Source organism: Atractosteus spatula, chromosome 4 (genome assembly GCF_055471065.1).
Source record: "Atractosteus spatula isolate fAtrSpa1 chromosome 4, fAtrSpa1.hap1, whole genome shotgun sequence".
NCBI lineage: Eukaryota > Metazoa > Chordata > Actinopteri > Semionotiformes > Lepisosteidae > Atractosteus > Atractosteus spatula.
Genome location: NC_142709.1, coordinates 67048561 through 67109508, shown reverse-complemented (window position 1 = coordinate 67109508; position 60948 = coordinate 67048561). Strand labels below are relative to the sequence as shown.

Here is a 60948-nt window from a genome sequence, read left to right as displayed (position 1 = left end):
AACGCCACTTGTATATGAAGTTCTTCATCTAGTGACAGATCTAACCCTGTTAGATCTTCAGGACCGCGGAGCACCGCATTTGGTAAACTTGTCTGGAATTGTTACTTTTGCCAAAGTTTTTTTTGTGGGGGGGGGATATTACATCATTTGGCACAGAAGGAAGCGCCTCGTAGCTTCATAAGAGCCAAACGGTTACAGCCTGGACTACAGAAACTTTTCAAAGAGAGAAAAAAAGAAACATTGCTGCGTTTTCTGCTTCCACACCTTAAACGCAAGGTCACAAGTTTATCGAAGTGCGCAAAGACATGACAGCGATAGCTGGGGCAGTGCCAAGAATGATGAGACCCTCGCCTGGGCAGAATTACCCGCGTAGCGGATTTCCACTTGAAGGTAAATTGACATTTTCAAAGGGTTGCAGAATCCCAACTGTATTATTATTATTATTATTATTATTATTATTATTATTATTATTATTATTATCATCATCACTATTATTATTAATTACATGCCGTTACAGTACAATGCACGTTATAAAAACAATAAGAAAATACACAGTGGATAGCACAAATGCTTCGTTTTCTGAAAACTTATAAATTATTGCCCGGTTTAAGAAAACTGCCATTTTCTGATACTACAGTATGTGTTTTAACAACACACAAAAAAACGTGTTTCCTCATCAGGAAAATGTTGTCTTGTTTTGTCCATTCAATTTGAATTTGTTCCGCAAATTGGACGTTCGTTTGTTAAATTTGAGATGTTTTCAAATATGTTATATCAAAATATTATTCCTCAGTAATTAAAGAAGCAAGTGTTGCCACAATTAACTAATACTGGCTCGGATTTAATCCAGACGTATTAAACGTATAACAAATTTATTTCTAAATGACTTTCGAAATAGCAGACCTCATGCCTTTATAGGCTAAAGCCCACAACCGAAAGCTTCGATTTTTTTAAGTTAACAATGTTAACAAATGGAAATGGTTATACCGATCTAGAACAATTGACAGCCGTTATCACTTTTATTTCTTTATGAAGTTTCTACCCCTTTAGGTCAAGGAAGAGTAAATCAGCTTGGTGGAGTTTTCATAAACGGCAGACCTTTACCAAATCATATCAGGCACAAAATTGTGGAAATGGCTCATCACGGTATAAGACCCTGTGTCATCTCACGCCAGCTCAGAGTGTCCCACGGCTGTGTTTCAAAGATCCTATGCAGGTATCAAGAGACAGGTTCTATCCGACCCGGAGCTATCGGCGGAAGCAAGCCCAAGGTGAGGCAGGAAGACGTTTTTCTAAGTAGAGCAGAATATAGAAATCGTGATATCCAGACATTTCTTTTAAGAGATGACTGCCCTTTAAAATGTTAACGCCGTTATATCAACGTTTGAGGCGCATCTCACGTCATCAATTTCCGTCTTCGAACTAACTCCACGATTTCTTAAAGTTTTTTAAAACTTGACTCCAAGTTTTAAAACTCAGCTAAATGGCACTTCAGAATGTGACAGTGTTTACGTGTTTTTTTGTGTGGAAATGCAGAATATAAATTCATACCTACAATAATATATATATATGTCGATATTGATATGTGTTCCCGAAAGTAATGCACTACAAAAAACTTATATTATTTTAAAGTGCATCAAGAGTGGAAATCATTTTGTCTGATGCATATACATATACAAGAGATAAGATAATAATTCTTCTGCAAAGTGTACTCTTCCACACGGTATTAATGCGTGAATTAATAAATTAAAAAGTATTAATAATCAGTACGTGAACACATTAATGTTCCATGCAATGCGCGACAAGTGTTGCAATCAATACAATCAATAGCTCTTCATTATTGTTAGAAGTGTTATTATTGTAAAATCTTATCACTTAAAGCAGGTGACAACGCCAGACGTGGAGAAGAAAATTGAGGAATATAAGAGAGACAATCCTGGGATGTTTAGTTGGGAAATTCGTGATAAATTACTAAAGGATGGAATTTGTGACCGAAATACTGTCCCCTCAGGTATTTCAAGAAATGTTTTCAATACAAACTCACTTAATTCTTGTTTCGTTGTTTTAGAGAGGCACACAGTTGATATTTTTTTTTGCTAATGCAAAACATGTATTTATGGTTACAAGAAATAAAATCAAAATTAGACGAATTTTCATTTAGTTGTTAAGTCTTTTCATTTGAAAACTTCCATTTTACACTTTACTTTTGATACATTTTATTTGAAATCCAAATTTATATGTATACGCCTAGATAGAAATCCCAGATTCCTAAACCGCATATAACAGGTGTTTTTTTAACCGTTTGTTTTTTGTTAAATTTTCCTGTGTGGGGGTTTTTCCATATTTTCCATAATTTTCCTGTGTGGGGACATATTGGGTGTATGGATGTACGTAGGATTGTTTTTATGTGAAAATGTACTATTTTCTATTGTAATTAACATTTTACTCTATATAAAATTGCAATCAGTTGCATTATGGCTTGGAATATATTTTATTAATTTTAATTCGTTACTTTTTTACATGTTTAAGTGAGCTCAATTAGTCGAATTATGAGGAGTAAATTTGGAGGCAAGGGTGAAGATGAAGACGATGACGATGAAATCGAAAGAAAAGAGTTTGAAGAAAATGAAAAGAAAACTAAACACAGTATCGATGGGATCCTTGGAGACAGATGTAAGTTGTGACTTTTATTTTGAGAAATAAAAAGGGATATCCAGTGATTAAAGTAGTATCTTAATAAATGTAGCTAGCCTGCTGTTAATAAATGTAGTTAATCTGGTGTAGTAATACTAATTATATAATGTAAGAAAGTTATTGTGGATATTTATTTTGTCACAAGCAGGTCTTATGTATGCTTCGAAAAAAAATATTTTAACATTCGGCGCAATAATGTAACACGTGAGATCATGATCGATATTATCAATGTCTTTGTGGGGTTTAAAAATAAAATCTAATCGTAATGTAGCCCAGAAACGAAATCAAATTAGAAGACACTTGCTTTTCAGTGCAGGGTGTGTGGGAAGTTTCCTACCGTTGTGTTTTGAGAGCTTGTCATGTCAGGTGGTAAATGTTTTCAGTAAGTGTTGAGAGTAATTTAAACAAGAGGTGATAGAGGCGACATCAAAGTACCCCCGTAATGGATAAACTGTTATCACCCTCGAAACCTGTTGATGCCTTCACGCGTGTGTTAGGCCGGGACACCAGCCATGGAATGATAACACGGTAGTCATTTAGAAAGTGACTGTGTGTGATGCGTATCGAAACGAAAAAAAACAAACTACTGAGAGACAATACTAACTTCCTATATAAACATCAGAAGTAAAAATTGTTAATTACACTGATTTCGTTTGCGTAGACTCGGATATCTTTTCGATACAAAAAACGAACGCAGTAATTATGTTTTTTTTTCCCCGCTTAACTTATTGGTTTGTACATTACAGAGTTATCAGGTGTCATTTTATAAGAGTGGGTCTCCCAATCGTTTTTTTTTTCTTGCGGTTGTTAAAAAAAAAGTTAGGAAAAAGACCTAGGAATGATCATCCGTTCGAACTCATTTGTCTTCCTTCGTGTCGTTTTGCAGTATTCATGTAGGTATATTTTGAATGCTTCGTATATCTGATGATTCAAAAAAAGGCTGGGATTTTTAAATGAACGGTCGTCAACTCGAGGGCGGGCGCTTTGAAAATCAAATCGACTGCTTGTCCATATTGATACAGTGTCAAGGTAACCGTTTCAGAAATACCGCGGACTCTACCTTACTGCAAAAGAATGCGCTTGTAATTTTCGATCCAGAGCCTAGTCTTAAGACTAATGGATGTTCTGGTTAAAAAAAAAAAACGCCAAGGATTCAGTCGGTTGAACCCACTAATAATTTTCTGGTTGTTGGCTTTAGCGGCTACTGTACTTAAATATTTCTGCAAACGGGCCAGGGAGGAGACAAAAAGTCCCAAATGAGCTGATCAAACATTTGTACAACTGTTCCATCTTTTACAAAGCCGGCCTTCAGTACACAATCAACACTTGGAGATGAACTTGGAAAACAAAGGAGAGAGAGTCCATTGAAACTCACACTTCAGCTTTTCGGTGACAAAGCCCGGGCTCGCAGCAGCTTGGCCAGTACAAAAGAAGGCAACCTTTTTATAATTCAGAGAGAAAAGAAGAGAAAGCAGGCCAACAAAGGGCTGAGAAAAGACATTATGAGCTTGCAATGAGGGATGAATTATTCAGTGATCTCCAATAGCTGCAGCTCCTAGCAGTTTTATGGACTCTCCACCGTGGAAAAATGGCCGTTTTCACCTACAAAATGTTTCTTTTGGAGTCTTTTAGGTCGTCTAAAGATGCCGACTGCCATTCAAAGACACAATTGAAACCATTCTTTAAAAAGCAGAAGCAGAAGCATCCCGTTTCATACGCACCGCATTGTTAATTTAACATGTTTGAAACGGCATTTGTCAGCTTTTATAAAGACCTGTTGCGCTTCTTGAAAATGTTTGCAAAATGAGAGATGAACATGGATATAGCCTAAAACCACAAATTCGGAAATATGAACTACATGCTAGAAGTTGTATCAGACATGTTAGGTACTATTACTACCAAAGGTCTGAAGCAGAAAAAATGAAAAATAAATTATGAGCAAAGAGACCAACAGCCCTTCAAATACTGGATTTATTATGGAACTGAGGAAAGTGTCTAAGGCTATAACATACACAATGCAGCCTGTACTGAAGTCTTTTAGATTATATATCGGAATCTAAAAAACTCCGCAGCAGCAACAACAACAACAAGAATAAGATAAGAATAAGAATAAGAATAAGAATAATAGCCCACCAGTCATTATTACTGATAATATTGGCTAATATAAGAACTTGTCCTTTTAGGATTAGCTGTATTAATTCCGTAATACCCTCTTCTGGCCCTCTTTAACATTAATTGGGTCTTCTAAATGTTTCTGTTGCTGAGCTGTGTGACATTTAATGATTTGGAGAGTGTATTAAAGAGTCCTCTCTTGAATAGACACCAATGTTTCCCCAGAGAGGGGAACTGGCCCTGAGGTGTGGTCACAATGGAGTCGCCCTAGTCATGCGCACTGCTACAATATTCACCCATCAAACTCACCCCCAAACCGAAAATCTCTTCAAGCAGATTAAATCGACTCTTTTATTTCTTCTCACTTTCATCTCAGACCAAACCCGCCCCCTTCGCCTGGGGCGCACATTCGTGAAATTTCTGTACCCGTTTCAGGAGTCGGAACAAAGGCGAGCAGTTCACTCGAGTGGGACAAATGCTTGCCGGCTTTTCCTGTTTGTAATTTTTTTTAAATCATTTTTTTTCTTTATGCTGTAATGGAATTAAAGACAGCTGATTACTGTAGTTTAGACACGCGACAGGCGAGCTCAAGATTAAATATTTAGATGTTAATTTACAATTAGCGACTTGTTGCGCTGACTTTGAAGTGTCATGACAGGGTCGGGGAGGGGTAAAGGTTAGTGTGATCTGTTCTTGATAGAACTTGAGCAGGGATCAAACTGTGGGCTGTAAGGAAATACAACCAGGAGTAAAGACACAACCGCAAAAATAATTATTCATATATTACGTTATCGGCACAAACAGGCAGCTGTAGTCAGTAAAACATAAGAGGTGCAAACTACAGCTGTACTTATCGATTTCGCGTAATTGATTGCTTGTATGAATTAGAGGTTTCACATCACAGAAAACACGAATGTAGCCAAAGTATAGATGGAAATATACAGGCCTACAGCAGCACAGACACTGCGCGTTGGTCAATTGGAAGACTCGACTGTAGCTAACGGTCGCTTGACTGCAGGATTCTCACGGATAGAGCAGTAAAACAGCGGAGTGAAATGAGCCATAGCGGCAAACAGGTCTCCTGTTAATTTGGGAGCAAATTGTGCTTAACAGGCCGCAATAAATCAAATCCCAAAAGCATCTTCATAGAAGACAATCTGATGGGAGGAGTTGCGTGTAACCTGCAGGCTACCAGCTTTATTTCAAATGCAACTGCTACTGTAACCATAAATAATAAAATAACTGCTTATAATGCTGGTTCTGGGATTCAGTGGTTTCTACAGCGAATCGCTGGGTATTTGTGTTTCATTATTACTAGATTTATTGTAACACTATGATTGTGGACAATACTAGCTGGTGCAACTGAACCTTCAAATGGAATACAATTCCAGACTTGTAAAATACAGTTCATATATTGTACTTGGACAGCTGGCATGGTTTATAGGGAAAACCAATACATGTAAATCTTTCTAAGGTTCTTCTAGTGTAAATTTCTCATCATGACCTCATTTAAAGGAACAGGATTTGCTTTTAAAAGAGGATTGTTAGTGTAGTGTCAGTTTAAGGTTAAATATTTTACCCAGTGTGACTATTTATGCCAAAGAGCTTTCCTAATGGAAGTCTTAATAACCATAGATTATACAACTTGTTGGACAGTAAAGAGGTAGTCCTATTGAATTTTGGGTTTTACGCCTATGGATTATCCTGCTGTTGTTTTACAACTTAGAATTAAAATCTGAAAAGGAAGTTTTCAGTATCTTTGGCCAAATATTGATTAAGTAGTTGTTTGCTGAGGCCATTGTTGTGCGTAGAAGGGCCAGTACTCCTGCCCCTTGTTGGTTAGCAACTATTGTTAGATCCCCTTAAGTACTGAGATCAAAGGCAAATCATTTAGATTTATTTGTCTGGGAAAATGGTCCTAGGTTCTGATACCCCTGTGCTGTGTTGCCCGAGAGCCATGACAGACATAATGCTGTACTTCATTTGTGAAAGATATCGGTTTTAAAGATGTGTTGTTGTTTTTTTTTTTACTTTTTAGGCCAAAATTTAACTGGGAACAAGTCTCAAGTTACATATCGGCATGGGTTTAGAAACCATAATGCTTGTAAGGAGCACTGCTGCCCCTATCAGCTGTGACAATGCAAGCTTTGGATCAGCCTATTAATTATGAGACGTGCAGTACACTTTGAAACTGACAGAAAATTCAGTAGGAGCTCTAAAGCATTTACTGTACAACTAACCTATATTTATTCAGGCAAGTCTCTACTTCTGACATTTTGAAAAGACAGCAGTTTTATGCAAACAGAAGCAAATTGGCTATATTTCCTATTTTCTGTAAGATCCCGCACTTTTATACGGTAAATTAAATACAGAGAGGAAAACAGCAATTCATAGATCACCACTCCCACTTCATTTTTTTCTGGGTCTTGCAAAAAAAAAATGCTTATCTCATTTTAACCTCATTTAGTTAATTAAAATTAGCCTGGGTTACAGAGGAAAGCGAGCCTAGTCTTGGGGATTTCCATTTATACTGAACAAAAATACCTTTCAGAAATACAAACAGTCAAAGGGATAACTTTATTTTTGAAAGGGATCCTGGAAAGGCTAATTGAATAAGCCTGGATCGCTCAAATATGTCATGGTGAGTGCAGTCAACATGTCATAATTAGGTTTATTGAGGACCATTCCAACAATCTGCTTCTATTCTTCCTGCTTCATTGTCCACAGCCAGGCAAATAGCCAGAGGACAAAAGGAATCAAGTGCTGACAAAACATGAAAGAGCAAAAAGATTTAGCTGCCTTTATCAAAGAAACTGAGAGGGACTTTGTTTGTGTAAATAAAGTGAGTAACTGGCTCTCCAGCATTTAGCCAGTACTGTTCTCAATAGAATTTAATCTCGATACACTGGAGCACTGCCAGTGAGGAGGGGGACTTTTCACTTTCGACATGTTTAATTTGTAAATTAAAAACATTTGTTTAAACGTGAGCCCTTAGGAAGTGGGGATGTAAACTTTGAGTTTGAAGGACTTAACACTCGCACAAGGTCCGAAACTTAAACTGTGTGAAGTAATTGGGAATACAGGGGAAGCCTGGGTAACTGCAGTAACCTTCCTTTGCTCTCACATCTTGTCCTACTGTATTGTTTTCAAAAGTTGAAGCATTTTAAAAATGGGCGTGCGGTTTAGAGAAGAATGAAGAATATGTTCTTCATTTTTAGGGAGCTTTTAGCTGTATGACTACTGTTTAAAGTTTCACATCTAATCTTTTTTACTGCCTTTCAATTCAATGTAGGGTCCAAATCTGCATGACTCAGAGTCACACAGACTGCTTACTTGTTATTTACAGATTGGGCAACACGAACTGTGAAGAACAAGGGATATTTACTGTATATCGAAAAAGTGTTTGTTTTTTCTCCAAAGTCTGCGTCAAGTTCCAAACAAAAATGGAACAGATATTATTTCTCGTGACATATGTAAGCCACACATTACACACTGTGAAATTTTTGCTAAGGATGGGACTTTATGCACTCAGCGTACCAGGATGCCAGGACTGCTTATTTCTTCTCTGTGCCATATCATTCTTCTTTATCGCCTTCACTGTCTCCGTCCTCTTCATCCTCTTCCTCCTCTTCTTCTCGAGGCTTTCCACATAGTGACCATCCAACCATAAAAACATGCTTATCTGCAAATGAATGGTCGCTCTATGCTTCATTAAAGCCTCTTTCTCTTTTGGCACTCGCATTGTGACCCTCTGATATTAATTCAAAGGGCAATTAATGAATGCGGCCCATCTTTGAAGTGAGGAATTCAGGGCACGGACTGGGATGAACCTGGAGTCCTGTTGGACTCGGTGTATTCAACAGAGCCCATTTAAGACAGTTTGAAGTGACTGAAAGAAAATGGGCAAGCGAAGGTCAAGGAGAATAGCTTCTATAGAAACACTTTCTATTTGTTGCAAGTATTAGCCAAGCTAAACTGCAAAAAAGCAACAAAATGAAATAGTTAATTGAGCAGCCAGACAGAGGCTTGTCAATCACTTAACTTGAACAGCATTCGACTAACAATCTGCTGTGTTATCTAATTACCCTGGGAAACATAGCCATAGGACGTGATGGTATTTTGTTGTTCTTTGAACAAAAATCAGTCAGTAATAAAACAAGCATACAGCTTGGTAGTCTAGATTCTAACTATCATCAGTGATGAGAAAACAGTCCTGCTCAAGTTTCAGATCGTGCTACTATGTGCAACTGGGATTCACCTTCTGTTATTCATCAGTACTCTTTTAATCTTCTACAAAGCCAAGTTTGATTTCCCGGAAAAAATAAGACATGAATAAAAGAAAATGTAGAGTGCGTCTGATCTGTTTCAGACATACTCTAAATGAAGGAGCGTTCTCAATATGTTTCTGTATAATTCCGGAACCACACTCCCACAGAAATATACTGTTTTCTTAAGTACCGATTTGCCCAAATCTTTGAAGACATAAATTCCCAGAAAATGAAGAGGTGTTTTAAGAGGCAGAGTGGATCAGTGCATTTTATTTATTTGAAAAAGTAATAAATATGTACACTTCTAAAGGTTAAATATAGAGGAATGAGATGGAAAAATCGATGAGGAATTTTAACTGCTAGGACAACAGATACTGAAAGGCATGCTCATGCTAAATGCACATTAGGAAACATTTGGACAGTCACCCTCCTTAAAACAAAATAGAACATTTTTCAATGTTTCTTGTGGCAGCTCAGAACTTTCTCTACCTCTTCGTACTTCACATGAATCCCTACCACCTTTCCAAAACAACGTGTAAACGACAATACAAACATGCATTGTATCTTTGCAGGATTTGAGCTTTTACACTTTAAGAAACACCGTTCAAGAATGAAGGGAAGCAAATGTTGCTCTAAGTCAATTAAAAGCTTTGAAAACCTCCTTGTCAGTGGTACTTTAGTGCCTGACATTGTGTGGAAAGTGTGGGGTCAGGCAGTGGAGCTCTTATACACCAGTGAGCTAAGAACAAAGTGTTAATGCCGAGACTCCTGCAGGTCAGAGTTTAACATTAGGTCAGTGTCTGTCAACAGACCAGCCTTTAAAAAACTGGGGTTAAAATTATATTTAGTTAAAATTGACAGGTATCAAGCCTTGGTCTTCAAGAAGGAAACACAATGGCTTACAATACGTAAAATATGTATCCATTTAATCTCAAAACTTCAAATAACAAATTTAATATTTGATTTCACAGCTATTGACTGACTGAGACTAATTTAAGCCTTGTTATGCTGTTTTGTGTTTAACAGCCAGATAACGTTTTCAAATTGAGCAGATTCACACACAAAGAGATTTAAAATAACTTGTTGAGCCTAATGCACTTTCTCGTTTTTTCCCTAGCAGAATAGAATTGGCCTGCTAATTTCAATTTCTAATTCTGTGCTCTGTAAAGCATTCCAAGTGCAAGTGTGAATAATATAATTGAGAAAGAATAAGTTATTTCCAATGTCCCCCATTGAGTGTAGACTAACTTTCTGTAAAGCCATTTTTTTCTTCTTCCTTGAACCATATTATAATTCTGAATGTATAGCTTGTAAAGCTGAGAATTTTGTGACAAAATAATTCAAAACCATACTATATCTTGAGATTAAACACAAATTCTCTCATTAATCCAAGTTCATTTTGAAGTTTTAAAGCGTTAGACGCAAAACACAATATCAGGGCCTCAAAGTTAAGACAAAACAAAGAGCAGTGACAATAACAACAGACAGGAGAATAGACTAAGTGGATAATTATGGGCTATGCTGTATCTGGTTGTTAGTTCTTGAGTGGTTTTTCATTTATTTTCTTCGTTATGGAAATACAACTAGTAGCACTATCAACAAAAAATGTTAATTATTTTTCATGTTTTTCTGTAAAAACAAACACAAACATATATTAAAATGTGAAACGTACATGCCTGTATCTTTTTGCGCCGTAGCTAGTCTCTGTAATCTTCTACAAAGCTTTTTCAGAAAAGAATAAAGCAACAAAACAAAAAAAAAACAGTTGGCAGGGAATGATGGTAAAGTAGCAGAAAAAAGAGGAAGTTGTTTAGGATCATAGAGTGAAAAACTCTGAACTAGATTCCATCCTTGTTTGCACAGTTGAGAAACTGAAGAACTGCTTCTGAAGTGAAAGTGTATTCTGTAGTTTGTAAGCGCTGCAATTATCTACACTAAAAATATAAAGCTTTAGTGACCCTAATGACTGTTCAAATTCCTTAGTTGTACATAGCACTTAAAATTTTGGTAATTTGGTTAGTACTGAGCTTGCCTAAAACAACACCTTATCTTCCACATTCTACACCCACAGAGAATGCCACCAATTGGCTGTAAACACTGTATCATCTCTCTCTGCATGTGCTGTGTGCCATTGTATTACGCTTTGCGTGGTGCATATTACAGAATAAAATGAAACCGTCACATCCACATTATAAATGAATAATAACTATGTCATGCTGTGCTGACATAATGTCCCAGTGTAACTGTTTATGGCTTTTTGTCATGCGAAGTATGAGCTAGATTAGGTAATGATTTATTCCTTTAACTTAGCACTCACACACGGGCAGCTGTATGATTTGGCTCCTTAGCAAGTCAAGTGAGTTCCTTTTAACAAAATGTTAGGCACAGATGGGCCATAAGCTGTCAGTTAACTATTATTCTACATGCATCTGCTTGGCTTCAATGTACTGTTTTATGCATTCAGTCAGTCACTTAGTCCCCTATTCCCTGAAAAGCCGAACTGCTCCCTGCGCAAATAAATTGTTCATTTGTCTCTTCTTCCTTTTGTTTTGTTTGGGTAACACATGTCAGCAGCTCAATTACCCAGTTCATTAACAGCTCCCAAAGGAAGCAATGGCAATTCTTTGATAAGGGCTGTAATTGGTGCACATATGGTGTATACTGGACTTCGTATACTCCTCTGAGTCTAAGCAAAGAAGCCTCCATGGTTATTTTCCCTCTTCTTGCAAGAGATATTCCATTAAAGTAAAGATATTTAGTTCCCTTAAAAAGTTTCATGAAGTCCACAAAACTCTTTGAGGAATGCTCAGTCTGTACCCTAGCACAAATTATTTAAAAGACTGTGTGGAACCTTATATTGTAATGCATTGTGAATTAGAAGACAGCATTTCTGTGTGGACATACCTGAATAAGATTATAGGGTAGGCTTTTTGGTGGTTAGCAGGCCCCAGTTTTTAGTTTAGTTCTCTGTTTATAAAGGCATTACCTATTTTGTATTTAATTTTTCACAGCCGTTTGTCTGTAAAATGTTTTAGTCTTTTGTTGTGTTAACATCTGCCGCTAACAGGGGGTCTATGTGACTGGCATATGAATGGTGAACTTAAACGTATATAAATACCTTTCATTGGTTAAATATAATGTTAAGGGAGTGTCTGAAAAGTATCTAAAAGTCTGATCTACTTAGTTGCTAGTGCTGTATTTTGAAATCTACATACACATATAATTACATTTAATTAATTTGGAATGTAAATATACATGTTTGTATTTATCTGGCTAAACTTCAAACTAAGCAGATCCTTTTCTTCTGTTGAATGGGTAGTAAATCAATACATTTTATTTAAATATACAAGGAGGCTTTGTTCTTTAGTTAGCCCATTTTGATGTGAAAAAGGCAACCCAAAATACGTTTTGGATTTTTTTTCAAAATTTAAAAATAAAAAAATGGATGCACTGTGGTGAATTTGAAAGTTTTACATGTTTACCACTTTAATATTACACTGTTATTCTGCGTTTTCTTTAGAGAGTACCACAGTTTTATTTCTTCTGGTGCAGTTCACAGATTTCCACAGGTTTTGGCTGTGGACTTTTCCTCTGCATAGCTTGTGTCACAATGCATCACATGTAACAAGCATTTTTTGGGGGGTGATTTAAGAAAAAAAAACAGTGTAGCACTTTTCCTTTCCCTCCTGACACCAAGGCCTGCTTTGTGCCGCTAGCAAGAGGCTTATTAAATCATTAGTCCTCACCGGTTGGAAGGCGCGCGTGGGGAGTTGTAGAGTGTCAGAGTTTATTTGCACCATTTTGGTAGGCAGAGAGCTGTCAGAGCGAGGGCTTTCCTGTTAGTGGCCCCTCACAGAGAGACAAAGATGCCCAGGGGGAAGGGCATGTGAAAAGAAGCTGCTCTGCTGTGGAAGCAAGCAGGGGGTACAGAGCAGACTTCCCCGCCTCAGGTACGCAGGAGTAAGGGGACTCCAGCTCGGACGCGCTCACTTTGCAACTGTCCTCTCGGACTGATGCTGTTTCAGCCGTGATCCCAGGCATGCTGTGCTCTGTCACCACTTTGTGTGAGGGTTGAGCTATTCCCGCACAATCCCCATTGAAAAAATAAACGGTACACGTATTTCTCAATCACCGTGATGTGCGGTTTTCTTGTCGGGAGTTCCGAACCGGGCTGCTTTTGACTTTGTCGGTTTTCTGTTTCTCCCCTACCCCCCACCCCCCCCTCCGGACGGTTGAAAACGCCTCCCGTTTTTCGTTCGGGCCTGCAATTTCTTCCCATCCATTTTTGTCCTTCGACAATGCCGGTGTCGGGCCGGGCTCCTGGTTGAATATACAGAGGAGTGTGGGGGGAAGAGTTTCAGGTGATCCCAGGCTCTGCATACAAGGAAGGTTGGATTAACCCCCGCTGTGCGTCCATCCCCAGCCCCCAGCTTCTCCACTCCAGCCTTCTTTGTGTCTCCAGCACCCTACCAGGCAGGTGTCAGAGCCCTGAATGCGGGCAAAGGCCCTGTTGATGGATACCACAGATGGAGCGTGCAAATTGGCAGAATAGGCTTGAGCCACAGGCTGCTTCTTAGAGCTCAACAAAGGCAGCCAAATAAGTCAACAAAAAAATCCCAAGGATCACAAAAGTAAAGTGTCATTTGCCATTAACTCTGAGTCCATGATGGAGTATCAGAGTTACTTAAAACCCTGCCTGGCCTGCAAGCCAGTAAACATGATACAGTAGTTCAGTTTTTCAGTTCACTTCTTTTTCTTATTTTTATTTATTTTTTCTCACTGTTTGTGTTTTCGCAAAAGAGGGAAGTTGCCCGGCCGTTGCCCGTCAAAAGTCGGACATTTGCTTTTTTTTCAGCGGGGGTATTTTGTTTTCGATTTTTTTACAAAAGGCGCTTAGCTTTTTTTTTTAACGCAGCTTCAAAGGGAACAAAGAAAAACAGGTTTGTTTGGGGGCTGAGGGATGATAAGGTTCATCATCTTCATTTTCAGTTGTTTTTTTCCCAATCATAACAAAAGAATAGTTTGTTTTATTAAAAATAGAGTTCCAGATTCACACATGAGAGTTAATAAGCTTCACAGAGACTTGTTGCAGTTTTGGACTTTATCTTATTGTTCTTAAGCCTGCATAACATATCTTGTTACAAATGAATTTGGTTAATAAGTTAGCTGTTCACCAGTTTCACTCCTTCCCATCCCTGGTCGTAATGTAATAAAGAATACTGCTGGAGTCTGTGAAAATTATAGAATTCCCTCTGTCCAAATCCCTATGAAATCAGCCCAAAATGCTCATAACCCACAGCGTTAACTAGGAAAAGCATTTCCTGAGGTCGCCAGGGGTCGAGTACAAAGAGGGATTCCCAATTCAGTAATTCTTTTTTTTAATTAAAATTTGTTCTGGAGCTATCTGTTGCTGCGGTTCCTGATTTTCCATGCCCTCTTTTCATTTCTTTTTCATTCCTGCAGGATGATTTGACATCCTGGTCAGCATTATTGCCTCGTTACCTTGTTTTTTTTTATTCTTCTGCGAGTGGATATCAGTCATTTTCACCTATGGCAATGAAAATCTCATGGTAAAAATGACTGAGAAAGAGTATTATGGAATGACATTTGCGAAGTTGTTCACATTTTATAGCTGAGTTCTCATAACGTCACACAACGTTGGAATCAGATTAAGGACTATGTTCAGATGTGTGCTACTATTGAAAGAAGTACCATTAAAGTTTTCAAATTTAAAATAAGGAATAAATCCCAATATTCAATTGTAATGAACTGTGGGCGAAACTCTGGGATTACCTGGGAGTTTAAACCTAGCACATGTCAAAAAAAGAAATAAAAATGAGTGCCGATGAAAAAGATGAAACTATTCTGACTTCTTTTTTTTTGTTTATTACTTAAGAAAACTTTCATGTAGAGCATTTCTGTTTTATAGAAAACAAAGAGCACAGCTTTACGTCCCCCGGTAGTACAGACAGATAATCCTAGATTTACCAAGTAAGAAAAGCACTGCATTGCTTGTCTTTTATTTGCATTTATTAATCACGTAATGCAATTGTTGCCGAATGACTCATAGTTTATGATTCTATTGCAGCTTCTCTGCAAACCTATAGGAGATGTTATTAATTTTTGGATCTTTCAATAAAACCATAGGTATGGGTATGGGTACAGGAATGGGAAAAAAATGGAAAAATAGTGTCTGACATGTAGTTTGCAATAGAACTTACGGCAGTGAAAATGCAAGCTCAAGTGCATAGACAATACATGCCAGTCATGCAGGCTGTGGTTCCCTAATCATTTTTAATAGACTTAGTCTCCTGCTTTGGTACCAGTTCTGAGCGAACAGCTTAGGGAAGCCAATTCATGCACTCTTCTGCTGAATTACCTCCAAAAGGGCCTTGTTTTTTCTCCCACGTAAATCTGAGCAAATAGATTAGTATGCACCTGCAAGGAGGTTTTTAAAAGTTCACTCAGCTTGAGCAAAATTGAATTTGTAGGATGGATACAATTGTATAAGACTGTCTCCTGTAGCTGGATCAAAATTAGTCCTTTGTGTTTGCTTTGTCTCCGCAATCACACACGAATGCCTCAGAATCATGTTCAGGGGATTATTTAAAAGCAAGGAATATTCAATTACAATTGGACTTTGTTTGCACACATGATATGTAGTAATACACCCCCAGAGGAGGTCACTCAATGTAAACAGTGAAAGGGGAGTAAAGGCAAATTCATTCACCCGTCAATGTTTGGTTTTTCTTTTTTTTTCTGTTAGAGATTTTTTAAAAACTAATTCACCCTCTAGTAGACAGACAGTGCAACTTTTATTTAATGTAATTGTTCTATGATATATTCACCTTTACTGCCCCAATAGCTTTTATTAATAATTGCATAAACCCAATTCTAAATAGGTGAGAATGTTTCGCCAGGAAGATACAAGGGGTAATTTAGAATAAATTAAGCTTGTTTCTGGTGAAAAGAAATGCAGTTTTACTACGGAATGAGGGGACGTCAGAGACATTACGTTCAATTCATAATCGCCTCGTGAAGTGAGACTTAACTATCTATGATAATTAATCTCAACATAATTGTTAAAAGGCTTGGTTATTAAACAACCAATGTGCAGAAAGCACCCAAAAAGAAATATTTTATTTTTCTTCTAGTGACACTAGGGATCTATGGTAGAGGCGCTTGTTACTTATTGATAACCGTGGGTTCTGTCACAGAACAAAAAAAAAACCCGAAATCCAAAGAAAATTTTAAGAGCTTTAGAATATACACCTGTTACGTCTAAGAGCCCCAAGGCTTTTCGAACTGCGTTCTAGGTCGGAAGCAGGAGGTTTTGCTGCAACAAACTGAGGGATGTTCTCCACTCTCGTTAAAATTAACATTAAAATAATCATTTCCCCGGGCAGCGAGCCATTCGGACGAAGGTTCGGAAGTGGAGTCTGAGCCCGACTTGCCTCTTAAACGAAAGCAGCGGCGGAGCCGAACCACCTTCACGGCCGAGCAGCTGGAGGAACTGGAGCGGGCGTTCGAGAGAACCCACTACCCCGACATCTACACGCGGGAAGAGCTGGCCCAAAGAGCAAAGCTCACGGAGGCACGGGTGCAGGTTAGTTTTTCCCGTCCTCCCTCGGGAGCACAGAGGAATGACAGTTCATTAGGGGGCCTTCCTAATCCCGTCGAGATTGGGGTTTATGGTTCCTTTTTCGTTCAACAACATGTATTTGTGCTCGAGTGTATGTGAGAAAATGAGAACGGCATGAAAAGGTCACGAGTAGTTCCCACTGCTCTGAAACCCAATTTATCTACTCAATTAATTTGCGGAGTGTCAAGGCTTTGGAAAATGTGGCAGTAGAAATATCACTTAATTATAGATTTACTGTAGATTTTCCACAATTGCCGCCTGACTTGGATAAGAAATATACATTGCATTTCTATTCACTTACAATGTTTGAATTACAATTTTTATGTTACTTTTGTAAAAAGTGTAAATGTGCTGTGATATTGTTTGATTTTATAACTGGATATATAGCACAGCACTCTTTTGGAGTTTATTAGAATATACTGCATAAAGTCAGCGTTTAGTAACAAAGTAAAAACTTTCTTAATTTTTCCTTTCTTACTAAGAGAAAATGCAATTGGTAAAAACAATAATATAATTATGTCAATATGGATGCGTATCTAATTGGCTAAAATTGTCTGATTCTCTGTAGCTAAAATATTACCAGAAACTACTTTCGGACAGGCCAATTTCAAATTTCCAATTCAGCATGATCATTATTTCCCATCAAACATGATGATTTGAGTTAAAGTGTCGTGAATACCTTTAGTACATGTGACCCAGGTACATTACATATGACATATGAAGCTTAGTTAAGGTGCTCAGGATAAAGGTTTAAGATGCTTTTATTTTGCTGAGCTTGTGACCCATATTGTTAGTAGAAGCAGCAGCCCCATTAACAAAACAGCTGCCATAGTGTAGCTTTAACCCTGTGACTTCCCTGCATTCCTCCCAGCCTCTTCTGCTCCCACGAGTCCTATCATCTCCCACAGCCTGGCTCTGATGTGCTGCCTAGAAAATTCTCCACAACAACTAACATATGGATATTTTACTGAGCCCAGCATGAGGCACCAAATACCAGTGAATCAGTCACAAATACAACAGACCCAAAGAGCTGCATCTCAACAAACCTTCAGAAAGAGTTAATGATTACATCTTGACTGTATATATTTAATTTATAGAGTATATATCTAGTATATATACTCAGCTTGGAAGTGTTCTCATGCATATAAAGCATTGTTTTTAAATTTCCTGTTTTATAGAGTGTTTTAAAGTCCAGATAATGCCAATACAAAAGACAGAATTTTATTTCTTGTCTCCTGAGGTAATTTTGCCTTTGACATGTGATGTATTTCACAAAGCAGTAACATAATTGCTGATACTTACCAGACACAGCCTTACAGATTTGTATCTAATTAGCCTAAAGTAACAGAGATTGTTGCATACAATCATTTGACTCAAGCTCTCTTCATTTCCTGGCTGTTAGGATGCCAACAGATAGGAGCTGAGATGTACAGTAGTAACATATCAAGAACATTATGCTTTTGTTAATTTCCAGATAAAGGCATGTTTTTTTTGTCATGTTATACAAAACAGACTTCTGAAATTCTTAAAGACGTTAGCTTTCAAAATGGTCTGTCACAATATCCAAAGAAAATATCTTTGTTTTTTCTACCAAGTCAGAAGTACACACTAAAACCTTGTTATTCCTGTGTTATTTGTGCTTATGAACCTGGAGTCCGTGACGCTGAGACTCTTGTCTGTTTTGCTAGGTGTGGTTCAGTAACAGAAGAGCAAGATGGCGGAAGCAAGCAGGAGCCAATCAGCTAATGGCTTTTAATCACTTGATCCCTGGGGGTTTCCCCCCAGCAACAATGCCAACCTTGCCACCCTACCAGCTGTCCGACAGTCCCTATCCCCCCACATCCATCTCACAAGGTACACCAGCTACTGTAGGTCGTTTTGAAACTTTGGGACTCTGAGAAACTTGGACGAACTAATTTAGATGCCAAGGGAACACATTGTAAAAATACCAGAACAGTAATGGATGTTTACAGCTTCATTATATCTCTCGAAGAGAAAATGTTGCACAAAATTAGAGAGCACTGTCCTGGTTTGTCCAGGACAGACCTATTGGATCATTTGCTATCTACGTGAAAACACCTACGACTATTTTACAGTATAATGTCTTGCGTGTTCCTACTTTGCCAGTTTTCTGTACAGCAGCATAGCCAGCAATTGTGAAATTCTTTTTCAGAGAAACAGTTTCTCTTATAAAATCATTCATGGACCTTCATAAGAATAATGGAAGTGGACTATATTGGAACCTCCGGGAGTTTAGTTTGAGTAGGAAAGTTCACACATGAATACTTTTATGAATGAATGTTCTAATTGAATTATCCTTCTCCTGGTGGCTGTGTTTTGAACATGATTTTGTTTGCAATGTGTGTGTTTCCAGCAGTGTCTGAGCAGAGCAGTACTGTACACAGGCCTCAGCCCCTGCCTCCCACCTCCGTTCACCAGGGCAGCCTGAACCCAGCCCCCGAGAGCAGCTCGGCCTACTGCCTGCCCTCCAGTCGCCATGGCTTCTCGGGCTACACAGACAGCTTTGTGACTCCGTCAGGACCCTCCAACCCCATGAACCCCACCATCAGCAATGGCCTTTCACCTCAGGTCAGGCCCTTCTCCTTGCAAACAGAACTTTCACTGTGTCTGGGAGACTCCAGCGCTGTTTCACCTGGGGCTAATTCGCTTACATGCGTCGCCCAGTGACAGACCACAGCATTCGTTCATCAGTGCTCATATGACCCAGACACACTGTGGGTTTTCTTTCCTTCAGTGTCTCAGAAACTTGCTAAAACATCTTATTCAACTAGACTTCAGCGACGTATTTGCTCTAAAAAGGCATATTTCTCTGCTAGATTCGTTCGGCCTGAGTTTCCTGTCTTCCCCTTAAATAATCAATTAATTGCCAGTGGATAAACAGTATTATTCATTTATTATAAGTATTTATAATAAATATTAACTTACTTATACTAATTTAAATAATAAGTATTTAACAGTATGTATTTATTATTAGACATGTTGAAATATATTAAAATTTGAGTCTACTGCATTCATGTCCACACAGAGCTTGTTACTTTCATCCCGATTTCCTCAGTATTCATTTCTGAGAAATAAAATGGCAGAACTGAAAAATAGATACATTTACAAAAAAATATGCATTCATCAGAAGCATTTTCCTATCAGGGTTTTTTTTTTCTGGGATCCATTTTTGTTATTACTTTTATGCTTGAGGATTATTGTATATATCTCCCTGGCCAAACAAAAACAAATTTAATTAAAAAAAACATGCACATATAGTGTCTTGCATTCTCTGTGAGATAAAGATTCAGAATTTGTGAGGACGTGCTAGCATAAGGAAAATGAAATATATGTTTTTCCTAAAGAGTGATGTTGGAAACAGGAGCTTAATTTCCACAAATCCCAACAGATGTTTGAAGATGACACTGTATAGCCGCTATTAGCATTTTTAAGTTGGCATGAACTTGGCACAGGTGTTTTTTAGAGATCTTCAGTTTGCTTTTAAGCTATGTCAAGAGGTCAATAAAATCTATAATTAAAATCGCAAGTTAATAAAGGGTTAAGGGCAATATTTCTTACAGCTCTATTTATTCCCTTAAAAAGTCTTTTCTGTTGGAGGATACAGAGGCAAGCAGAGAATGACACAAATGAAAACTGAAAAGACAATTATAGTCAATTACACACTTATCATTGGCTATCACCACTACCTAAACAGTAAGGGGTATTTTAATAGGCAGAAAATGAGATTTTAATGGCACAAAGGATGGCCAGAATAAGTGCTCTCGTTGGTGGGCTTTCTTCATTTTCTGAAGCTGGCAAGTTTCATGTTCGTAGGTACTATCTCTGGTTTCTGCACAGTGGTGATAACTCCACAGAATGTTTTATGTTTTAAACATTGTCAGTAAGAAATATTCTTCCAGTAAAAGAAAATGGCTGTAATTTGTTTTTACTTTTCTCCCATAAAAAAGTGAAAGTTGATTGATTTTGGCTACAAAGAGAAGATGCTTGACTTCAAACTAAAAAATATTGCTTTTTTGTTCACTTAATTAGTTTGTTACATTTAATGAAATCTTTTATGCTGTATATACTTATTTGAAGAAATTGCTACCTTGATTGAAATTGGAGAAAGCTCAAATTGACTACAATTACACTGTTTGCAACTTATTATTTAGCATTTTTCTGTTTGTGCACAAAAACACAAACATTTCAGTGGTCTTCCTCCTTGAGTGGGATCAGGTCATGTTTTTACAATCCTTTAAACTATTGCTTGAACAGACAAAATTACATGGCTTGTTTGTTTTCTTGAGATTAAACACTTGGAGGAGTCTGACAAGATGTCTGCTGATCTAATTTTGAGGCGAAGGATGGGTCATCTGTCAGCTCTGCTTTTACCATTAACACCTTTTGCTGTCTACAGAAATGCCTTTGCTTTATGGACGGACTTCTGCAGTCATTCCTGGTTCTAAATGGGAAGAACTATCCTACTGGGCAGATCAGAACATTTGTATTGTAGATTCAAAATTATGCAGGGGTTTAGGGCTAAAGTGATTGCTGTTGAATAGGCTATCCTTAAAAATGTATGATAATTGGGTGTGTAATTTATGCAAATTACTTATTTTGTTCAGTTTAATTTTATGCCCAGTTCCATGCCCAGTGTGGAACATTTTATTGTTCAAAGTATATATTTAAATTAGCTGATTTCCATTTTGGATAGGGTAGTGAGTATTTCTAAATGTTTTTCATCTTTATAAAAATTCAAAGTGTCTCACTTTGTATATTAAAAAAATAAATACATGTTTTAATGAGAAAACTACCGATCCAGATCCTAAACCTGCAAACTAATCCATATTAGTTTACAAAATCACTGATTACCTTCTCTGTTACTGTTAATACTAATGTTACTAAAATGTTATAGATACTTGTATTTTTTGAGACCTGCCTGTTGTGAACTAGAGTTTGATTTGATATATGTCATGTTGTGGAAGAAACAGAATTTATGAAGCAATTCATTTTGTGTGGACTTAAGGGCCCCTGTATTTTTATAAGGGTTTGCATGTTTACATAAGCTTGTAGTTGTCCTCACTCTTTAGTCATCTCTTGTACAGCTTGACCGTACCTTGCATCTGTTCCAGCACAGACGTGTGATACGTTTGGCTAGTCCATGGTGCTAGTTTTCTTGTTACGCTAATAATCTCATAGAGAAACCAAACTGGAGAGATGTAACACTGTATTTGTCTGGGCCATTGGTAGTTTTGTTTATATCATGTTCTGTTTTTCTTACACTGTCCAGAAGATCTGTTAAAGGGAACCCTCTGCCATCCTCTAAATTGCTCCTAACTCTGTTCTCTTTCTGACGAATGGGGTCCCTGACCCACATGTGTTTCACATTTGTAAGGAACACAACATGGCCCTCTTCAGGGGCATTTGTCAAGATTCATCTGACAGAGCTTCTGTAAATTATCCCCAGTCAGCTTGCAGCTCCTAGGTGGGAGCACCTCCTCTAGCCTCTGGCGAATCCTTTAACTTGCATAACCAGCTGCCAGTGTGATATCAAAATCTGACTGCAAGCTTTAACCTCAAACATTACTGGACGGCCCTTGCAATGCCTGTGAAGGACCAGACAGTATTATAAATCTTCCCAGGCGTTATTAAGATTATTTTGTATTTATTTGTTTGCTTATCAGACACACTTGTCCTAGGTTTGCTTCATTTAAAATAAAAAACCAAATGTGTTCTGCATTGAAAATAGGGTATAAGCTTAATAACTATCCTTAGGAAATCACTGTTTTCTCTCTGTGTCAGCTCCTGCCCACTCTCTATACTGCTGCCAGAACGTTACATTCTTTGCATTTTCTTTCATAATGGTTGGCTCATTAACAGCAAAAAATATCTCGTGCTGAGGGAAAAAAAATGCTTTTAAAAGTTTGTCATCAGTCTACAAATGCAGTACTTTACTTTTCTAATAGAGGACCTGTGGTGAGTTTCAAACACAGATCGATTTTTTAGGAAAATTTTACTGCGTCAAGAAACACAACATTAGCCACTCTGTCCTTAGGTTGGGAAATGATTTAACTGAAACCATGTGTCTGGATAAACGTAGAATAATATGTCACTTATAAGCAAACCAAGAAAGCAGTGATTTCGATGTACCTGCTTTTGATTAAGTATTAAGAGAGGAAAGTATGTTTTGTGGGAATTGATGCATTTAAGGTACTGGTAGTTTTAGGTTCACCATGATTTCTATAAAAACAACATGATTTAAAGAAATGCTCTGTACAGTGCTGAAGATTTTTTTTGCAGATAAATTTAATGAATTTCTATGTACATGAGAGGGTCATTTTAAGTCTGTTTACTGACACCAATGGCCTGAGGTCTCTTTCCTGCTCCAAGCGCCAAACAAAAATTCCCTAAATTTGATTATCGTGCCACTAATCAACTGCAGGTCAATCCCTTACAAACATTTTATCAGCACAAAAGCCTCATGGAATATGTTTTTATTATTAATAATATATCTTTCATGGTAACCCTTTATTGGAGTGAAGCAGTCAAAATTTTTAGAGATCTGATAGGAGAGTCCTACAAGTTTGTAGAATTTGTGACATTTTGTGTTGCACAAATTGCACAGTTTTATTTCTATTTTCAACATTTACTTAAATGGATATTGATTTGATATTTGCTAACATAATTTATTTATTAGAGCATTTGGTTAATGATTGTTGGAAAGGAACATTTGATTTTTTTTTATTCAATGGAAACAAACCGTTTCCTAATCCAGTGATTATGAAACATTAAAAATACATTCATTTGTACCAGGGATTTATTTGACTTATTTTTAGTTATACTGCATACACATATAAATATAATGCATCACTTAGTAGGAAAACAATGTTAGACATTTTCCTGTTAAGATTAAAACTAAGAATCAAGAATGAAAATTGCCAGTGCAACTTAATAACCCAAGAACACCTTACTGAAAACACAGGGATATACTTTAGTAAACATTCACGTGCTTTCTCCCACCTTTCATCTAATAGAATTTCTCAGCAGAAGAGTGACCAGAAAAAAATAATCATTTGTCCCGTCATAGTGGGGAATCTTTCCACTGCTGCCCGTTTATGTGGTAGTTTTTGAAATAAATGGCTGTTTTTGTTCGTTCTCTCATGTGAGTGCATTATGGCTTTTCCTTTAGAACTCATATTTGTCATGTGTGTCTGCTGGTTGTGGGAGAAGCAGTCACTGAGTTTTGTAGGGCTTTGGACCAGCTCAGTGAACTTTTTTCTCTTTATGCTTCGATATGTTTGCTTTTGGTGTATATGTAGACAGGCAGTTAAAGGTATTTTCTCTCTTCTGTCATTGTGTAGGTAATGGGACTTTTAAACCCTGGTGGTGTTCCTCATCAACCCCAGAGTGACTACGCCATCTCTCCTCTTACTGGCGGGCTGGAGCCCAGCACTGCAATGTCTGCCAGTTGTAGTCAAAGACTGGACCACATGAAGACTCTGGACAGTCTTCCCAGCTCCCAGTCGTACTGCCCTCCAACCTACAGCTCATCGGGATACAGCGTGGACCCAGTTGCCAGCTATCAATATGGGCAATACGGCCAAAGTAAGGTCAATACCTCTTTTGCTTATTAACAATGTGTTTAGTCTAATGAATGATTTCAGTCTAAGCCATAATACTGTTATGGACTGGAAAAGAATGATATTGGAGCGATTAAAATTGACTTATACTGTAAGGAAGAATAGGAAAAATAAACTTTACGAATTAACATCATGTCTAAAATACAAACAAAAACCTTTTTTCTGATTGCAGTGTATACATCTAGATCAGGTGTTACAAGTGCATAGCAGAAACCTTGTGTAAATATATTATTCATTAGGATGGACTGTAAAAGGAAAGTATTTAATGTTCCTGGGTTCATGCAAATTTCTTAATTTAAGGGTAAAGATTCAAAAATAACATTTATTTTGAAGCATGATCTTTTGAAGTAGGGATTTGAAACATGATTCAAAACAGGTGTTTATTATCCATAATTGTTTTTGTTTGACAGACTTGTTTTCAGTGCCCTACTGTGACATAATTATGATTGTCCACTTACCCAAAGCTGCCCTCAGTGTCCATACATATCAGTTCTTGATATTTGTTGTTTTAGAAATAAAATAAGCCCAGGCAAAGTTGCTGAATTTCAATAAAGTTTAGATCAAAGCTCAGACATTGGAATATCAGCAAAACCCCATTTGAAAACATTACTTTGCAATTAGGACTTTATAGATTAGACTTTTTACCAGTGCATGGAAATTCAGCGTCTGTATTAATCTGGTCTGAGTTTCTAAGTAGAGTCTGTTTTATAAGATTTGGCACAATCATCTAGCCAAGAAACAACTATAAGTAATGGATATATTCTTGGCTATCAAAAAATTAAATATTGTGGAGAGCATTTGACAGAGCGGGATATATAATCATTGTCTAATGTGCTGTCAACAACATCTTGATATTATTAATTGCTGAGACCTGATATGCACGTGCCATTTATGTAGAAGTGAAGCTTTGTAAAAAATTAAATCACCCCTGGCATGCCGATATTGAAAACATGTGTTTCAACCAAAGGTCAACTCACGATTCATTATTGATTGTTGTCCCAGATTCACGTTGCATTGTCAAGCTTGTCCTAATAGTATAAACATTAGCTTTAAATCTTTGGTTTGCTCCAATTAGATATGACAATATCGTAAATGTACTAGAATCGACACGACCCCTTGCTGAGATGCTGTCATAACCTTATTTATGAGATAGCCTTTCTCTCTGTATTTTACAGGTGCCTTTCATTATTTGAAGCCCGATATTGCATGAACTGAAGTGTCTACTGAAAGCTTCTAGTTAACCCTCAAATTTCCCTTGCTCCAAAACCTTGGGAAGGGGGTTGTGCTCCAGTCTGCTACAAGAAGGGTTTATTCAGATAATCAGGACCAAAAGGACTGCCTCTCAAATTACCTGGCATCTGACTCATTAATTTCACATCATGCTTTGAAAATGAAGCCAGTTTCATGCAAAAAAAGAAGAAAAAAATATATTCTGCATTTTATTTCTAATGAATGGCAGAAAGACCATTAAAAACAGACTTCAACAACAAGTTCTTTTGCTTTCAAGGCAACACAGATGGAATTTGGCAAGGGACAATCCTGAAGTGAGTCTGGACAGCTAAACTAGGAGCAACTGTCTATCTGAACAGTAAAACATGAGATCTAGTCTTTGTGGATGAGCAGAACTCTTACAGAGCCTTCTTCTGTGTTGTAAGCACTACTTCATTGGTTTATGGTCATTTTGGTGGATGGGATCTGTATTCATTGCAGATAGAAATCTGATCTTTTTAAAGGACACGTATAAGGTTTCTTTGAAATGGGTGATCAAACATGAATCAATCAAATTTTACTCGCCTAGAGCCTTTTGATTTTGAGCTTCATCTCAGACCTCTTTGTAAAGTCAGGTACACTAGGAGCCTACTATGAACATGACACAAAAAGTGCACGCTTTGCAGAACAAAAATACCATTATCTGAAAATAAATGGAATTTGCATACAAGCATTGTACGCATATAGTATTTTCATAAGGTTTTGGGAAATTACAAGGAGTTGAAAAATCCTAAGCAATGTCATTGCATGTGTACGAGTGGAGAAGGAGAGAGTGAACAGGAAACTGACAACAATCAGCGATTAGGACCTGAATATGAGAAGAAATGTCATAATGACAATTTAGACAACAGTCAGAATGACATTCTTGACAACAGGCTAAGGGATAGCCAGAGAGAAAATGTTTAGATCTGAACAAGAAAGGTGTAGAAATCAACATTTAAATAGCTTACAACCATTCCGAAAAATTGAGGGGACTGGAATTTGCCTGTGTGTGCCACCAGTCCTAGTAAACTTTCAAAGAATATGTGGAAGACCAATGTACAGTATATAGCGGATTACAAACTGCCTAAGTGCAATATTAAGTACCTCAGAATTTTAAAAGAAAAAAGTGGACCTATGAGTACGTCTTATATAGTGTCAAAAATGTATTTTTACATTACCATCTTTATTTTTGTATTAAAATGGACCTTCGACATGTCTGGTTGTGTGTATTCCAAACTCTGGAGGATGCAATCACTTCTGATTTATTGTGTAAATCGCTGATGTTTTTTACACACGTAAGGTGCTGGAACAGCTGACGCATTCTTTTTCCTTTGCAAAATAAAAAAACCAGGATTGACAGTTTTTTCTTTCTGTGACATAGACACCTACGAAGGGCAAATTGTTTTCATGAAGTGGTGTATCACCCCAGACAGTACTTCTGTGTAAATAAAACCAGCAAACAAAAACAGGACTGCAACTACTAAGTTGCAGTGTTATTTATTCTTCTGTACCACTTAGCTGGTGTTTAGTACGTATAGTTCTTGTCTCAGATGTAGCACTCTACAGTAGATTGTACATTTGTCTTAATGGTGGAGGAAACTGAAATAAAACGTTCTTTTTTATTTTGAGTACCCTTTGTTTTATGGCTGCACAGAATGATTGTAATGTAAAATGTCTTGTGTACAAATGCAGTAATATTTACTATTTATAATAAAAAATAAAAAATAAAACAAGAAGCTTGGGATCTTATTTGACTTTCAGGATATGAATACATTAAACTGCCATAAGACAACACAGAAGTATAGGAATTGTTTAAATGAGATTGCATAATGTTCAATAAAGAACAAAACTTATACATTCCAGTCTGTATTTTGCTGCCTGCTCCTATCCTTACAACATTCCAGTTCACTTTTTTAAATGTATTTAAAATATATCAAATTCAATACTGGCATGACAGGTATGTCCTGGACAAATATTTGGACAGAGCACCTACTAGAGGACATAGGTGTAACTGTTCCACTTTTTCCAAGGAAAACAGAAGTGAACAACTACAAAAGAATAAGACAGATCTTAAGCTGAATGCAATATAACAAGATCAGAACAGCTTCATACTGAGAGGAGATTGTTTTAAGAAATGAATTAAATAAAATCGGGGAGAGAGAAACCGATTTATAGAATGGGAAAAAAATTGAGTTAAATTTCCAGTTCAGGAAAAATAATAAAATGAATTGCAAGCATAGGGAAAAGGGGCATTAGAAAGACTGAAAGAGAGATAGAAGAGAATATTACAATGGAAGCTACAATAAATCCTAGCAGCTTCTGTATTATAACAGTATTATATCTGTATTATAACAGCAAATGACAGAGAAGGATGAAAGTGACTCAGAGCCAATAATGGGAAACTTTCAGATGATGAAATATGGCTTATGTATTAGCTGATTAATTCACTCTGATTTTTTATCAAGGAAGACATCAAGCCTCAGAAAAAAGACAAAGTTCTATATTGTATCATATCGGTGTATAAGAGGCAGAATTGTTGCAGACACAGTGATAGAAGCACTTAAGATTAAAACAAATTGCTAGGGCCCTGTGATATTTTTCAGATTTTACTTAAAGAAACAAGAGATGTTGTTCAAAAGACTAACAAAACTAATACCCATTGCTTGGCAAATTGCTAACGTAAATGCCATCCATAAAAAGGCCTTACTTCTAATACGTGTAAGATTCTAGAAACAATAATTACAGCTAAAATATAGAATAATCTGTATGGCAACAGGATAGTAATGTAAGTAAGGTTGATCTCCGATACCTCACCTGTTAGTGTGCTTTGAACCAGGAGTTCAAAGAGCATATGATATAATTTTTAGAAGGCTTTTAATAAAGTTCTTCATAAAATATTAATTCCCAAATTGCAGGGAGCATGCATTCAGGGTAATGCATGTACTATATTTGATGTATTTGGATTGATTACTGCTTCATGGTTAATATGAGATACAATGCAGTGCTCAGATTGGGGCCATGTATACAGAGAGGCTTTAAAAGCATAGTATTTGCTACCACTTCTAATGCACATCTCTTGATTTTTAATGCCATCCAGTTTAGTTAGTCGTGTACCATAGGATCTGTTTTAGGACCACAATTCCTCATTTATATCAAAGATCTTGATCAGCTACAGTTTGTAGATCTGATGATCTATAGAAACAGAAGGATTAGCAAACTCAGTAGGAAAGACAAACAAAATTCAAAGGCAAGGGCAGAGTGTTACATGCAGGTAGCAGTAACAAAAGCTTTCAATATAAAAAAAACTTGAACATGTTACTTTTGAAATAATTTACATGTTCTGGACAATGTGGGGGAAGAAACAGAAAAAGGCAAACAGAATATTAGGATATTTAGTTGAAAGAGTAGATTTGGAATCAAGAGATACAATGTTACAATTGTTCAATGTACTACTAAGATCTCATTTTGGATATTATGTCAGATTTTGGTCAACATGTTACAAAAAATGGTTTGCTTCTCTGGAGTCCATCCAGAAAAGAGTGACACAATCTCCAGGCTTAGAGAAGCGTCCTACTCTGACAGATTCAAGAGGAAAACACAAGCTAGAGGACATTAGTGGAAACTCCAGGGAAGTGTTTTTAAAACTGAAAACTAGGTTGTGGAAGTTGGCAATAAGTTATCCAACAAGGCTGGTAAAGTAAATATCCTGGCTTCTTTCAAAACATGGCTACAGGATCCTTGAATCAATTAGTTAGTAGTAGACAAAGATCTACAGAACCAGTCGTAAAGGCCCTAATGTTGTCTGAATCTTTTCTTTCTATTGTCATCCTTTTAAAACATGGAAAAGCATATTTTGTGAATCAAACACTTTCACATTTTATTTTAGTTTAATATGGATTTTTACATAAAAGTTTAATATTCTTATATCTAAATGTTAGTTTTCATGCATTTATGTTCAAGTGAGTGCAAAATGCTGATCATTAGTGTGTTTAATTCGACAGGCTTTCTGTATTAATACAGAACAAAAGAATGTAACTGAAAAAGTGATGTGTTATATTTTGTTTTGTGTAAGATAAATTAGTGCTGGTTTAAAGTGAAGCAGTCTCCATTAACCAGTCTCTTCAAGAAACAATAAAGTATCTGATAAGGGCAGAGCAGAGCTCGACATCTGCTGTGACTATTAATACCAACTATGCACAACGGATAACAAATTCACTTTTGTTACAAACACAGCATTGCAAAAAAAATAATAACCAAGAGCATTTTAAAAACATGCACAACATTAAAAAAAACAGAAGGCTCTACTGTATGATTTTAAAATTTCCCAGAGGACATTAACCCTGATTAAAAATCACTCCAAAGACAAATATCTGAATTTAGATAATGTCTGCTACAAAACACTTGGATAGCCTCTGCCTTTCAATGTTTCAAAAAGATAATATTTATTGTAAGACATTTAATAATTGTATTTTATCGATCAAATCTTCTTTATAACCTCACAACCAACCTGAGAAACAGGTACATCTCCACAGTGTATTTGAAAGTGTATTTCTTAGTCATTAGGACTCCACTAGGATTAATATACAGTACCAGCCAAGATCCCAGCTAGATTTTATCAAATGGAGATCTGTGACTTCACTGTGAGAATGAGATTAAGCAGGGAAGTAATGGGCACATAAAATCCAAAGACATTTAATATTACTGTAACTTACACAATCACTGAACATAAAAAATGCATCTACATGTATATGTATTTGATCTAATTAACACTGGCTTCTACATTTCACAAAAACACACATAGACAAATCTTTCATCTTTTGGCTAGTCCCTAATGACAAAAACAGGCAGGTTTAAGTGATATAAATATACCACAATAAATACACCAGCATTAGTCATCACAAAATCAGTTCAAGGGTCATGTTTAAAACACAGCATTGAACTGGAAAGATATCAGCACTTTAAAATCATGCTACATCAAAGATACAATATTTTTTTTGGAGTCTCTTGTACTCAAGATCACAGAAACAGCTGCTTCTGTCATTCTAAGCGCAGGTTTTGTCCAAGCAAGATAAGATTTCACTTTTCAGTACCAACAACTCACTTTACAAGTACTTAACCTGTAAAACACAATAGCAGTGTACTGGGAAATACTTTGCCTTTGGCATACCACTGGGCATGACCTATGTCCACACACATTGGAGACAACTTAACCTTTGGCCCCTCTCTTTGAAAGAATCAGCCACTTGACTTAGTTGACAATCCAGGAATTACTAGTACTACTTCACTTGCAAAACCAAACTCAAAACCCCCATGTAGAAAAGAAAACAGAAAGTTTATTTTTGCTCTTATTTTAAGGAATCTAACCCACACGCAGAAATGACTATTACAGTAATCACACCATCATTGGAATAATAATTTCTTTTAAAATACTTATTAAAACTAAAACATACTTTTTGAAATCCTTTTCGACTCCTTTAGAAGAATATGTGAGAGGTGTAAATTACCTTAAAAGATAAATTATTCCAAGCAGTAAAATCTATAGTATTATGTTACAGTGGCATTTTCTAAAACTGCGCACTGTTCTTAGCTGACAAGCTTTCAAAGGTGTTGAGTGTTAATTTCCTTTCTGGGACTATGGAGCCCAGGAGAGCTCAGAAGATGGAGTGTTTACTGTGCCAGTGTATGTGAACTATGCTCTATTATCAGTAGACTTGCTGTACCAAACGTCAGTGATGTGCATTCCTTACCAAATGTAGATTGAGGCTAATTGCTCTCACCACATTCATTCCTACCACAAAAAAAGAACATCAGCACTGTCAAGATGAATAACACCGTACTACTTTCTCTAATATGCAGAAAGGCAATTGCAGAAGAACTTGAGTCGAAAATTAAATTTGACAATGCAGGCGGACAGAACGACAGTACTTCATCAATGAAGTCAGTCCACAAACCGTATGACAATGCTTACTTCTACGTTCTTTTTGTTATGTTCTTTTACTCTTTCTTGGCCTTGGCAGTGTTTTATGGGTATGTGCGCTCTAAGAGTGAAAAATCCAAAAAAGATCCTTATGAGGAATTTATGGACACAGAATCATCAACCAAGAAATTTAATCCAGCCTCCTCGGCTGAAAAGTTTGACTTTGAAGAGGAGAGTATTGCCTGAACTCTCAAAATGTTTTGACAGTCATGGAGCCAAGAAAATATCAATATTTGAGTGGAGGTCCTGGTAGTTATTTTCCATCCCCTAAGATTCTAACCTAAAGGGAATTCAAACAAAAGGAAAGTATTTCAGATGATGTTGGTGTATTACAAGAAACAGCATGGACTGCCCAGTTTTTTAAAAAATAACTGCGAAACATACATGGGTAATTTAATATTCCGCATTACTACTTTATGAAATTTAACCGTAAAACTCCTCTATCATGGAATTTCTAAAGAACTGAGGAAGAAGAACATGCTTCATCTGCTTTCATTCAGCTTGACAGCTTGTCTCTTTTTGGAAGATTCTTTTTCTGAATCAGAACATGCCTCACCAGCAAACTCTGGGAAGCCCATGGACATATTCATACCAATGTCGCAGCGATTTTTTCATACGTGATAGATATATATATGCTACAAGGCAGACATCTATGAAAAGCTTATATACCTTTTTTATAAATATCTGCCAGTCTACAAGGTTTTCTGAGACTGCAGTTTAAAAATGGAAATTTTTAATATACTTCAGTTTGCCATATGATCTCACAAAACAAACAAAATCTGAAGACTTATTTTAAGTTTTCTCTTTCAAAAGATATGTTCTGACTTGCCTAAAAAGTCACATATGTTCATGGATCTTCAACATCTGCTTTCAGTAGTTATAAGATACTAAATCAGGAACACAATACAGAGAAACACATTTTATTTCTCATTACGATATAAAGATTGTGCGGCTTTTTTTGTACTGGGAAACAAACAGTCTTTACTTTTTTCTCACGTGAAACCAGGCTGAAGGAATGAAAAATCCAAATAACAAATGTCACAGTACGTATTTACCATTGTAAAAGCTGTGTTTAGGCATATTCTTTATTAAAGGAAGCTTACTGTGTATATTTGTGTATATATACTGCAGCATTATTTTCAGCTGATTTTGAATGCTGTATTTTATTCTTAAGAACTCTATTGCATGCCTTATATATTGTCAGGAAACTTTTGCAGTGGTGTTTGTAATTAGTTTTGAGGGGTGCTCTTTGAATGACAGGTTTATTCAAAAGATTTTCTAACCATTTACCTTGTGAGACTGTAGTTCAACTTAAAGTCACAGGTGACCATGTATGTTAATGTATTACCCCAGGATAGCCATCAGAAAGATTATCAGGATTAAAAATAGTTGTGTAGATACACAAACAAGCAATTCCTTGTGAGTAAAGTGACACATATATTTTAATGTTTGTTACAACTTACAAATGCAAGCTAGAAAAGATCACTTTTAAGATTATAAGAAGTATTGGTGTTGTATGATTGCCTCCTCCAAAGATTCAAAGACAATAACAGCGACGGCAAATATAAATACATAGAATTTATCCATGCATTGTGAGGCTCAATAGGAACAGTTTTTTTTCAACTCCAAATGTGTTAAGCTGAGAAGCAGGCATAAAGCTCTGATCGTGTGAACTGCACAGTTCTGCATGGTCTCAATGTGTTTGTGCACGGTGCAGGCATGTGATTTTGAAAAATGTGACTGGAATAACAGCTGAAGAGCCTGATGAATCACTGTGGACTGGCATGATCTGGATATCTACAGGACAGATGTTATCAGTGCAGACTGGAAGCACTTTTATTGTTTGTGTGAGGGGCACAGGCAAGAATAAACAGCATGAATTGAGGATGAACATAGAAAGCTATTTCAACGTAATACCATTCTAAGACTTGAAAGTAATATGTTTTAGTGCTACATTAAAAATATTGCATTAACATTTCACAGTCTGAATGTTAAATACTTTTTGATGATTTTACTTTCTTAAACTCTAATATAATTATAGTACCATTGCTTAAACCTTAACAACTTGCTATTAAAAAGTATAACAATTTAGGAGAATAATTTTAGCTTTAGTTTCAGAAAGATAAGAATATACATCCAATTATAATACAAACACCAGGTTCTTTGTAAAACAGCCATCATTTAATACATAAGTTTGGTATTTTGTATTGATCCTGTCTGCTAACTGACTATGACTTACAGTTCTGGTGCTTCTATGAAAGCTCTGTTTTCAATTTGATAAAAAGTGTCAAGAAATGTTATCTCCTATAATTAAGTGTATACTAAGTAAATGCCATTTAATAATCATTTATTATTAGTAATTTAATATATTACTAGACTTTCTAAATACAACAAAAACGTAAAATAATACAGCATAATGATTTAATGATAGATTACTAATACCTGAATACTTAAAACTCATTCAACTTAATGTTTTACTAAGGATATTCAGATCAATTCAGGTTATGATCATATTAATACTGTCATTCATAACAGCAACAACAAAATCTAGATATTAAATTTACACAGCTGTGTAGCTTTCATAAACAAATTCTTAATATATAATTAGAAACATATGGGTAAAGTTCAGATTAATTTGGTTCACATTTCACAGTTTACTGTACCTTTATTGGAAAGACTTTATCTCCCCCAGTAAGTATGGAACATTTAATTACAGTCTGAAAACTTGATTTAGAAACATTAAAACTACACAATGGATGTGGTTTTTCTTCTGTATACCCTACTTGATTAAAGTCAATCTTTACAAAAAAGCGTTCATTTAAAATATATACATATACATTAAAGTTGGCGGACTTAGCAATATACTTAGCTATACATTGATAGACCCTTTAAACAAAAAAATGAAAAAGATGAAACAGAAATGGCTTCATTGCTTGCTGTTGTCAGAGATACTGTATATGATGGTGCTGCTAAATCACCCTAAGTCTAAAATGTCAAATTAAACGATATAATTAAGCAAAATATTACCAGGGAGACTTTTTTTCTTAGATTCCAATTTTGGATATTCAGTCTTCTGTTTTAATTTATAATTTAAACAAAATGACAGATAATGAACTGTGCTTAGTATGGGCAATATTGATTTATAATCTGAAATGGACAGCTCTGTGCTCTGGGTTTTAACATATTTTATCATTGAATTATACAACGTCTGTAAATATAGAATATAATTACAATATGCATCACCCCTTCTGTCCTATAAATACTCTGATATGTCTCCTTTTAAAAATTTCACAGTATCCAAACTTTTTAAAAAATAGTGTTGCCAACTATTATTTTAAACATCTCTGACATACAGTAGTGTGTTGTGCTATTAATGTGTGAGAAATGCCTGAATATTGCTATATACATCACAATGCACTAGCATTACTTTACCAATTAAAACCACTTCAAACTATATCATACCTCATTAGTGAGATTAGTGAAGATGAAGAAGGAGCTCTGTTGTTTCTCCTTTAGCCTTTACTATATAATCATTTATCAAAAGCGTGTGCAATATTACCTTGAAATGACTTAATGGTTAAAAGGACGAAAGCTTATTACCTTTTGACTAATGCATCTCCAGCTTTACCATATTCTTGATGGTGAGTATCAGGGTGTGCCCCTACAATCTACGTTACCCCATCCCCCCAAATGTAAAATCAACTCAAGAAATGGGGAATTCATATCAATGGTGGCCAGTGACTGGGGGCTCCCTAAGAAAACACGAGTTTTTGATTTTCTGACTGTACTGCTGGCAAACTCTGTAATTTGAGGTAACGGGCAAAGATGTATGTTTTCCAGTTCTACCTTTAACGCCTTCTCTATAGTTTATAGTGGGTATATATCTTATTTCATGGGGCTTTAAAAAAAATCAAGTCAGTGCAGTCATTTAAGACGTCAGTGAGGCCAGCGTTGGAGCACTTTTCTCTTGTTTGGAGTCCACCCCAAGCCAGTTCTCTTAATAAAAACTGGAGCCCATCCAAACATGTGCTCATGAGATAGCCTGTAGGGAAGTAGAACTGGTGAGAGTCTACCACAGTGGTCTTCTTTCAAAAACCTTTTTTTTTCTTAATTTTCTAAAGTATTGGAGGACTTATTTATGTCATTATTTTCATTTTTTTTCAAGTGTTCGGTCTTTGTTTCCATCTCCAGCCTTTGATAGTAGTCATTAAAGGTCACCATTAAAAGGGGTATCTTTGGCCCCATTGAAGTTCAGTCAAATTTATACTGACAATCTCTTCGCTGTTGTCCGCAGTCTTTGGAATGTCGGAAATCGTCTGAAAGTGCTGCCCAATTGACTAGGTCAGCTTCGGATTGCGAATACCAAGGAACAGATCTTCAATGCAATATTGAAGACTAGAGTTCACCATTTTTTCTAGGGACTTTACGAAGTCACTTTGTCTGATGACAAAGTTACCTTAATTTGAAATCAAAATCCAATCAGAGAGCAGCACTATCCTAAAGTTGTTAGAAGAACACATTTGTTCAGCAAACACAACTTTAATAAACAATTTATCATATTGATTTGATTTCAGAATCAATTTAAATTTTCACTTTAAATAACAGCATGTATCTGAAATTGAAATAACAGCGCAATGAACAAGGAGAAATTAAAAACATGTGACATGCCTATATATACATTAAAGGGATTTATTTAAAAATATTAACTTTTTTAACCAATATACAGTGTTTTATACATAAACACCAAACCTCAATATATTGTACAGAAACCCGTGTGGAGAACCTGATAATATTTATGACCCTTACAGTGAGCATAACTGCATGTTATTCTCACAAGCCTTTGTATTTTTGGGGTATTTTAGATATTACTTATATATCTTTAAATAGCTTGTTAATCCATTTTTAAAAGATAGTTAATCAATCAACAAAGCAAATAAAGATATATGAGCAATATCTACAATTTGGATTGATTTAATAGATTTATACATTTTAATAGATAACACAATTTTTTTATTACAAAAACACGTTTATGTGTCATACTCAGAAATCAGAATGTGTCATTTTGCTCAGTGATTATATTCCCCTCAGAATATTAACTCTGGTCTTAGAAAAGCTAATGTACACTGCAACTCATTGACTTAATATGAAGTCACCCCTTCATATTAATCTTTTATGCTTTCTGTACTAAATGAAAATATTTTACACTTAAGATGTACAGTCAGAAGGGAACTTGCTAATTTACTCTGTGTGCAACCAGACTTAATTCAGCCTTATAGTAAAAAAGGGCAATTTCAACGCTTTGGATGACTCACGTAACACAAAAATCAGATTTACTCAAAGAAGAACTCTATCTCATGAAAACTTCAAAACTTTTGTAGGCAAAAAAATCAAAATAAAAAAAAGAATTAAAAAGAAAAAGTGTTGCTTAATCACCAATATGCCGTGTTAATGTCACCATTTATGTAACTGTAAGGCACACATTTAGCAAAAAATCATATCTTCTTCAAGCATATGCTAAGCAAATATTGTACTTTGTAGACATTCATACCAGAGGGCACAAAAAACATTTAATGCAATATATTGTAAGATATTTTGTGAGACAGATTCAAGAGATCTTACTTTTATGTGCTTTTTACTTATTTTCTAAAATTAGCAATTTGTTTGGTCCCTTCTAAACATTATTAGAAACTAATCACTGAGATAAAAATCTTCTGAATAGATCTTCTTTTTTTATTTTTAATGAACCGTAACAAGTTCCTGATCTTTCCCGAACTACGTTTTTTGGGAAGGAGAAAAAAATTCCCTAGGTCAGTCCTGGAGTCCATGTTCATTCTCCTCTGCACGCTAATTCGATTTATATATCCATGTGGATCTTAAACGAGCACTCCCTAAGGCCATAGAATCTTGCTTTGCTTTTCCTTAATCAGATTTAGTGCCACTCATACTACTTTACTTATCAAAAGCTGAACTTTTTACGTTTTTTCCTTTACTTTCAAATGCCCCTGGTTTCACGACTGAGGTGTTCCGCTATGTGTTCAGATGTGGAGTTTTCAACATGCTCCATTCCTTCATTCACAGTCACTCTGATGTTCAAGATTTCCTTCAAATGAGTAACACTCTCTACATGTTCTTCTTACTTTATATCTTACTTGGTTCACCCTACCCAATGGGCATTTCTGGTTATTATTTTTATTATTATGTTGTGTCCTATTTAATGATTATTTTCAATGCTAGTGAGCAATTCCAGTTAAAGCTATTTTCAGGAATATATATTTCTACAATTGAGTCAGTGAGAAAGGACTAGTAAACATACTACCCAGCTTTCATTTGCCATACCTTTCGCAATGTCAGACCTCAGATCACACTTTCCTATATCAATAAATCTTATAACTTAACCACGTAAGTATGAATTAATTATTATTTGTTTGCTCGTTTTGTCCTGGTGAAAATGTACCATTGTGGCCTTTTTTTCAACAAGCGTTAAAAAAAACCAACAAATCTTAAATCTCATTAAAAATGTTTATGCCGTAAATCTCTATCTAGGTAAGGGAGTAGTACATTAAGATTGTCTGGAAAACCTTTGAAAATTTTAAATGCATTATATCGCAATTACACTTAATCAACGCACTAATCTAAATTTTACAAAAAAAACCGCGAAACGTCTATGAAAACCTGATGTCCTTATAGAAATGTTTGTTTTAACAGCGCCCTCTATAGTCATTGTGCTTTGCAGCTTGATAATGTTTTAGGTTGCATTGTGTCGCTAACTGGCGTTTTAATAATAATAATAATAATAATTCCTTACACTCATATAGCGTTATTCTGGACTCTCCGCTCAAAGTGCTTTACACTCAGATAAAGGGGACATCTCTCCACCACTACCGATGTGCAGCCCCCGCCTGGATGATGCGTTTTCATCAAATATTATGTGTAAAGCACCATTTTATACCTCGCATCTTAATGACTTGCACAATAACTCACAAATGAAAAACTCTAAAATCTAAATAAACGATTGTGCATAAAAGTATTGTAGTTTTAAAATGTATTTACTGACTGAGGCTTTCATCAGACACAAGCAAAGAATTTTATTTAGTTTAATAGATAGCATTTGATGCTGTTACTGTTACTATTAGAACAATGACATTTAATAGTCTTTGTAGTAACTAAATCCTACCTTATGCTTCTAGATTTGCAAAGGGAAAAAAAAACACTTTACAAGTTGAAAAGCGTATTTACGACATATGACCAAATATGTGATATTAAATATATTTTCTAAATTTGATCACATAAAAACTCTAAAGGACCCTGTTTCTGGTGAAGGAAACATTGCGTTACATTACCAAACGTAACAATATTTTTAAATAAAAAAATACTGAAAAAGTAAAATGTTCTAATAGACTACAGAATGAAAAGGAAAGAATATCTGATTTAAGTATTTTATATTTTGCCATTTTTGCCAGTTGTGAACACTCTCGTCATGCCTATTCATATCGTAAAGAAATCTCGCCTCCTTGTGGTGGAAATCCAAATACCTTTTGCAGAATATTTTTTATATGTACATTACACTGCTTTAGTGTTGTATCTTGCACTTTGACAAATCAAAAACAAAATGTTTTCTCTTTATTTTATTCAATGTTCCTTATTGTTTAGATTTTTATGCAGAAGTTAGTATTTTATAGTATTGCTGTCTTTGGGTTTTCGTTGTATTTTTGTATGTTTTTAACCAGCACCAGAAGACAGATTGCATGTATTAAAAATCTTTGGGTTTTGCTTTGTGACAAAATATATGCTTCTTTCAGACCTCCATTGCTGATAGTTGATACACACAAATTACGTTTATTTTCAGAAATGGAATATATGATGTAAGGAGCGCTATTTAAGTTTTATTTTATGTGCATCAGTAGAGGGCAGTAGTGCTTTGCAGTTTTTATTGTAGTCAGGCTACCTTTGGAAATCTTTCTGTTGGACTTGCAGTGCTGACATTAAGAGTTCAGAAATTATGGATAAGAGTGGATTTTTTTTAATTTACTTTGTAAAAGCATATGATTTATATATAACAGATTATAAACTACAATTTGAAATTCGAATGCAAATTTACTGTATTATCTTATGTGACTGTTATTTTGATATCAATTAGTAAATACCCAAATTAACTAAAAATCGAATTCATACCACATAAGCGCACATTTCTTTGACTGTTATCTTACGGACAGGTTCATGAAGACTGAAACAGTAATATAGCGGCTGTTAGATATCAGAACCAACACAAAAGCAAATTAGGGTAGATTTTAAAAACGTTTGCATGGACAAAAAAAATGGATGCAATGTGTTGTACCACAAGAGGGCAGTGCAACACTCAGTCATCCAATTACCCGCAACAGTGTGCCCATTGCAAGTCTTAGACTTACGAAGCCGTTCCCCTCCTGTCGATTTGGACACAAAAATACGTCAGTATATGAGCAGCAGTCTCTTGGACTCACGATGAAATCTTTTCTTGGCTTGAAACGTCTTATAAAACTATGTTTACTGTCAAAAGGCTGCAGAACCATGGAGACAAGGTGCTTTATTAGCATTTGGCTTTTCCTCATTAAAATATTTAATTTGATTTTACTCATCTGTCCCATCAAAATATCCATGCTAGATTTCAGTTTAGTGTCAATTTCCACCTAACTTAAAGTCCTTTTTGTTTTCCATCCATACCTACTGTTCTTTTCAGCTTTCCAGCCTCATCCCCAAAACATACAAGCAAGCACCACCGACACACAGATAAATTACAGGACACTTGTTGTATCTGCCTTTTTTTTTTCTCAGACTGTACAACAACTCAGTATGACTTACAAATTAATATACACATTTCAGAAACCAACAGAAAAAGTAATATTGACTTTATTTGGAGCTCATTCGTTTGTCTACTCTTTGAGATCTTTTTCTTGTAGAAAAAAGTAAAGTTCATTCTTAGTGGTATGATATAAAGAAAAGACATGTGTGTGCTTTTCAGAAGCTTCTTTTTAAGTCTCTTTAGCTGTTCGTAGAGAATTTTAGCTTTCTGCTTTTCTTTCTTACCTAAACCTTCAGCTCACTACAGACCAGCAAGCATTTTGAAAATGAAGCCGATATTTTGATTTGCGGCTGCTTCGGTGTTCATTTTTATACTCAGATGTTCAAAATGTTTATAGGAAATTCCAATTTCAAGAAATGTCAGGAGGATCAATGATTAAGTAAGTACTAATGCTGCTGTGCATATTTTCTACCTCCATATGTGTGAAAGTAATTACAAAAGGATATGGTTTTTCACTGAAGCTCTTCAAAAAGGCCCCATATGGTACCACATGTTACTACCCAACAGCACCATAGGAATTGCGATAAGTGTTTGACATTATGACTTGTCGTTTCCAGATTATTTGGGGAAACCTTTTTTTATTGTATTTTGGGTGGCAGAGTTAAAAAAGTGAGCCTACTTTGAAATTCTCTTACTAAAACGTCTGATAGGGCATTCTTAATTTGTTTTTAACCCACATACTATGTATTAGGCTGCACAGTCTTTGAAAAACAGTAAACCAAACAACACCAGCACTAACTTTGTTACTGTGTAACAAACCTGAACTCCTGTATAGATCTCTACATGTTGGTCATTCATGGCTTAAATATAAAACAGAATGAGTAAGAAATAATATTATGATATTCTGGAAAGGATCTGACTTTCCATTATATCCATTAATTGCTGGGTTCTATGCAGTTTTGTACAGCTTGTATGGTAAAGTAACTAAAATATTAGACTGAACAACAAGAAAAAGGGAGGCTGATCTGACTATAGGCAATTGTGTACCCTTAATACATTTACATGTTGATATTTCTAAATACTAAAATTTTGAGAGGTACCAACATGTTTGTTAGAGATAATACAGCTTTTCACCGCTTGCTACTGTCCAGTTAAAAAGAGCATACAAAATAGTTCTGAACATGTACGTTTCAGCCTTCAGTGTAGAGATCGTATTTAAGTTCTGAATAGTCTACATTTTTTCCTGAAAGAGAAATCTAATTTATGCTTGACTTGTCACCTTTACCCTCACACATCAAGGAAGAAAAAAAAATCATCATTAAACTGTCTCTTTCATGCTTTTCACAGTTCAATGAAGTGGTTCACTGACCTTCCTCAACACATTTACATGAAAACACACATATTTTCATTATCATGCTGAAGTACAACATTGTTAAAGTAAATATTTGCTCAGAAATGTGACTGCTTGAAGACTTTGGAGATACAAACTTCCCCACACGATGAATTATTTAAGCAAGCACTCCCACCGGTAGTACAAACCAGTGTTTGATATAGGTTTGATCATTTTCTATGTCTCTTTGATGATCCATAACTGTCTGGTGCAATTCTTTTCATTGTCCAGTCAAGCGATGATAAAAGGTAGAACAAGCCATTTTCTACTACTTGTGTTAGTAGTCCATTACCCCAGAAAGGTCACATGTGCCTGAAGTAGCCAATCCAACAGCAGACAGGCATCCCACAAGGCTGAACTGTGGAGGAGCAGAAAATGAAGTTGTTACCAGAGAGCACACTGGAGCCCTCGTTTCCTATGAATATTTGAATGAGTAACTAAAAACAGCACAGTGAACTCTAAGCAACTCTGACAGCTGAAACTGCTCAGGAAACCAGGAGTCTAGCAGGGCCACGATGAAAGAATCAACAGTCAGAAATCAGCAGACATTAACACCCGGTGATGTGACTGTTTGCAGCTAAACTGTTTACAGTTTATTTGCACCGAAAACATCTGTGCACAAAATGTGCACTTGCAAAGACGAAACCGTAAAGCTTGATTGCCTTTCTGTGTCTAGTTTTATGGTTAATTCTAACAAAAAAAGAACTGGCTATGGATGTTTCTCAGCTGTGCTAAAGGTTCATTGTCTGCTTCTGCAGCCAAGAAAGATAGGGTTGTGGTACTCTTTAGAACAGTATGACAAATAGAGGGATGCCATGCAATATAGTTTAAGTAGAAGGCAAAAGGACCTTTTGTTTTCCAAAGACTCAGCAAGACCTCAGACACACACAGTCCTTTTCTGTCTGGAAATAAGGAGGCCAAGTCTCCTAGCTTGTCCTAAACCCTCCTGCAATGATGAGTCTTCTCCTAGAAAATTGGGAATCAAAACCTCCTGCAGTACAATCAGAACTGGCAACCCTATCTGTAACAGTATTTTAAACAACCATTTTGAAAAAAAGAGAAATTTCAAGAAAGGAAGGGCCTCCTGAGACCATTTGTTTGTTGTTTGGACAGGCAGTTTTCTATAGCCTATGTTTGGCTTTGGCAATGAAACTGACATTAACTCCCAGGACCTACAACTTCTTTCCACCTACTGTATATGTGACATCCTTGGACCTAACAAACCATGTATTCCCATTTCTTCAGCAAACATCTAGAATAAATATGCCAGGTTCTGCTGGATATAGCATTCTACACACAAATGATCCAGTAAATTAAGAAACAGAGCTTTTAAGAATAATCTGCTGCTTTGACATTTCCAAAAGACATGTTATTAAATAAGAGCAAAAACACAGTATAACTTAGGACAGCAATGGTACAACACTATTGGAGAAAAGTGGTTAAAAAGTAAGTCTGAATGTACTGTGTTAAACATTTGTATGGGTTTAATATTTTGCTTTACCACCCTCAATTTGGTAAAGGGGCATTGTTTTGAAATTGACTTCCCTTACAAATCATTGGTTCTGATGATGAACACAAGAGTAAGAATTGCCCTAACACACTTTCAAGGGTAAGCACTCAAGTGTATAATTGCAAATTAGGACTTTTAAACAGCTCTAATGGATTTTAATAAGGGAATTTAAGATTAAAGCCTAATGTTTTCTTGTTGTGCAATTTAACTTTTGTCTTGTGTTGGACACTGGTTTTGTGTACAACACATAGTATGTCAATTCAATTTCTAATACTATTTAGTTGGGAACAGTTTAGATTTAATAAGATATGTCAAAAGGCATGTTGCAAACAAGTAGTTAATAAAAACTCTCCTGAGTCTTTCTAATTGTATGCTTTGTGTTATGATTGCTAACACAGTTTTTGCAGATGTGTATAGTAAGTACTTCATTGTATGCCAGTATATCACTTTTGGCCTCTTTTGCTTACTTATTAAATGAATATTATAGAAAGGTATCTCTTACAGTCAAAGAAACTTTTTAGATTTATTCTTACCCACTGTTTACAAACAAGTTACAAAATGTCTAATTCAACATTTTCGTTAGTTAAATATTGACAATTGTTGTTGTTCAGGTGAGAGCAGGCAAGGCTCAACTTTATAGTGAACTTGGACATTGTCTGTAGGGATCAAAAATAAACTGATGGGTAGATGCACCCCAGAAACCCACAACAGATCTTTACCCTGTAAGACAGCACTTTCAGAAATTGTCAGTCTGTGCTGGACAATCTGTTGGTTCAATTCAAGACAGGGTTGGTAGGCTCACAATTTTTAAAACTGATTAACATTAAAAGAAGTGGCTTGGATGTGTACATTTCCAACTTTAGATGGCATAGTTGTGTCTTCTTCACTTAGAAAGAGTAGGATGATGAGGCTAACAGAAATTAATTTATAAATAAAGACATAAATTACAGCAAAACGTTGTGTAACTTTAGGTTTTTCAAAAATTCCTATTGGGTCTATATGTAGCTCCTAAAATCACTGCTTTTCAATCCTGTTTTTTTTTCCAAAAAAAAGCAGAGATCTACAACAAAAGAGTAGGGTCATGCATGTGCTTTGTGACAGAAATGCTTTTTGTACAGCATTTGGAATGAAACAACAGGTCTGCTTTTAAACGGCACATTAAAACTTATATCTCCACAACCTATTCTTCAGAGTAGTGTTCCCTGGACTGTGGGTTCAATTGTAATTATTGTCTTTCCATCACCACAGAACTCATCACTAGTCAGCCCCTGCAGCGGACGTCAAGGCTGCTGTCTCTGCATTTTAAGATACATTTGACCTTCCCAGCCTTCATTTGACAACTCTGACTGCAAGCTTTTAGTCTTTCACTGTGGGAGAGAGAACTCTTCTGCTTTACATAAAGATGTGGCCAGTAAAGCATTATCTTCCAGTGAGGTTTACTGCCGGGTACATTCAGTAATGAAATCATTCACATTTGAATGGTGATATCTTATATAAATATAGCTCACATGCACGGTGGCACATCAAATGCTCAGGTAAGTGACAGTAATGAACAGCTGAAGCAGGCAAACAGTAAGCTGTTTTAGTGCTGAATGGCTTTGCTAGAACTCATTTCTCTTATAAACACTCACCCACAGAATACCCACAGAATACCTGTCTAGGTACATCCCAATAGACGTGGCAACATTCATACAGCTACAGTTCTCTGACTTTACCATTAGGCCGAACCAGCAGAAAAAAGTCTAAATAACAGCTCACGAGGAATAACAGCATCCAACACTCAGATGCTTTATGAAAGTTTGCGTATTTAAGTATAATAATAATAATAATAATAATAATAATAATAATAATAACAACAACAACAATAATTATTATTAATTAAATTATTATTAATTAGTACTATTATGAGACTCCCGGCCTCGGGATGAGGAGGATCGACACTCCCTTCGGAGAGAGGGGCCAGCAAGGTGCAGCTGCAGTAATGGTGGAGATCAAGGAGAGTTGTGTGCATGAGGTATATAAAGTATATTGTCACGATCGGAATCCCTCCTCTTAAGGGCGCCCCGGCCCTTTCGTAATTTTAGTTGATTATGTGCACCTGCCCTCTGTTTGTCCCTCCTTATTTAAGCTGGGCGCTCTCGCTGGCTCCTGGCTCTGCCCTACGTCTGCGGCTTGAAGGCATAGGCTTCCTAATGGCGTCCGGACCAAGCTGAGTCCAGGGCCCGGAGCACCTGGCCTCGTCAGTCTATTTTTAACTTCCTTGTTCGTGGTTCCATGTCCCCTGTTTTTATTCTTGTCTTCGTCTTGGATGGACCTCCCAGTTTTGGACGATGGACTACACCCCGGACTCCCCCTTTTGGACTGTTTTGGAGCCGTTCGCCTGTGCCACGCCCCCCGAGCACCGGCTCACCATAGTCTCTCCCCCCTGTCTGCCATCACGTCCTGCTCCTACTGTGTTTCCCTTGAAATCTTATTCCAGTCACTTCCGGATTTTACCGTCTGCGTAGGGTCCTAAACTACGCATCATGACAGTATATATATATAGCGTGAAAGCCAGTAGTGACTGTGATTTAAAACAGCTGGGGGAGATTGGCTTGTCTGTTGTTATTCTTCCTGAATGTCAGTTAAGACCTATTATACTTCATTTACTGTGTATGTTAAGATTAATTCCACTATTTGTGTGTATTGTATACATTATGACAGAGCAAAGGTTAGAGACTCTACAAATGTTTTATTTCTGAAACCAGTATTGTTTCATTGTTTATTGTATTTATTTAAATGATAACATACAAAACCTGGAAAACATTTTTCTGCTAAATAAGGTGCAAAGTTGATTGGATTTTAGCTCACTTTTTTTGTCCATCAACAGGGGCTGTTCACTACTAACACATCAAACAGAATATCAGTAAACAATTGATTTTTATGGTGGGCTTTCAAAAGTTGAAATAATACAGGAAACCACATTGTATATACCTTGCAATGTGCAGCCAACGTGTAGCTATGAAAGAGCAGTAGGGAGAGAACAACATTCAAATGAACATGCTTTGAAGAAAAATTATTATTTTTCCAAATATGATCAGAATCTGTACAGAAAGGCCAGGCAGTTCTGTCTGTGAGATTTTGTGTGTGTATTGGAGAGTGTGTGCTTTTAAAGTCAGCCCACCTGAATGATTCATTCTTTGATTTAACTCAGCTCTGTAAGGCTAGAAGCTATGTTGCTCCCATACAGTACAGTCATTTGCATTCTTTCCTTTGAACGCGCACGGTTATTTCCATCCTACCTCCATCCTACAGAGGGCTGTTTGACAGTTCTCCTCATTGGAATATCATTACTATGACATTTTTATCTGTATGGAAATTCAGGTGAAAAAAAAACAGTTTCACAATGGCTAGGCTTTAAGGAGGAAGCAGCTAATATCAATTCATGTCATAAACTGTCCAGGCTTCCTTGCAGACCATATTTCAATTAACCTTTTTTTGTGTGTGAATGATTAATGGAAAGCTCTGATTGGATATACAATGTCAACAAAGATGAAAGAACATATTTAAAAATACACTTTTGACAAGGTCCACTCTGTCCCTTTCAATTTCTTTAGATATACCCCCAAACGTTTATTGGTTTACCCTGTTCTCCCACACTCTCTCTCTCTCAAAAAAAGAAAGGAAAACAGATAAATAACAGTTGGTGCAAGAAAAAGACCCGAACTGTGAGAGTAGCTTAACCCAATATTACACTCCCAGCTCTGATTATGCCAGGACTTTCTCCAGCCGTAACCGCATTCAAAACCTTCAGCTGTTTTGTCCATCAGGGTAATAAGGAGAATCTACATTTGTTGTTCATTTGGGTTACTGTGGCGGCTGCATTTTATTTTCTCTGAAAGATACAGGGCTTGTCTGGGGCGCATGTGCTCCGGGGTGAGCGAGCACTGAGATAGAAGCCCTTCCTTGTGTACATTAGTATTAATGGCTGCAGCTAAAGGCTTGACCTTGAAGGCTCAGGGATGAGACTAGTGGCACTCCCCAACGATAAATAGAAGAAAGCCAAAGTATATGTTTGAGGCTTAGGTCAACCAGTATTTGTTTAAATGATAACTAGTTGATTGACTGCTGTGCCCCAGTGCTAAGATACCCCAAAGGAGGAAGATAAGCACAGAGAAACAAAGGCGAAATGACACTTGTATAACTTATCTGACTCTTCCACCTTCTATGTACAAACGACCTATGACAAATGTGATTAATTGGGAAGATTGCTTGCAGTGCAGAAGGTTATATGACATACACAGAACAACTCCTGTACGTTTAGCCACTGCCGTGCTTTTAAACAGTTTTGATGTGGTTGCTTCATTGTTCTTCTCTAGTTCCTTCTCGTACGTGTTATTTCTTTTTAATATTTAATGTTTCACCTGCTTCATGAGTTTGCACACCAAAACAAAATCGTTTATGTGTGCACTGCACGTTTTCATCTGTTTCATAATGCATAGGAGTGGTGAAAAGATAAACTATTAAAAAAATACAATTAAATCATGTTCACATGAGTAGACAAAATATATTCATAGTTCTTTAACGGGAAAAGGATAAATATCACATTTTTAGGCAGACTAGATACTGGATTTCAGACAGTTTTATTAATTTAAAGTATACTCACTGAATTTCTGTTCAATAAAGCCATAATTTAGGCTTTTTGATCTATTTTTTAATCCTTCTCTTTACGGTTTTATTAATACCACTTAAGGACACCCAAACACAATTAATATGGTTTAACACATTTACGAATCCATCATTTGCATTACAACATTATTATAGATTCCTCCTTAAACTGGCTGCATCACATCTTACAGTCTGAGATTTTCCAATATGATAAAGCTCCTGCATTGCAAGTGTAAAACTACTCCAGACTGGGTGCCACAAATACACGGAAATGAAAACCAATGAATATTGTTTGTAATTAAAAATAATTCTGAATCACAGTACCTGTAGCCCATTCGCAACGGGGAAGTGTTCACATACGCGGATAATTTCAGCGATCTTTTGTCACCAACATAAAACCTGTTTTACACACTTGACTGTACACAATTCCAAGTTAAGCCAACTAATCCCACTTCCCCAGCAAGAAAGAATCTGACTGTTCACTGTCTTTCAAACACTTCTAATTTACTTTGCATAAGAGTGATATTATTTATGGAGCTTGGATAAAATATAAAGAGCTACTCTCAATAAAACGTGAGGATGGAAGAAATCAAAACTAATTGAAAAACCTTGCTGCAGTCTGTAGGACATGAGGACCATTTTTTACAGGGATAATAACAGACTCTGTGGGTCCCTCACAAAGAACTTTAATTAAAAAATGATTGTGCATAATTAGTGCAATCTGGAAGCAAGTGTTAACTAAGAACTTAAGTATGGTACTGCAAAGCTGTTACCAGAAACTTTCATTTGAAGTGAAGGTGGTCTTTGCTTTCTGAAAACATTCTGCATTTCCCAATGTTTCCATCATAAAATATGAGACAACATCAGAAGTTATCCAAGATAATTACTAAAAATTCCCCTTTAAGCACTTGCAAAAGCTTCATACCTTGCATCATCTGTCACAAAAAAAACGGGGGGGTCAGTCTTTATGCATGGAAGAGCCAGTGTTTTCTTGTGGCTCTTCCATGTATAAAGTGAGACCTAAAAACTCTCACTTAATGGAACCGATGTGGTTTTTAAACGAAGAGTCAACGTAAGTGCTCTCTAGTTCATACAGGCCACAGTGTTACTTGTTCTATTACACGAATATAAAAAAGGTCTTTCCTTCTTAAAATCTTGGAAACATGAGAGCTTATAGTCCATGCTCACCTTAGCTCTGAAACTGAGCTCAGATAAGGTACCAGTGATTACTTCATATACTGTAGTATTTACAGTATATGACTGGTTCACTTTGGTAATGTACCTTTTTCAACATCTGTGAAATGAGTTGTTTCTTCACACAGCATTCACAGTGTTAAAACCCAATGTGAGAATGCTATGCATTCCCAAATGTTTGGCTGTCTTCCAAGACATTTAGAAAAACTGTATATTTCCAACAAATTCAGTGGTGTTTCATGTTCCAGTGATACATAAACACGATCAGTTGAGTGCTTATGGCTGTGTTCCTCGTGGGGGCCGAGTGGAGTGACGTGTGCATAAGCAGAAAGGTAAACTCAACGTGTGACCTCGGCTTTAAAAATGTGGGGATGTTTGTAAACTTTACCAGTCAAGGAGAAAAAATAACGCAACTCAAGTAACACACTCTGTGCTCTGTGTCTCTTCAAACACAGCCATTGTTTCTTTCATGTTTAAAAAAAAATGTAAAGCTTTGTTCTTTGCAGTTCCACAGTGAAGGGACATGTGGTTGGGGCTTCATTTCTGATTGCATTTGTGGATGTGGAGACATGGAGATTGTGACAAAGATGGTGATATCACCCGCTTTAATACTAAGATGCCTTAAACTCACAACTACATACCTTCAGTCTTAAACCAGTCAACAGCTATTTTTAGTTTGTTATGACTGCAGATTCAGACAGGAAAGACATCATTCTTTCATCAGGGTTTGTCCTGTATCTTTCGCTTTCTCCAAATATGTTTTCTTCATTTCCCAGAAGGAACCATATGAAGTCATGATCCTGTGAGGGCACTGAAGATGCTAGGCACTTTGCCATCCATTCATTCGCCTTGTCTCTAGCATTCACCTTTACCAATATTTAATGCTGGGTTTGTCCTGAACAGGAACTCCTTCAAACTACATTCAAGCAGGTTCATTGGTGGATTCCTCATGATTAGACATTCATGTTTTGATAGCTATGGAGGATTATAGCAACGACACAAAATTAAATATTTAATTTGTGTGCAGCAACACAAAAAAGCAAAAGCGCCCAATTCTGAATTTGCAGAGGCATTTTTTCTTTCTCCCAATTTTAATGTTTCTGACATTTGATCCTGTGATCATTTGTTCTAGCTTGATACAGTATATAACATTTGACCAATATCATAACAATGTGTGTGTGTGAAAGCATACCTACTCTATCGATGACAGCCAGCTGTAAATGAGCTGAAATTTAATGGTACTTCATGTCATTTACAGTACTTGTGTAATGGCAACATGATTGATGGTTTTCACAATAGGGAATTATGCTTTCCTCCCTCGTGGATCCACTGCCACTGCAACACATTATTTTACCCTGGAGAGGAAGCCCTTGAATGTAAATTTTGATTAAAGAGTTATATTAAAAATAGCATACATGAAAGATTAAAGCAGTCTTCTTTGAATATGGCTAATGAGCCAGCTTCCCTTTCACTCTTTTATGGACTTAAAAACAGAAACTCGGGAGAGGGTCAAACCCTAACCTCATCCATTTCCACCTCCATCCATCCATCCATTTTCAAACCATTTCATACTGGGTCACAGGGCAGCTGGAGCCTATCCTGGCAGACAATGGATGCAAAATAAGATGCACCCTGGGCAGGGTGCCAGTCCATTGCAGGGCACGCACAAACACACACACCCCAGACAGTTTTCCTAGAAGGCAATTAAACTACTGGTATGTTTGTGGACTGTGGGAGGAAACTGAAATGCCCAGAGGAAAATCAAGGGCAGAACATGGGGAGAACATACTAACTCTACACAGATGGCAGCCGAGGAATTGAACTTAGGGCTACAGCACGGTGAGGCAGCAGTGCTAGCCACTGCGCCACTGTTCCACACATCCATTTCCCCGTAAATAAGTTTGAATGTCATGTGTCTTGCTTACGTTTGTCTTGCATGTTTTGTTTTCACATCACCCCACCCCATTTTTTGCCCTTTCGGCACCTCTTCAAGGATGGGGGGAATCTCTTCAGCTAGGTGACATACCCCAATAAAGCTCGCTATTTGATTCATGCCTCATCTTAATAAGGGTCTGACTGAATTACTAAAGTTATTATCACATCAAGAAATGGAACTCACTTGAAGACGGCTCCACAGCTGAAACATTGTCTGCCTAACTCTTTCTTTCCAGTTTATAAAGTGGAATTAACCTCTTTTTGTTCCATAAGGATTATCCAGTCAGTGATTCTTGAATGGTAAAGCATGTTGCTTGCTCTTATTCACTCAAATCCCTTGATTTGTAATGAATTTGGCATTCTACGACAATGACCTGCCTCCTCTTAAAAAATACACTTAAGAGAATGTTGTCTCTTGTGAGCAGCAGCAGCTCCACATCGCTTTCTTTTTCCTAGAAATCTGTATCACATGAGAGGGTACCTGTGTTCTTTGATAAATCAACGCAGGGCACTTGAAAAGTATGAATAAAACATTACCCAAATCTTTTCAGTGAATTGTTTCTATTGAAAGAAAAACAGTTTGATAAACTTTCTTAGCAGGCATGCTTAATTCATCTATCATTTATTAGCAAGTGTTTTCACTGCCAGTTCTAACATACCTAATTACACCAGATTGAGTAAGTACTGCATTTGTACCTCATCTCTCATTCTTGCTAACAGGATAGGGGTCTAACTAAAGCAGTGTGGCTTTGACAAATCGACCACAGAAAAACAACAGGCTCTCATTTTAATCATTTAAGGAGGCAAGATAAATGTTTTTCCTCTCAGCATTTCAGGCTGGAAAGTTTCCATTAGTTTGACAGTGAGCGCATAATAGTTTGCAGTACTTTTTTCTTCAAACAATCAAAATTTGCTGATGAATGCTGTAAAAAAAAACTTAATTCTCAGTTATCTCTTGACATGTATATTCATTTTTGCCCTTTTCCTCAAAAAATAAATGTAGATTGTGAATTTCACCAAATTATGAAATAGCAGTAGAAACTGAGGTGATCTCATAATAATGTTTAAAATTGCCTTTGTAGTTACATCTCATCAATGCAAAATGAGGAGAAATGCAATAAATTCTAGCAAGTGAATAGTTGGGAAAAAATACACCTTTTCTTTTTGCTTTGAAACATTCCACACAATCCTACTAACTCTTTTAAAATTGCTAGCCTAAAGATACTGTATCTTATAAAATAAGTGGCTTCGTGGACACAATTACCCATTTGATCCTAATTTTAAGATATTTTTACAAATCTTTAACATATAGGTTATGGATTTTGGGATACTGGGTTTCTGGCCAAGTTTCAATGGCTAAGGAACAACTTCACCTATAAGCAAGAACATTATAAGCAACTTTGATATGACCTTGTCCACAACCTCCTGCCAGTTTGCGGATGTCTGCCCTGTAGGGACCCCTTACTTGGATGAGAAATTAGTTCAGAGCCCATGTCAGTCAGTTCTTGGCCACTCATCTTAAGGTTGACTCCGAAGATTGGAAAGGAATCCAATCAGAGTGAATTGTCCCAAGGTCTTTGATACAGATTGTCTAAGGATGTGCTGTGGCCATCAACCTAATTTAATTTTTACCCTTCAGAGGTGAGATGCCCCTTAGGTCTCATGCACCCGCCGTGCCACATAACCATCATACTAAATTTCCATTTCTCGTAGGCGCATTCAGAGATCTGTCTTCATGTTTAGGATTTTTACAATCAAAAGCAAACAAAATATTGTACATAAAGTGATAAATGAGGCACAACTACATTAAACATGAAGCCTAAAATTCTAAGAGCTGAACAACTTATACTATTTTATGATCAAGTTGTACTTTTTGAATTGGTATTAAGATTATTTATTATTTTATGCTTCTTTGTCCTTTGAGTGATATAAGATTTGATCCTCATGGTACCCATATAAAATAATTACAAATACTAGTGTAACAAAAGAGTCAGTGCAATCAAGCCTCTACATGTTTGCACACTATACAGAAGATTTGCAGATATAGGAACGGATGTATAACTCTTACCTACATCTAAAAAGCACATTGCAAGACTATTGCCTGTGGATATTTAGATATAAATAAGAATTTAAAAAAGAATGCTGACATTCCAGTAATTTTCCACGCTTGCTTCTGGTGACCTGAATGATACCACTTCAATGTAAAGCAACAACAGAGGTCTTTGTATTCAGTAGCAGAAAAAGCACATGAAGAACAAAAGAAATATGATAGAAAAGATTGAAAGTAGTGATCTGAGCCATGATGAAAAGGCCACCTGCATTTTTGGTTAACCCAGTATTTGCCATGGTTTAGTTCTCCAGATGCTCACAGAAATACAACCTGGACACCAACACTCTTTACTAACATTGATAAAAAAAAACAACCAAAAAGAAGATTTGAGCCTAACATGTTAATTATATGCAAAGGAACAGGTAAAGGTTTATTCCATGCTGAAAAGAGAAGAAAAGAAACAACATTTTGGCTGTATATATAAATATATAGAAAATGTATATGATGTTAATCATATGCAAATTAGGTTTTGCACTGCAACAAGAACATTTTAATAAATGCATCCAAACTTGCTAAGGAGATGCTGCTTTATAAATTTCATCTCCTTAACTGGTTGTTTTGTTAATAATCTAATGCAATTGAACGGGTGCATTTTTTAATCAAATGGGAGACCTTTGCAAACAGCTCTTTTGCAGCACTATTTTATCTGACTGGCACACCTAAATATATGCTCACTTAGCCAAATTAATCAGTATTTTTTAGCAGGGCAATATTTCACATTTACAAAAGTTATAAATTAGATATCCATTCTTGTCCTTTCTGTGTGCAGTAATTATTTATAAACATTTGCACCATTGAGCCATATTTTATGGCATTTTGCATTTGATGTTGTCAAGAAAAAGAACATAACATGATCTATCTATTAATTATTTGCCAGCAGAATGTTAAAATTCACAAGTAACAAGAGATGCACTGACTGTGTTCAGAAAAAAACTGTAGTGTTCTATGCAAGTCATGACAACAGTCTTGTACAGTAAGTAAACACAAAATAAACATATTTAATTCAACCATCAAAACCACATCAAAAGATACAAAGAGAATTATCAGCTCATCAGTTTAAGCAAATGTTTGTATTTATGTGAAAAATAAGAAATAAAAATGTGTATTAAAGTAAAATGAAATTAATATTATACAGAGAAAGTGGCGATATAAGGACACTAAGCTATAATAAATTAAGCAAGCTGGTATCATTCAAGGGGTTAACCGTCTTTGCTGTTCTTCTCTATTGTTACTCACATCTTCCTTTCTGGCAAGCACAGCAGTCCTTTTATAACTAAGCCCAGCTCTATACAATGACCTGGTTGCATTTATTACATTACTCGTCCCTATTACCCGCATTTAAATAGACATGTGTTGACTTGCTTTTTGTCATTTAGTGGCATCACATCCAAGTTTTGTTTCAGAAAAAACAAAAACAAATATGTGCCCAAAGATACAACATAGAAAAAGTAAGTTAAATAGGATTCATAAAAGTTTGCAGGGGATTGTACTGCCTAAGGTATAATGGGATTGACCCTGTTTTCCGGGTGAAATACTTATTAAGTGGGCGTGAATTAAAACTATATTGCTTTATAAAGCTTCATGTACACCCTGGCCCGGAACATATGCTAGCAAAATCAAAATATCACAAACATTTTTGACATTTTTGTCTCATGCAATGAAAAAGAATGCTCAGAGCCAGGTGAAATAAGGTATGAAGCAAAAAAAGGTCATAACCAAATGGATAGAAGTGAACAGCATGTATGTTTATTGGAAATTTATTGAAATAGCGTCCATGTCAATGACAATAATAGATTTTGTTATAGTGACAACTTAAAAATTGTACAATCAGTACAAGTGTTACATAAAAGTGTTACATAAAACATGAACCCATTGTACCATGTTTGGTTTCAGATTGAAATAGTGTAAGTTTGCATGTTACAGGTTGCATTTAGCTTGTTCCTGCAAACTTTCCAAATTCAGAATAATTTATAGCTTATTATTTTCATTGAGTCCTCGCTTTAACACTTTTTATTACTTTTTGAGTCTTAGCTTTTATAATTAGTCTAGCTAAATCCACAATGGGATGGTTTATCAGAAACATGAATTTGTTGTATTTTAAACTTGCACTTGGGATTAGTTTCCTGCTTTGTGTTTTGATTGTTATACTGTAGCATTAATAATTACAAAGAAAGTAATTTACTCTTTGTGGTTTCAAATTCTTTTGGCATAAATGGATCCTGCCACCAAGATTTGAGGACAAGAACTGAAAGTCTTGGTCAAAGGGAATAATTACTTAGTGCGTCTTGTTGTCTTTCCTGTGACTGAAGAACTGTGCCTCCTTTCAAAACATTTAGAACATCAGACAAATGGTATTTACATTAATCAGAAACAGGAATGCAAAACTAATGTTATTACACATGACCATTTGAAAATGTTTTTTATAAGAAGGAAAGTTTTAATTAATGAATACTGCAATGTTTTGCTGCCGTGTTTTGACTTCACACTTGAAAAGATTAAGTTAGAAAGCTATTACATTTCGTAAACAAACCAAATGTATTAAAACATGCTTACAGAGGGTAATATACTAACTGAACAATATGTCCAGTTTTGCTTTTGAAAGAAAGGAATTACTTTGTAAAAGAGACATTTTATGTTAATGAGAATACACAGAAATTAAATACCTTCTGAATTTTTCACCAGACGTTCACCAGACAACACCAGACATTCCACCCATCATTATTATACAGATTTCAGTAGCTTATTGATTCAAATGTCTTGTCAAGCTGAGGTGCTTTGCTAGAAGGTATCTATATTAATGTCATTTGCATTGTATCGCCGTCCCGGTAGGTCAAAGGTGTGAGCCTTCAATTTTGATTTTCATTTTTCATCTTATAAACCTTGAATACGTAATCAGAAAAGATTGTTCCTGTCAATGTGTTGACATGTCAGAGGGCTGCACAGCTACACCTTCTTTTTTATGGAAATAACCACCTTCCTCCAAGGAAAAAACAACAAAAAAAACTAACAACAAATGGAGTTTAAATGAGCTTGAGCAAAATAAACTATTTACCACTGGGCAGTTCTGACAGGACCTGCTACTCCCATGCGTGTGGAATTGAGAATCACCATACATCTTCCTAAGATCAAAAAGGGCTGGATTTGGACCACTGCAAATGACCGCTTAGACATGTATACATGTATTGCAACATGTGCTATGAAATAAAAAGAGGCAATGATGTTGGATTAAAAAAATCAATTAACAACATGACCACAATGGCCAATCTTTATTCAACAATGAATATATCCATAAATGTGTTCCTATGCAAATTATAAGCGATGGTATACAAATTACTAAAATGAATTTAAATGTATAACAACGGTATGGTAATCTTTCAGTTATCCTGCAAAACTAAGATATTAGTTTTAATTAAAAGTCATCTGTATCATTGTTACATACTTACAAGAATGTTTGATTTGAATTCAATTATCACGTACAACTACTATGATGATTTCATGTCTGTTTTGACATTTGACATGAGACAACAGCCACTACAAATAATAAAAAAAAAGATTTTTAAGTCTCTGCCTGCAAACCAATTCTTCACCTTCAAAGCTGAGATAACTGTTGTGACAGGGCTTTGGGTGGAAGGAGACATGCTCACTCTGCATGGAGAAGGAATGTGCTTTTATCATCATCCGTCTTTGTTGTTTAAACTGGAGTTTAACATTTTAATGATAAATGGTGTTTATCCAGATCTGCGGCCCAAGGTAGCCGTAACAGATGATCAATTAATTACAACTCGCTCGCTGGCTGCGATTTGTGTGGGAAGGAAGAGGGAAGAGAGAGCTATTAATATTGAAACACAGGACCTTTTCGGAATAACAATGCCGAGCCTAGTGTGAGCAGAATCTGGGCAGGTTTGATTCTTTAAAAGAGCCATTCTCTCACAGAACTCCTGGTGGCAAAGCAAAGAATACTCCCTCTGCTTTCTCTTGTTTGAACTGGCTTTTGGCTTTGTGTTTACATGCTCACCCACTCCTACTTGTAGGTCCCTGCTTTCTGTTCCCTTCTTTCATACCTACTGTGGCAAACAGCCGGATTTCCTCTAGGCTCAGAGAAGTGGGTGTACCTGGAGGAGTACTGAAAGAGCTTTTGCATTACAATGGATGCCAGGAGAAACACCACCTATTGCACCACAGTCTTTTATGTGAATTTCAAAGTCTTCATTTTGTCACTCTTTTCATGAGGCCCTCACTTATAATTTAGACTTTCATGCATCAGAAAAGCTTAGTTGGTTCATCTTAAAGTTAAAGGTGTAAACAAATGACAACATCCAGGTGCTTAATACTAAGTACTACTATAATTTTCCATTTAATTGGTTAACCATTAAAAACCATTTAATTGGTTGTTTTTTTTATCAGATGTCCTTTTCTTTGGCACTTTACACTGCTGGACATTAGATAAAGGCCATTGTTAATCTTGGTAAATGAGTTTAATAATAAACTTATTTATTATTACTACTTATTTGACACGAGTATGTTTCAAAAGTAAATGTATATATTTCAGAAGAAGGCTCCACAGCCGAAACGTTGTGTTTCTTTTCTTCTCTTTTCAGCATGGAATAAACCTTTACTTGTTCCTTTGTAGCCTATGCGTGCTGACGCAGATACCTACTTGAACTGTTCCAAAAGTATTCATTGTCAGTGTCTTCTGATCATCAGCCTGCTCAAGACTTTTAGTCCAAGGAACCAATAAACAGGACACAACCGTATTCCACTTTATCAGAAACATCCTTTTAAAATTATTTCGGCTTTATCAAAAAGCACACCTTTATTTGCCCTTGTATTGTCTCAACTGTGTAATACTGTGCTTGAAACATAAAGCAATATCATTTGCTTTCCAGTCCAAACACAAACATTCTGATAAAAGCATACCTTTTCCTTTGTTCATACAAAGTGAAGCATATAAGCAACAGGAATAAAAAACTGCATGCACACAAAAAACTGATGCGGGCACTTCATCAACAACCACGGGAATGAAATTGGGCCTGCTCTTTTTTGGCTTAGCAATCATCTTCCCAGATCTGTAGAATCTTATCAGATCCCAAATCACAGCCTTATAAATACATAACGTGTACACTCTGAGTTTTAATCGCAGCAGTGACTAATCTTAAAAGACAGCTGCTGAAGACTGGAATTCGAACATTCTTCACCATCTGATGACCAAAACTGATTCTGCAAACAGTCCTTGGCTTCTAATTATGGTAACTTACTGAATGTGAATTTTTTCTGTTCTTGAAACTGGAAATGCACAAATGCAACATACAGTCAAAAGTATTGACTTGTTTTTGTTGATGTTGTTTCCATCTTTTTAAATGTGTTTTGTTTCAGTGATACTTTACATTAAATGTATTTATACTTTCTTTTAAACATGGCTAAATAAAAATAAGCATTTCCTGACTATAACATTTGTTAGTTTATTGTGTATGAAATAAATCACCAAAACCCTTTACTTCTTTCATTTTTTATTCAATTTTTCATGCATGTTTCACTTTAGAATAAACAATAGGTTTGGACATGCTTGCATTGACCATATAGTATTATGCCAAATATGGAGGAAGAGATGCCAACCTTCACATAATCAAGCAGTATTAGCTTTTTGATTATTTCATGTCTTCGCTTCAGTTTCCTTGTATTGTCATAGAACATACCAGCTATGCTGGGCATGTCTTTTCATTAATTTTTAATTGTTAGTTTTTGTTGCATTCAAGTTGGGAAAAGAAATTGTGAGTTGGTTTTTTTCTTGTTGGGGAAAAAAAACAAACCAAAAGGGACTTTTCCTTTATTGATGAAAAGAAATATAAATTGCACACTCAAAACAGCTTCAGCTGCAAGTACCACACTGACTGCAAAGCTGGCTTGTTGTTATCTATTTTAATGCAAAGAAGTTGCAGTAATGTTGTTTGAAGGCTTCAGAGAAGAGCTCTTGCCTTTTGTTTTAACATGCCTGGAAGGAGGAACACATACTGCTCTTCAATGAGTTCTACGACCGTGTAATTGTCATCTGTCAATGCCCCTTCATCTCCATGTTTCAGAGAGAATGACAACCTCAAACCTACCCAGCTGCACCATATGGCTTTCTGCACCCAAATCTATAAAGTCCAATGGTTTTTCAACGTTTTCCCTCTTGGCTGGCAAAGAGAAGATGATTATAAAGAAAAAAAAACAGGAGTATGTATCATTGCTAACAATATTAAGTCGGTTGCTGCGTCTCCATCTGGCTTAATATAGAACTCCTTCCGCTAAAAAAACCAAACATCAATTGTTCCAAAGAAAGGCATTAGGACTGGCTTCTATACTGAACATCTTACAATAAGTTCCGCAATATATCAGATGTAATTATCCTGTCCGCATTTTAACTGCTTATAAGGCTGTCAACACTAGCCCCGTATAATGATTATCAAAAAAAAAAGTTTCTGGCTTCTGATTAAATAAGTTCACGCCGTGCATAACTAATGCATTATTTTTGTCGTTGGAACTTAAAGACATAACATTTGAAAGTACAATGCAATACAATTATCTAGGCATAGATTTCAGAAGGCAGTCAAAATTGTTTGTGCTAAATAAAGAACAGAATCATGCCATTTAGTTCAAAATTATTATTGTTAATATAATGGCCATTTATATAATATTTTTGTATAATTGTCATTGACCCCATACATTTTTTTTCTGCAGCAATTATTGCAGGTAAACAGAAATACACAGCAAAGCAATGTTATATGAGAAAAGGGCAGGACTGTTTTCATTTAGGCAATGGTGAATCTCTTTAACCCTGACAATGTTGTATTTAATCATTAACAAACTAGGAATACCATTAGTCTGAGAGAACTTATTGTCAAGGACCAAATGATTAGCAGGAAAAATGGCTTCAATCTTTTGGGCGTTTATCATTAATTATAGCTTAAACCCCATGGCATGTTCTATCAAACACACACTTTTTGTTCCTGGGTGGAATGCAAATTATATGCTTGAGAGCTGTGTAAAGTGTATACAATTAGATGAGAAAATTATTTTTTTTGTTTTGTTTTTTTTAGGAATATCAGTCGTGCCCTGTGTGCATTATTTCCATCAGCAGGGTGGCTCAAATGGCATAGAACCTTTACAAAAACTGTTAGTCTTTCTCCTTAATTAATCTTTTGTTTCGAGCCAGCTAATCAAAATGTAGCTGCTCTCGGCTCGAAGCAGCAAATGAGCACCAGCTGGGGCAGAGTTGGGAGCCTTTTCAAATTAGAGTGGCTTTAACCTTTTGTTCAGCACGCTGCCCAAATCATACAGCCTTGGGGGGCATTCCGTGGAACTGCAGGTTCCTCAAAGGATGGGAAACATTAAATTATTGTCACACCTCCTGACACTCTCTCAGCTCTCTCCCATTTATCATTGTAGGTCAATGATGTCCAGACAACCATCATCTGGAACAGGGTGGTACAAGTACCTGTTTAATCATTTAGAGCACGCTCTGCTGGAGGTCTCTGTACTGAAGTGTCAGCACTGGGCTTGAATTATCTTTCTCTTAAGGAAGGGAAGACAAAAGCAGTTTTAAATTGGTATACTGTTAAAAGGCTATTTTCAACTCATGAACATAAGTTTCCATGCCCTCCTATTTCCTTAGGAGAACATGCTTTTGTTTGATCTAATAATATTGCATACATGAAAGTTCTTCTTAACACTTGTTGTTTAAAAACACAGTTTTTTTTGCTATTGTGAAGAAAAAAATGTAAAAAATAGAATAATCTTTGTCATTTAATCCACTTTTGAGC

The 60948-nt window shown here is 36.2% G+C and overlaps 1 protein-coding gene across 5 annotated transcripts; it reads left to right on the top strand.

Annotated features, from left to right (window-relative positions):
- The first annotated feature begins 305 nt into the window (after positions 1–305).
- Positions 306–25566, top strand: pax3b (paired box 3b). Of its 5 annotated transcripts, none has more exons than XM_088913423.1 (9): positions 306–390; positions 1036–1271; positions 1885–2011; positions 2530–2673; positions 16481–16680; positions 18405–18584; positions 19105–19305; positions 24078–24321; positions 25532–25566. In XM_088913423.1, exons 1-9 carry the CDS (start codon positions 306–308, stop codon positions 25564–25566), a joined length of 1452 nt encoding a protein of 483 aa, XP_088769549.1. The 5 variants fall into 5 exon arrangements, with proteins under 5 accessions (XP_088769549.1, XP_088769548.1, XP_088769546.1 ...); XM_088913422.1 differs by having other exon boundaries at positions 1882–2011; positions 18405–18570; positions 19094–19305; XM_088913420.1 differs by having other exon boundaries at positions 1882–2011; positions 18405–18570; positions 19091–19305.
- The last annotated feature ends 35382 nt before the right edge of the window (positions 25567–60948 follow it).

Bases quoted from the DNA above. Each gene is read 5' to 3' on its own strand.
- pax3b (XM_088913420.1), top strand. From the start codon at position 306: ATGACAGCGATAGCTGGGGCAGTGCCAAGAATGATGAGACCCTCGCCT. The intron at 16,681-18,404 runs GTTAGTTTTTCC...CTGTTTTGCTAG, and splicing joins TCACGGAGGCACGGGTGCAG to GTGTGGTTCAGTAACAGAAG. The intron at 19,306-24,077 runs GTCAGGCCCTTC...GTCATTGTGTAG, and splicing joins GCAATGGCCTTTCACCTCAG to GTAATGGGACTTTTAAACCC.